The sequence below is a fragment of the Sturnira hondurensis genome, unplaced genomic scaffold, assembly GCF_014824575.4.
Source record: "Sturnira hondurensis isolate 20B ecotype Veracruz unplaced genomic scaffold, ASM1482457v3 Scaffold0015596, whole genome shotgun sequence".
In the NCBI taxonomy this organism is placed as follows: Eukaryota; Metazoa; Chordata; class Mammalia; order Chiroptera; family Phyllostomidae; genus Sturnira; species Sturnira hondurensis.
In genome coordinates, this window is record NW_028088227.1 from 12538845 (window position 1) to 12610933 (window position 72089).

The 72089-nt window shown below is 43.9% G+C and overlaps 1 protein-coding gene across 1 annotated transcript; it reads right to left on the reverse strand.

Annotated features, from left to right (window-relative positions):
* Positions 1–2231: 2231 nt before the first annotated feature.
* SLC22A16 (solute carrier family 22 member 16) lies at positions 2232–27261 on the reverse strand. The gene is given in 9 exon segments (XM_037065045.1): positions 2232–2394; positions 2396–2515; positions 10348–10447; positions 11431–11540; positions 13995–14122; positions 18177–18708; positions 21417–21534; positions 24677–25156; positions 27165–27261. Coding segments are annotated over 9 exon segments (1707 nt in total). The 5' UTR covers positions 27218–27261; the 3' UTR covers positions 2232–2328.
* Positions 27262–72089: the final 44828 nt, after the last annotated feature.

Consider the following 72089-nt stretch of genomic DNA (forward strand, 5'->3'; position numbering starts at 1 on the left):
CAACATCCGGATTATAGGGGTACCAGAAGGGGGAAAGAAACAGCCACGAGTGGAAAATGTATTTAAACAAATAATAAAGGAGAACTTCCCCAGTCTGGCAAAGGAAATAGACTTCCAGGAAGTCCAGGAAGCTCAGAGAGTCCCAAAGAAGTTGGACCCAAGAAGGAACACACCAAGGCACATAATTACATTAGCCAAGATGAAAATGAAGGAGAGAATCCTAGAAGCAGCAAGAGATCAGGAGACAGTCACCTACAAAGGAGTGCCCATCAGACCGTCAGTGGATTTCTCAAATGAGACCTTACAGGCAAGAAGGGGCTGGAAAGAAGTATTCCAAGTCATGAAATGCAAGGACCCACATCCAAGATTGCTCTATTCAGCAAAGCTTTCATTTAGAATGGAAGGGCAGATAAAGTGCTTCTCAGATAAGGTCAAGTTAATGGAGTTTATCATCACCAAGCCCTTATTATATAAAATGTTAAAGGGACTTATCTAAGAAAAAGAAGATAAAAAATATGAACAGTGATAGGACAGCAAACTCACAGTTATTAACAACCACATCTAAAACAAAAGCAAACTAAGCAGACAGCTAGATCAGGAGAGGAGCCACAGAAATGAAGATCACATGGAGGGTTAGCAACATGGGAGTGAGAGGAGGAGAAGGGGGGAGAAGGTACAGAGAATAAGTAGCATAGAGAGTGAGGAGAAAATAGACAGGGGAGGGCAAGAGTAGTGTGAGAAATGTAGAAGCTAAAGAACTTATGACACATGGACATGAATGAAAGGGGGGGAATGTGGGTGGGAAGGGGTGTGCAGGGTGGAGGGGAATGAAGGGTGGGAAATGGGACAACTGTAATGGCATAATCAATAAAATATATTATATAAAAAAAGAAAACCATAAACAAAACAAAAAGACAACCTCCTAAATAGGAGAAGATATTTGCCATGATACATCAGATACAGGGTTAATATCCAAAATTTATAAAAAATTCATACAACTTAACACCAAAAAACCACATACAATCCAATCACAAAATCGGCAGAGGACCTGAACAGACCCTTCTCCAAAGAGACATACAGGTGGTCAGCAGACATGGGAAATGATGCTCAACATCACTAATCATCAGAGAAATGCAAATTAAAACCACAATGATATATATTGACCATCATCAATAAATCAGCAAACAACAAGTGTTGGCGAAGAAAGGGGAACCATGTTACACTGTTGATGGGAATGCAAATCGGAGCAGCCACTGTGGAAAACAGTAGGGAGATTCCTCAAAAAATTAAAAACAGAACTAACTACCTTAAGACCTAGCAATTCCACTTCTGAGTACATATCCAAAGAAATCCAAAATACTAGTTTGAAAAGATCTATGCATCCCTATGTTCGTTGTAGCATTATTTACAAAGCCAAGATATGGAAGCAATCAAAGTGTCCATCAATAGACAATTGGATAAGATGATGTGGTATGTATGTACAATGGAATATTACTCACCTGTAAAAAGGAATAAAATCTTACCATTGGCAATAACATACATGTACCCAGAAGGTATTATGCTAAGTAAAATAAACAAGACAAAGACAAAAACTTCACTTACATGTGGAATTTAAGGAACAAAATAAATGGGCAAATAAAACAGGAACAGATTCATGGATACAGAAAATAAACTGAGGCCTGCCAGATGGGAAGGAGGTTGGGGAGCCGGATGAGAAAGGTGAAGGGATGGAGACGTACAAACGATGGTTGCAACACAGTCACAGGGATGTACAGTGCAGCGTAGGGAATGCAGTCAATACTATTGTAACAGTTGTATACGGTGTCAGGTGGGTATTAGAATAATCGGGAAATACTTCGTAAATCACACAAATGTCCAACCATTATGCTGTAACCTCACACTGGCATAGAATAACGCTAAATGTCAACTGCAATTAAAAAAGAACAACAAAACGCACTCTCACACACACCTTCTTCTTAGTCAACAGTCCCTGGGGACCAGGGGCCCGGGCACAGAGTGGCGTGGGTGTGTCCCCTCTGGTGGCGAGTGGGGAAGGCTGAGAAACAGTGACACAGAAGAACAAACGTGGAAAAACATTTCGTGGCAATAAAAAAGTAGTCTAAAAAATGAGCATTCTTGTCTCAGCTTTTATTTCTTTTACAAAACAACTTTTAAAACTTTCTTACAAAAAATTTTAAAAGACATATCAGTGACATGCAGGATTTGAGAATCATATTTCTCTAATACAAAGGCATTACAGTGGACAATATTTCAGGTGCCAGAGGGCACACGCAGCACAGTCATTCGCCAAGACCAGAGTCTCCTGAATTAATCTCTTCTGTTCTGTCCAGCACCAGTATTGTTGGTCGTGGGAAATAATTCACCCCAACTGCTGTTTCTTTTCGGCATACAGTGTCATAGCCTCCTCCCAAGTAGTTGCCAAAGGCTTCCGGAGGGTTTCTGGAAGTTTTAGGGTTAGGATTCCACTCACTAAGGTCAAAATCCCAACAAGCAACTGGAAGGAATTTTAAAAAAATAGTAAGTGATACATCAAGAAATAAATGTACTTTTTCAGAGAATGATAATTCTGAAGCTTTTTCAAAGGAAGTAGAATTCAATTTGAGACATGGACATTTTTATTCTGCAGTGAGACCTTCGGTTACTTAGGCTGGCCTGGGAGTTCTTTAACTCATGGTCTGCGCTTAATCTGGTCACTCAGTAATTCATTCATTAACTGTCATGGAGCATCTACTCAGTGAATCCCAGATACTGCCTGCATTATCACTCTTGCAGGCACTGTCCTAGGAGCTGCTACACAGAGAAGAAAAAAGCCCCGTCCCATTTTCCCAGACTGCATTGTCTTGTGGAGAAACCCAGCAACTGAGCCTGGTCGGTGACTGTCATAACCAACTGGGTCCCTACCCCAGTAACCAGTACGCATCGGCATTCAACAGACGGTGGGGAGTGACTGAATGCAGACATGCATGTACAAATGAATGTTTCAATGAACCAAAACCAACAGAACTGAAGGGGAAACAAAACAAGCGCAATGGAAACTAACTGCTGCTTTGGAGAGGGAGGTCCATCTGATTTCCTATTTACAAAGATCAATTATTTCTTTACTTCCCAAATTTTGACACATAAAAGGCAACCTTTTAGAATAGCACCAGGTGTTTGTCTTTAAAATGCAAATCACATTAAAAATTAAAGTGTACGTATCTGTTCTACGTTGATCATTAGGAAGATGTCGGGTGGATTTTAGAACTAAATCTTTATACAGTCTGTAAAAACGTGTTCCATCCTTACATAATTTAAATTCTTGTAGCAAAACAATACTGCCTGGGAAGAGCTCATAAACGTAACCTAAGGCATGGCTTTTCTGATAAATCGACACACTTGGGGGCTTTACAGCCTCTGAGAGTGAGCAGGACGAAACACACAGGCCACTCTGATTTGAAGGTACCTCAGCAACAGATGTGACCTGGGAGGTCAGCTCTTCAGTTTGTTTTGCAGAATGCTGACGATCTAACTCTTACAACTGCAGGGTGTGTAACAGACTCTCTGGTTCTTTCACACACAAGAGACACAGACACTGATGCACGAACCCCAAAGAGCCCTGTGTCAGGGTCTGAAACCACTGAACAAGTCTAAACAAAAAACGAAATCAAATGGAAAATCCAAGACAGAACTGGATTGTTTTTTTTAGCTTGGCAGTAACAACAATAGGCAATAAACAAATCCACAGCCCTCCACTCTCCCCTCTCACTCTAGGCAGGAGGCGTGGTCTCTGGCAGCCCTGGCCAGCTCCTTCCACCCCACAAACACCCCAACAACATCCCCTCCCCCCTTCCCTCCTTCCTACCCCCCCACCACAGGGGCCTTCCATCCTCTCCAGACCCCACTGCCTCCCCTCCCCTCCCCCTCCCTCCCCCTCCCCACTCGTCTTCCCCTTCCCATTCCCCCTTCTCCTCCTCTTTCCCCATCCCCTCCCCCCTTAGGTTTTCCTCCATCAGCACCCCTCCCTCTCACACACACATATTGTTTACCCTTTTCTTGACACTGGCTTGTAAAAATAAAAGTTCTCAAGTTTCTTATAATCTCCAAGCCCACTCTGCCCAGGAACTCACTACCTGTGTAGCCTTGAGTAAGTTACTTTCCTGCTCTTCAATGTCCTTATCTGTACAATGTAAATAATAATAGTACCCATCCCAGAAAACTGTTGAAAGGATTAAACACCTATAAGGCACGTAAAACTAACTGCACCTGGCCCATAGTAACTGGTCAATAGATGTGACCTTTTGAAAGAACCAAAAGAGGCCCTCTGCCTGGCTCCCCAGCCTCCCACCCATCTCCTCCCCACCACTGCTTCCTCTCTCAGCCCTCCTCCCGCTCCACCCTCCCAGCCTGGCCCACGCCCCCACCCTCGGAGCTCCTCTTCCCAGGCCCCTGGGATGTGTTCCTGTACTGTTCTTTCTTAGCCACTGTCCTCTCCTGCCTTCCTCCCTCCTCCCCTCCTCTGGGGTACTCACCGCCCTGGCTGCTGTGCCTCAGTCTCTGACCTGGACTCTTCCTCCATCACACCTTAACCACTCCAGGGCTCTGCTCTTCAGTCTCCCTCACTCCTCCCTCACCTTTCTATGAGCTGACCCCCAAACCTGCACTCCAGTGGGGGCTATCCCCTGCCCTGCAGGCACCTCAAATGCCTCACATACGGTCCTTCCCCACCTCAGCCCAGTCCCTGCTCCGAAGCTCCCTCCAACCCCCGGAACTGCTCTTACACCCCTCCGGTTCCCCCTCCACCACACCCAACAGGTCATCGGGTCCTACGGCTGCAGCTTTTCCACCCTATCCTCTCAAACCCACCTTTGGTCTAAATGTTCTTCCTTTCTGACCTCCTCTGAGACCCCTGCCTGTCTCTCTAGACTTACATACAGTACCTTCCACAACCCACCCTGGGTGTGAGCAATAATACTTGCACCCAGATCCAGACTGCCCAGGTCCCTTTTCCCTCTAAGCCTTTGCCTTTCTGGTCCCTCTGTCTAGAATCCCCTTTTTCTACTAGGCTGATTCTTACTGCCTCCTCCAGGAAGCCTCCCCTCTAGCCCTAGCCTGGAGCCAGCATTTTCCCACTCCAGCCTTCATTTCTGGGGCTTGTGACAGTTGGCTCTCCTGCCTTCCCACCAGACTCTGGGGACACAGGCTGTTCCTCTCATGTCTGCTCCTTAACATCTAACAGAGAGGTTAGTTCAAAATCAACACTCACTAAACATTTGCCAAATGCGTGGATGACTCAAAAAATGGTATGAATCTGATGTCCACTTTTCTTTAGATTACTAGCAAATAATGGTTGATAATAAAAGCATCGGAACAAGTGACTTACATGTGCTCCCTTTCGAAAGGGAAAATGGAGATGTATCTGCTAGATCAGCATTTCCATTCCTCAAAATACAAGCGCTGGCTCCCAGGCAGCGTGACCCATAAATAAGCTTAATGAGAAACTGAATAATCTATTTTTTCACTCATTAAAAAACAAGCAACATCTGTTGTCTCCAAAGGAAGCACATTTACAGAGTATTTCCCCAAACATACACAAGGCCCTGCTGACAGAGGTTGTCTAGGGAAAGGGGGACAGGGTGGTCAGGGTCAGGGTCAGGGTCAGGGTCAGGGTGGAGAGGAGATTATTTCTTTGGGATCCCTTTTGTACTGTTTATTGGTTTAGCAGGGTAAAAGGCGTGGTGTTTGGGGTTCAATCCAACACTGTACCTTAAAAGTGAGGGACCTTTGGCTGACAATGACTTTCTGGACATCAGTCTCCCCATCTATAAAATGGGGACAGCAACAAGCAGTGTCTGCAGTCTGTGAAAACTAAGTTTTGTAAAGGACTTAAGGAACATGTCACATACCAAGCACCATTTAAGTACCTGTTACATAAAATTAAAAATCCATTTTAACTAGTCCTTAATTGACCCTTCCAGAAGTCCTTTAAAAAAATCTTTATTTGGTTTTAGTAAATTTATAGCACTTTGCTTTGATAGATTTAACTATCTTCTGTGTGCTTCAGCTTATTGTTTTTTAAAAAAAACCTCTCCCATTTTTTATATTTGATTTACTTAATGAGGAATGTCAAGGGCTTGCACAAAGGAGGTGCTCCTGGAAAAGTCGATGCCCTGAAACGGCCCTCTCTGTCCAGGTCGGACACTGGTGACTGATCTGGACGCCCCAAAACCCCTCTCCGTGCAGATTGGACAGCCCAAGTCACTTCTCCACCACAGAGTCAGCCCATCACAGAGGCCGGCACTCCCACGCCTGGCCGAGCAAGCGTGGCTGCGTGCCCAATCCACCTGTGACTAGGCGGTAGCGCGGGAGGGAGACGTGTGGGCCACGCCAGTGATTCCCAAAGATGAACACCCACCGAAGTGTGCAAGGTGCCTCTAGGCTGGATCACACATATCACTTGTGAGATACTGTTGATGTGTTTTAGCAAAACACATAACTAGTATAAACACCCATTACTTCACTGTTATTATTTTAAAAGCAAGTCTATTCAAATAGTAAGTAAATTAAAACATGGGTGGCACACGGGTGAGGAAATGCTTTGCTGGACCCGGTGGTGGGGATACAAAAGGTCTCATCCTGAAAGAGCTCAACAGTTTAACCTGGGGGCGGGGGGGCACAAAGACACATGTGCGAATAGTAAAGCCCGCCTGTGACGAGGCAGTGAAAGGGACATACAGGAAATGTCACACAGACACGGGAGAGAGATAGCATTGAGATCTGGGTGGCCTTCCTGGAGAGGTGGGGTTTTCTCTGCATCCTCAAAGACACCTGGGGGCCGCCTCCTCCAAACTTCCTACACTGCTTGGCTCCCCAGCAGTCATCCACAGAGGCAGTGTGGGAGGGTGAGCTGGGAAACATGCTCTCGGACAGTCTCATCCAGAAGTTTCTGGCAAGGCAGCCACTCTCCAGGAAGCCTGGGAGGACCCTGTGAGAGGGACTGTGTCGTGTCAACGGCCATGGGCCTCATGGAAGTGCTAACTTGTCTTTTGGTGGCCCTTCTAGGCTCTGTCCCAGATGGACTTCACACTTCTGAGATTTATGAGTCCTAACAGTTCTTGCATTTACCTCTTAAGAAGGGAAAAAAGAGTCGATGGCTGTCTATCTATACATGCATCATAAAATATGATTTAAGTATTAAAAGGGCATTCAACAAATGCAGTTTGAGAAATAATCATGAAGCGAGCACATTGCACTTTGGATCACCCACAACAAAACCACTCCTGCATCCCAGAAGCCTCTGCCTCCCTCCTCCACGGGGGTTCCACTCCAGTCACTTAGCCTTGTCTGTTTTCCTGCTTTTGACATCACCGACATCACTTTCACGGCAACCACATGTCCCTGCAAAACTGTTCCCATTGAAAGAAAGGAAGGAAAGGAAGGAAGGAAGGAAAGGAAGGAAGGAAGGAAGGAAGGAAGGAAGGAAGGAAGGAAGGAAGGAAAGTTTATTTAGCAAGACGGGAGAGAAGCCCTGTACAGAAGAGATGTTTAGGAGGAGAGTAGGTGGGGGGAGTGTGGGGGGAGAGGGAGGGGGGTGAGGAACCAAAACAGACTAGGTTACATGGGCCAGGATTTCCATCTGGAAAGGACTTGAACCAGGCAGAGTTTGGATTTTATTCGGAAGGTAAGGGGGCAATTGGAACAGAGCTGTGGTTGAGCCAACTATTCTGGGGTGGAGGCTGGATTACTGGGAGAAGACTTGGGAGGTGGAAGCTGATGCGGAACTGAATCAGAAGCAGCCAACTGGGCTGGTTTTGAGGGAGAAGATCACGATTTACTGTGGTGGATTGGGAAGGGAAGGGATGAAAACCAGGGCAGATGAGGAGCTGAGGAGCTGAGGCTCAAGTGCTGTGCTGGAGGCCACTGGCTCCTAATCCAAAGTGGAGGCGGGAGGAGGAAATTTAAGTCACCAACCACTTCAGCATGGGAAACAGGGAATTTGTTGTAAGACATTCAGGGAGAATAATCCATGAACCTGGTGGAAACATGGGATCGTAGATGACAAATCAGAATTTAGGAGAAGCTACCCACCCAGAGATTGGGAAAGACTGCTGGGGGCAGTGGGGGGGCAGTGCTCTTACTTAAGGGCAATCAGAAAAAGACCGAGGAGTACTGAAAGAGGCCAAGAAGGAACAACCTAGAGGAAGCTAGAGCATAGTTCAAGTTCGAGAGGCACCTTGGGAGAGGAGGGGGCCAGCAGACCCAGGGCTCTCTTCTAAGGCACTGTGACACCTTGGGCCACCCCTGACCCAACACCCTTGTCCCTTCCAATCCCTGTGTAAGAGGGTGCAGCCAGGGGGCCCCAAAAGAAGGGTTTGTAATGGGGTCCAGAACTCAGGGTATCCAGGAAATATTAAAAATATGGGATATCCTCACCCCTACGTGTCTGAACTGGGGATGGGACACATGGAGCAGGGCCATTGAGTTGTTTTGCATAGCAACAGCTTTGCAGATAACATCTAGAATGGTCATTTAACATATCTATATCCTTTAACTGGTTTCATAGATATGTTAAATAGCTATGGCCAGACTTTGGGCCAGGGAGAAGGGAGTGACTTCCACACAGGATGTAATTGGGAGGCAACTTCCCCTGCTTACAGAGCTTGTGTGAGCTTGGAGATGACTGGCTCCACGCCACTGGGCCACGCCTGCCCAGACTCACTATGGGAGCCCAGAAAAGCTGGAAAATACAGGAGTGCTGGCAGGTGTAGCTGATTGTGGGAGGAGTTGGAAATGGGGCTGCAGAGGAAGATTAGCGCTGGGATTTAAACCCAAGGGCGGCATCCTTGACAAGAATGACCACGTGGCTTTGGCAGGGGAAAATCACTCAGCTTTGGGTCTCCCTTTGCCACAGAGCTTAGGAAGTTAGAAAGCAAGATGTAGCAATGATGCAGAGCTCTCTCTTAGCAGTTCGCAAGAATGCAGGAGAGACGCCGCAGGAAGGAAAGGGGTGAAAGGGCTCTGGCTGCTGGGCCATGAGAAGGTGCCATGTGGTTTTGGTTTAAGAACTGAAGATCCCAGTGACACAGCTGATGGTGCTGGGAACTGAGGGAGGCCTGCTAGCTGAGCACAGATTACTGGGAAGGACCAGGGCCTAGCTGAGCCACAGACATCTATTTCTCCTCCTGAGATATAATACCCCTGACTGGGCAAAAGGGGGAAGGAATGACTGTGGTGTGTTTGTGCATGTTTTAAGGGACTTTGGGATTTTAATGAAGACATTAAGTCATTGCTCTTAAGTCTACATAACTTGAATAAATCATTCCTTTCCTTTTCACCAATCTCTAACATGAAGAGCTATAATTCTCTGGTGATGGGCAAAGTGAACCTAGTACAGGAGGACCCCAGGAGAAGGGAGGGTCCATTTGGCAACACTGTGGGACCCTCTTCCATGGTGACCAATCAGGGAAAATCACAGGAGACCACGTGTGCAGCAGCTTTAAAGTAATACCACCAGGTACACATGCGCAGTAAAAGCCCACCAAAACTATCCAGGAAGGATCCGCCCTCTAAGAACAGAGTCCCTCTAGTCTGTGAGGTCCATCTCTGCTTGGAGTTGGCCTGCTCCCATGTTCTCTGCTATAAACTCTGGTTCAGTTCTTTGTCCTGGTCACCAAGAACCTGGTTACCTGTGCCCACCTGTGACACCTACTCCACCCATTCCTCAACTCCCCCATCTTCCTCCTGACCAGGGGGTCTGAGGAAACCAAGAACAGTGCTCCCCCGGATTTCCCAACCTCTCATCACCCACTCGAGGAAATCTACAAACACAACATAACTGCATTCACTCTTCATGTAAAAAGCTCACACCACCAACAGCCAGGAGGAAAATGTTTTTATATCTGAAAGCCACAGATTCCTCCAGGGAACAGGCAGCCTCCAGAATTCCCCCTGACCAGGAGGCACGCGGTGGGAAAGCAGGGGCCAGGGGCCGGAGGCAGCGGCAGCCCGGGTGCCCGGATGGGGGACCACAGGCTGGGCTGGGCAGGCAACACAGGCAGAGGCACTGAGAGACCAGGGCTCTCCCTCTCCTCTCCACGACATGGGCGAGGAGAGGCCCTTCTGCAGATGGTGCTGTAGTGTTCAGCTCATCAGTGGATGGAAGGCAATTGGCCAACAAGAAAACAGCGGTTACCACCCTACTTACTGCTTGGTGAGCTGTCCATAAGGTTTCTACAGACCCCTATCATTGAATGATAAATTAGCCTCCCATAAATAAAAAATACAGAAGGCAATTAGCTGGTCTGCCTTTCTTCTGCTCTCTCAGTAAAGGTCTACAAGCTGATTAAACACCTGAGGCATGAAGGTCCAAATGCCGGAGAGGTAAAGGGAGAACGGAGCCATGATGCTTCCTGCACGGGACACCATGCTGCCACTTCCCAAGGCCTGCGTCCTGAAAACAAGAGGGCGATTAGCACAGGTGGCGGCAGGAGTAGAAGACGCGTGGAGCACAGATGACACAGTGAGGGACTGACTTCCGGGACCCTGGTCTGCCCTCCAGCAGAGAACAAATAAGAAAACTTAAGCTTGGCTTAATATACTTGGAAATGATCCTACTTTAATTTTTCAAGTATCACTTGTGATTTAGATCCACATTCTCCAAAACAGTGGCATATACAAGCATGCGGACAATTCAGGACATAAAAGGGTAAACCGTTCTTCACGTGGTACGCAGATGGGGCCCTCGTGTATATTCAGTCTATTATTGAGGATAACATCAATCTTCTAGAACAGAAATTTGTTTGGAATAGGGAACAGGAGTTTGAGAAAACAAGAGATTTATATCTATGGAACATTTTATTTTTTAAAGATCAAGCAATATCTCAGTGTGCTTTTTGCTAAAAGCTATTTAAAGAAACCTTATAACATGTCTAGCAGGAAGAAAACAATGTGCTTTTAATGAATAGATATATTTTCTTAAGCCAAGGAGAGATACTCCAGGAGAAACCAAACCTACCAAACACCTTGATCTTGGACTTCCAGCCTCCAGAAATGTGAGAAAACATATTTCCCACCTTTGAGTCTTCCAGCTTTGGTGGTTTGTTACATTAGCCCTAACAAACTCATACAACACCAGAACATCAAGAGACACATCTCAGAAAATTAGACTGAGCCATATGGAGAGTCAGTGTAAGTCAATTAGATTCAAGATTTAAAATGGTTTTAGGATAACTGAGTGTTATTTCTTTACTATCCTTGCCAATGAGGTACAGACAAAGCCTCAGATTCAGAATCAGCATCTTGTAACTTCCTCCTAGCTCAGAGATCCAGTAGCATCTGTGAAAATAAAGCACTTATACCCAAAGGCCAAACATAACAAAATAATATGTAAGCGAAATATAATAGGAAAACAACAGAAAAATAAGTTACTCTTACCTTATCATGGTTGGATACAGCTCTGCTGTATAAAGGTAAATGAGGCCAAACACCGATCCTATAGCAAATTTTCCAACCATAGAGGTCAACATAGTCCAATGATAATAACTCTGAAATAAACATATTAGCAAAATATACCATCATAAGTGATATTGTAAAGAAAATACAAAATCTTTAAAATAATTTTAAGACTTTATTTATTTGTAGAGAGGGGAAAGGAGGGAAACATCACTGTGTGCTTGCCTCTCACGTGTTCCCTACTGGGGACCTGGCCCCCAAACCAGACATGTGCCCAGACTGCGAATCGAACCAGTGACCCTTTCGTTTGCAGGCCTGTGCTCAATCCACTGAGCCGCACCAGCCAGAGCTAAAATTATTCATTAAAACTTTCTAGTCCTCTAGTATTTTCAAGAACAATGAAGAGTTTTATTTTTGTTTGAATTTATTTTGTAAACTCTACTCATGGTCCGCAAAAGCTTTTCAATTTACAGGAAAGTTTTTACTGTGCCTGCCCCCAGCCTTGGAGATTTCAAATTACCAAACAAGAAAAAAAATATCTCTTGGGGGGACTGCTTTGGAACGAGAGGCATCCAAACATGCCGGTTCCACAATGGCACTGAGCCAGCAGAATAAATCCAAGAGCCATAAAAACAAAATTGCAGCCTTTGCAGCAGTAATCCCATGGCTTATAAATTATCTCCAGAAAATAATTTACACGTGCTAACTATTAGTACAGACTCTCCACGCCCCCTGCCTTTAGCTGATGTATTCCTCAACAGCAAACCACTCAGTGGGTGCCTCCTACGAACTCTCCGCTTTCCCTAGGGCGGCTCACTTCCAGCAGCGGCCCACAAAGTCCTCCCGTGCTCCATCTCTTCTCGTGCCCCTTAGCTGCCAGCTGCACGCTGAAACCCAGGCAACCCTGGAGTTCACGTACTGAGGATGGCAGCACCTCTGTCAACCCGAGTCCCTGAGTAACTCCGGGGAGCAAACACCCTCCCCTCACCACTCCCACTGGTATCAACCACGCACACACACATCAGGCTTTCTGTGAGCTAGAAATAAACACCTACTATGTGAGGTCACTGAGATTTGGGGATGCCTCTAGTAAAGCAGCCAGTGTCACCCTGTCACCTTAACTATTACTATAGACACTACTGACTGAATCAATTAACATGACTTTAAAAAATGTGTATTAGCACTACCATTTGAAGAGAAATTTTAGTAGAGGGGAGAAATTTGTGGTCAGGGGCTGGTGCTCTACTGGAAATGCCCATCAGCCACTTTCCCATTTCCGCTGTGGCTTGACCACTGTGGGTCCTGAAGGGTATGGGGTTCCCCTAAATCTTCACCAACTCAGAGGCACCTGCCATCAACTCAGTTACTATCACTGCAAACTACTTAAAAATACAGACAAAAACAGACGGAGCTCCCTCAAACTGGCAAAGACCTCATTGTAAGCAATTTTATTGCATCCGTATCAGCTGTATATCAAACACCTGGAAATTTCAGTTACATAAAACACCTGATCCATCAACCCTGATAATTAAGTGGGGTATCGCTCTAAAAAGAAACCACTGGTCAGCTTAAATTCAATGTCAAACAATACACAAAACTTAAAACACCTTGTGCTGCCTGTTAAGATACTATCGCTGGAGAAAATTACATACAGTATTTTAAAATATTGTTACAGTGACAATATTTTTCAAATAGAGAATGATAATACAGGTTCTGAAAACATTTTGCAGGGGGGAGCGGGGCCCTTCTGGGTGCAAGAGGTGTTCTAGGGGATGAGGCTTGCCAAAATAAGGGACCGGGAAAGTCCTTTCAGTGATTTAAGGCAGTGCTTCTCACCAAGAAACCACGTTTTTAAAAGCAGGTGCCTCGGGGAGAATAGTGGCGATTGGCAACTACTAATCTAGCACAATAGAAAAGAAGACTAAAGTAGAAACGATCCTGAATATAGGACGTTATATCCCTCGGATGTCTCCACGGCTCCCTCTGTCTTTCAGGTTTCTGATCAAACGGCACCTTCTCTGAGAGGCACATCACCCTTGATGGCCCTGGATGAAATAAAAGAGCACACAGGTGTGCCCCTGGCAGTACACAGTCATTCTCCATTCCTCGTCCTGCTTTTTCTTTGTTATACTGCAGAAACTTGGTTCACGGCATGTCTTCAGCAGCTAGAACAACACCTGGCACAGGATAAATGCTGGATAGATCTTTTTTGAGTTAATAAATGTCTGAGGTGGTAATCGCTGGGAGGCAATTACTCTCCTCAGTCAGCATTACTGTGCTTAACACCGCTGACCATCTCTGGGAAGTGGGGTAAGGGTGTTTTAAAAATATATTCCTTGTTTCCTTAAATGGTCAACAATGAGCATGTTCTACTATATAACAGAGACAGAATGGGTTTTACAAAGAAAAAATATTGTTAAATATTATATATGCACTCTGCCCATAAATCTAAATTGATCTTCATATTTACTGTAACAAGCTAAAAATTCTCCCCAACCGTCACACTATAATGAACCATCCCCTAAATAAAACACGAAAGAACTCACCCTGGGGATTAGTATGATCACGCCACAGGAAACTGCGCAGCAGAGGAGGGAGAAGGTCAGAATGGTTCTTCTGCCCAGGGTGTCCATCCCCAAGCACACGAACGTGTAGGCGGGGATTTCCACGGCACCTGTGATGGAGCGAAGGGCCCTCTGTAAACCACAGTGTCCAGGCGTGGGAGGGGACCCCGCCTCGTAGCCCATTCCCCACAAGGAATGATCAGCAGTATCTCTGCTTCCAGGGGCCTCTCAGAACTATCAACTGCTCCAGAGGCAACGGCCCCAGCACTTTTAAACTCCTGGGACAGTGTTTCCCGTGAAATGCACTAACGCTAACCTACGCCCAGCACTGACCACCTGTCCTAGAAATCTCAGCCCCTACTGAGCTGTAAGTTCCCCAGGACAGAGCAGGCTGCCTGGAGGACAGGCCTGCTAAATGAATAAATAAGTATCATTAATGGACAATATTGATAACTTCTGATCTTTTTCTGTTTATTTCTTTTAATGCTGATGATTGCATGCATACTTTAAAATTTAAATTATAGCTTATTGTTTATGTTATTACAGTTGTCCCAGTTTTTCTTTTTATGCTTGACAGAACTAGGGAGAAATTTTTGTAGCAGCAACTTCAAACTTAGAAACTAAAGTAGAAAATCCAGTGTCAGTTAAGTTCATAAAATAACGATAACTGCTTGATGAATTTTAAATCTAAAAGTTAACATTTTTAATCAAATATGAATTTAATCTAATAGGAATATGAACAGGGACTTTGTTTTGGACTTCTCTTTACTCGCCCACAATAAAAATTAAAGAGTTGAAGCCATAAATGACATAAAAGTCTTTCCCTTGAAGATCCAAAGCTTGACTCTTAGTGCCAGAACAAAAAAAGCTTTATCATCCATCAGCCAGAACCACACAGGAGGCAAGCACGAACTCTCAAGCAAAACTGAGTTGACCCAGCAAAACTGAGTGGACCCAGCAATCTCCGCTGGGGAAGGAGCCAGTCCAGACCTCTTAGTTCAAAGCTCTCTTTCCTCCCTCTGCAGCTTGTCTCATCTCAGGGCACTACCCGCCCCTGCCCTCAGGAGCCGTTTGCACTGGTGCATTCGTCTGCAGCAGCTGCCAAGCACCTGGGGAGGCGGGTCTGCGTCTAACTGTCTCCCAAGGTTCTGGAACACATCACAATGGGTGGGTACATGTTCTCTATGTGAACATTCTTAGTAGTACATCTGAAATTAAATTCAGTTGAAGCTGCTCGGAAAAGAAAAACGGCTCAGACTGAAAAAAAACGATGATGATAACAACAACAACATTCTGAGCCTTATTTGAGAGACAGTCTCTCGGTCTCTCATTAATGTGACTAATAAACAGCTTCGGAGGCAACACCTCCCTTTCACAGACACTGCTGTCGGGTTCACGTTTCAGGTCAGAACAGCAGGTACATCTGCTTCTCTATTCTTGGGTTTGTTTGTTTTTTAAGAGTTCATCAAGCACTTTTCAAGACCAAGTAAGACAGTGGGCTTCAAAAGAGCCTCACGGGAGCCCTGGCTGGGTGGCTCATTTGGTTGGACCATTGTCCCACACACCAAAAGGTCCCAGGTTGGATTCCCAGTCAGGGCACATACCCAGCTTACAATCCCTGGTCAGGGAGCATATGACCTATGAGAAGGCAAGCAATCAATGTTTCTCTCTCACAATGGTATTTCTCTCTTTCAAAATTAATAAACACATCCTCAGATAAGGATAAAAAAAGAAGATCCTCATGGAAGTAAGCCTGGATTATCATGCCCCCTTAACAACTAAGAGTAAATGATTTAAACCAAACCAGCAAGTAACAAACAGCTCAGGGATGGGAAGTGAGGTCTTGGTGAGCCAAAGCCCCGGTACCCGCAGCCTTGCCCCCCCACCCCTCCCCTCCATGGCCTCCCTCTATGTGGGATGCAGAACTTTCCCCTGCATAGGACCGTGTACAAAGCCACCAGACAGTGTCCTAGAGTCTAGCAAAGCTGGACAGCAACTGTGAAACAGCTGAAGCGACAGTGAGAGCAGATTACACTGGTTTTCCTTGAGTTGTTGCCTCAGGATGCTGACACAACATCTGATTTTTGGCTTCACTACATATGGGATAGAAATGGGCCAAGCACTGAGGCCCAGCCCTTCTGGGATCGGGCAATGGGCCATTACTTTCTCCACTTTACAATTTATAATCTCTCTAATCATTTGGACCCCATTCCACTCCTAACTGCATGTGACCCTAAAGGTTATTTATCACCTGCAAATGGTGCAAAACCAGAGCTGAAGTGCCCGCCAGCCCCAAACCATCTCAGGAGATGAAAACTGGTTAAAAAATTTCACAGCATGGAAATAAGTACTTGCCAGCAAGAGGACTACCGGAAAGGGTAAGGACATGAAAAATCGAAGAAAGTAGAGGATATAAAACCCTGTAGATTGGTCCTGGAAACCTTTTTATAGTTACAAGATTGCCCAGTTCCTTGAATAATTATATCTCCATCAAAATTAAGAAACCACTGACTGAGTGCCACTCATTCATGTGAACTTACAACAAATGTTCACGGAACAGAGATGCTAATGTTGTGAAACCGGGAAAATGACCATTGGTTCTTGAGCAACTTCTAATACTTTTGATGGTGTTGGAAGTTGCAATTCACATTGCAGTGAATTCGTACAAGAAGATACTGACATTATTTCACATATGCTTTTTCTCTGTTTTGCAAAAAACGTATCAAAGAGACTCGCTGTAGCATCGCACTCTACTTCCCATTCACGACAGTACAGCAGATAAAAGTCAAATGTAGTCTCACCAGCTCCATGGATTACATTATTCAGAGGTCATTTGTGGTTGAAAATAATAGTGCTCCTTGGGAAAAGATAATTTTGGAGAAACGATTCAAAATTGTTCTCTTATATTTTGGTTATGTAAATATTTCAAAATAACGTGTCACAAACTTTGAAAAAAAAACCATATCACACAGATCTAAAACTGCAGCTTTCCTCAGCCTCCTCAGACCTGCCCTGCCCCCACCTCAGCCTCCTACCGTTTGCTGCTCTGTTCTCGGAATGTGGCCTCATTTCTCAAACTGACATATCAAATGTGGATGACAGCAAGAGAAACTTGCTGGTTTGCACAAAAAGAGAGTAAATGTGGGGTTTTTTTTCCTTAAAATGACTTTTTTCACAAGTCCTAACAAAAATAGATGTGTTATCAGAGCACTTTAATAAGGGGATGATTTCTATGTAAAAAATTTTAAAGCAAGATTTTCTGAGAATGATATCAAACACGGGCAGCCAACATGGAGATGACCAGGAGTTAGATGGACAAACACTGATAGAGCTGTACTATTTCTCTCACGTTTGCAGTGAATTTGGTGTGCCCTAGGAGGTATGTCTCAAGCCATCACTGCAATATCTGAAGCCAATTTTAACCCGCTACTAAAATGGAGGAACCTCAGCAAAATTAAGTCTCATGCATTTAGATTATTTTACAAACAAACTTTTTAAAGAAAGGACATTTAAAGAAAGCAAGAGATCAGAAGATCTCCAAGGCATATTATACTCTAAAAGGAAAACAAGGAACAGAGAGCAATATGGAATGAATAACTTCCCTTATGTCAAAATATGGAAAGTTTATGTACACAAACATAAGAAAACACATGGTGAGCTGAAAGGGCACGAAGTCGAATGTTACAGCAGTCACCATGAAGAAGCGTTCTGAGATGGGATGGGCTTCAAGGAAGGAAACGAGCAAGGAGAAGAGGCAGAAAAGAAAGAGAGGGCTAAATTCTTCGGACTATTTGCATTTTTAAAAAAAGAAAATAAGTATATACATGTGTTACAGTATAATAACACTACAAGAGATCATAAACATGACGTTGACAATATTGTTCCTGGTAAGAAAAAAAGGCACTAAAAACACAGCAGAAATTTCATTTCATTGTTACACTTAAATATAATTTATGCCCTGGCTGGTGTAGCTCAGTGGATTGAGCGCGGGCCTGCGATTCCCAGTCAGGGCACATGCCTGGGTTGCAGGCCAGTCCCAGCAGGGGACACACAAGAGGCAAACATACATTGATATTTCTCTCTCTCTCTCCTTCCCTTCCCCTGTAAAGTTAAATAAATAAAATATTATATATATATATATATATATATAATTTAACTACTTACCCATGAGAAAGAGGTTTAAATATTCATTGCCTCCTAAATTAATAGAATTCAGGGAGAAGGAATAGAATCCCAAACACCCCACGAACCAAATCAGCCAGACGATAAGTGTCCTTGTTCCAATATTCCAGTCATAAAACAGATCTGAGAAGCTGTACCCCTGAACTTCAGGAGGCTTATTGCCAACAGGACCATAGACATCCAGTGATAAAAGTTCTGACAGCTTATAGGTGCTTGCCCTATTGCACTTGGCCATCATATCCACTGTTGCTTGTGCCTCTTCGTGTTTTCCCTCGGAAAGAAGCCAAAAAGGTGTCTCTGGGAGCATCCAAAAGCAGAAGAGAAAGGGGATCGTGACTGAGGAGAGGATTAGCTGGTAGAGCCACCAGGTCCTGACGAAGTAGCCCGTCACAGCCACCACCATCGTTCCCAATGCAAAAAAGGAATGCACTTGCATGGACGCCCACGTCCGAGCCTTCCTGCCCACAAACTCGGTCACGTAGACAAACACCACCACGAGATAGCCACTTGAAACCTGAAAAACAAAAGGGGGTGGTTCGGATTTAGGATCACATTTGTAATGACTGAGGGGTCTGAGCTCTCTGCAAATGACACATATGCAAGAAAGAAAATGACAAACAAATCGTTTTTTGGACCCATATCACATTTGTAAAAGGGCATTTAGTCCAATCCATCCTTTGACTTTAAATGGGTCCTTTCATCTTCCTCGACCTTTCCCACCCCCAACAGCAAAACTTGAGAGGTTATGTATGAATAAATGTCAAACACTACCTTTCGTTTCATGTAAATGTTCCTTTATACTGCGAACGTATTTCTCAGTTCCTTGTACATGTACATATCAATTTATCCCTGTGCAGGAAGTCCTTATTATTAAATCCTAAATTTTAAACAGGGACAAAACATTGTGGTAACCAGTAGGAAGAAAAAAGATTCGACTAAACCTTTACTTTGACAGGCAACAAAGAGAAAACAGACACATTGGACTTCATGAAAGTTTAAAACTTCCGTGCATCAGGTGACACGATCACCAGAGTGAAAGGCAACCTACGGAATGAGGTATCAGCAAACCACACATCTGATAAGAGAAAGTTATCTAGGGTATATAGGAAACTTCTAAAACTCAATAAACAGTTAAACAATTCAATTCAAAAATGAACAAGCCAAGAACTTGGATTCCTCAAAGAAAGTACACGAGTGGCCAACAAGCACATGAAAAGATACTCAACATCACTAATCATTAGGAAGATACAAATCAAAATCACAATATATCCTCTTATAACCATTAAGATGGTTACATCAAAAGAGCAGAAAATAGTAAGGGTTGACAAGGAGGTGGAGAAATTGGAAGCCTTATGCACCGTTGGTGGGAATGTAAAATGGTACATCCACTAAGAAAAATGGTATGAGACTTCCTCAAAAAATTAAGCATAGAATTACCATAAGATCCAGCAATGCCACTTTGGGTATATACCTAAAAGAATTCAAAGCAAAGTCTCAAAGAAATACCCGTACATCCATGTACATGACAGCCTAATTCACAGGAGCTAAAATGTGGAAACAACCCAAGCATTCATAGACAGATGAATGAATAAGCCTAATGTGGTGTATATGTATATATATATATATATATATATATATATACACACACACACACATACATACACACATACAACGGAATATTATTCAGCCTTGAAAGGGAAGGAGGAAGAATATTTTGACACATACTACAACACGAATAAACTTTGAGGACATTATGCCACATGAAGTAAGCCAATCACAAAAAGACAGATACTGTGTGACTGCATTTATATGAGGACCCAGCATAGTCATATTCACAGAGAAAGTAGAATGGTGGTGGCTGGACGGAGGAGAGAGAATGGGGAGCCATTCAGTGGGTACAGAGTTTCAGTTTTGCATGATGGAAAGTGTTCTGGAGATGCATGGTGGTGACGGTTGTGCAGCCGTGTGAACGTACCTGACATCACTGACCTGCACGCTTAAAAAGTTAAGGTGCTAAATTTTATGTTGCGTGTCTCTTACCACAATAAAAAAAATGGAGAAAAAATTATTTTGAAAATAGGCCTATCTTTAACAAAATTTAGATTACAACAGCAATATTGTGATCATTCTTGGAATAAAAAAGAATAAATAAAATGACAGATTTTGGGGGGATGAAAGGATTAAAATTTTTACTGCAAAATTATTTCACATTTGACTTTTATAAGACAAATCATAAAATTAACTTTTGCAAAATTATTCTACAGCACCACCAATTTCCCAAAATGCCTCTCTTTATCCTTTAATATTTGAATTATACTCTTTTGAAACTTCTTGTGGATATCAATGTCTGGGCCCTTGGATCATCCATCCCGGTGAGAGGGACACCTGCCCTTCTCTGAGCTCAGCAAGATTACGAGCTCTTCCCACAGGTAAAAACTTTACTCCATTATCCTCGGCCAGTGACCTTCCCACAGAAGCACTGCTGCTGCTGTTTGGTAATTTGGAACCTGTCTGAAAGCCTCACCAAGTGTGGCAACGTCCTCACTCGCTGCTTTACTTTCAGTGACGGTCCCCATCCCACAGAGTGCCTACCCCTTGCTGGGTGCTGCACCGCAGATGTTTACTGGAATCTCACTGAATCCTGATAACAGCCCTGTGAAGCAGGGTCTATTTTCTACAGCTTACAGTTTAGAAACTAAAACTCAAAGAGGACAACCTGTTTTCCTGTGATCACACAGCTAAGAAGCTAATATATGACAGAGCTGTATTTAAACTCATGCTGTTTCTACCAGAATGCACTGTTCTTTAGAACAGAAAGGTCTGATGCCTTCCTGTTTGCATTCTGACTGCACAAACACAAATGACTTCCTTAACAATATACCTTAACCATCTGTTCGGCTCATAAATGCAGGGCCTGACAAGATGAATATAATTAATCGCTCAGAAATAAAATAATACCTTAGTAATTGTGGAATGTAGCTCATGTGCCAGGCACTGAGTCGAACAAAAAGTTTCAGCCCAGTAAGCAGCAACTTTTCATTTTAATGAGTTACATTCTAAACAGAGTGCATTAATATTCCACAGAAAAACTTCTGCCAGGGAGAGAACAAAGGTTAATCCTCGATCTCTTGCCCTAGATTCTAAATAAGCACATCTAAGAGAATTAAGGTTTAACGTGAAGACACTGTAGCAGAATTAATGAGGTTAAAAAACACAACTCACAATAGCAAGAAGAAAGCGTGCAAGCATGAAGCTGTAATAATCCACCATGAACGCCGTCGCTACGCCAAACACACACATGCCGATGCTCGTGGTCCACAAGACCACTCGTCTTCCCACCCTGGAAAAGAAGCAGCAACAGCGGAGGAGGCAAAGTACAGTTGTAACAGTTTGAACATCAACCCGGATCCATGAACAATGAGTGCTGAATACCAATATTTTTAATAGCTTATATATTTGATTGCTGTTATTTGTTCATTTTGAGCAGAACGTGAGTAAACACCAGGTTTCTTCCAGAAGCCAGTCTTTCCCAGGAGAGGAGAGGCCTCTGCCCAAGCTGCTGATACGCATACATGACCACTCTGGGTGCTCCCTAGAAGATCTCTAATTGGGGGTTTCGGGGAAGAGGAGGGAGGATTTATCCCTCCCAGGGCTTCCATTCTGATCTGCTGGATCATCCTCCCTGCAGGGCTGGCTCTGCCCACCAAAGGTGCCCCAGCTCTTGCTGAGCCCCACCCCCAAAGACAGAGGTCTTGTTACATTCTGCTCATAGAATAAGGTGTTTACTTGCCCTATATTTTTATAATTTGGATGGGTATTTCTTTGCCTAAGAAGCAAATAAAAAACAAATTATATTCCTGATAGACTTTCTAAAACTGAAATAGAATTCACATGCCATAAAGATCAATTTTTGAAAGGATACAATTCGGCGGCTTTTAAGTGTATTCCCAGAGTTGTGCCATATTTATCACTATCTAACCCCAAAAGGAGCTGCACCCAGGAACCGTCGCTCCTCACTCTCTGCTCCCTCCAGTCTGTTCCCTCCAGTCCTTGGCAACCACCCATCCATCTATTTTCTGTCTCTGTAGAGTGGCCTATTCTAGACATTTTATATCAACGCAGTCACACAATCTATGACCTTTTGTATCTGGGGAGAGAAATATCAATGTATGGTTGCCTCTCGTGGGTCCCCTGCTGGGAACTGGCCTGCAATGTGCCCTGACTGGGAATCAAACTGCAGTTGTTTGGGTCGCAGGCCTGCACTCAATCCACTGAGCTACACCAGCCAGGACGGTACTTCAGTCTTTTTTATGACTGACATTTCCACGGTATGGCTACACCCCATTTTGTTTATCTGTTCAGGTGGACATTTGTACTACTTCAGTTTTTAATGATTATGATCAACGCTGCCATGACTATCCCTGAACAAGATTCTGGAGGAATTTACGTTTTCATTCCCTTGGGTATACGCTGAGGAGTGAAGTCGCTGGGTCACCTAAGTTTTAACTTTCTGAGGAACTGCTGAGCTGTTTTCCCAAGTGGCTGCCCCAAGTTTCCAATCCCACCAGCAACGTATGAGCATGTCAATCTCTCCACGTGCTCCACCACTCTCGTTACTGCCTGTCTTTCTGATTACTGCCATCCTAGTGAGTGTGCAGGGCTACCTCATTGTGGTTTTGATGTACATTTCCCTAATGATTAATGAGGTTAAGCATTTTTATATGTGCTTATTAGACATCTGTGTGTATTCTTTAGAGAATATCTGCCCAAATCCTGTGCCCTTTTTAAATTGGATTTTTTTATTGTTGGGTTGTAAGAGCTATTTATATATTCTGGATACTAGACCCTTATTAAGACATACAACTTGCATATATTTTCTCCCCCTGTGCTCTCTCTGACAGAGAGTTTTAAGGCAGAAGAATACAGTCCGGAGATTCCAGCCAACAGGTTTGCCTGGTACGGCAGAAGATGTGGGAGCAACGGGGAAGGGCCATCTGCACACACTTGGTCCTCTCTGCTCCCACACAACACTAGGCTAGATTGTTGGCCCCTACGCATTAATACACCCAGATCTCATTTGCACGTTGAATGCCATCTTTTAAATTTTTTATTTACTGATTTGAGAGAGGGGAAGGCAAAGAGGAACGTCAGTTCATTGCTCCACCTGTCCATGCGTCCACTGGCTGATTCCTGCACGTGCCCTGACTGGGCAGCAAACCCACAACCCTGGTGTGTTGGGATGACGCTCCAACCAACCGAGCTACCCCACTAGGGGTGGGTCTTTTTGTAGATACTTGTTATTAGCAAAGACATTCTTCTATTCTTAGTTTTTGTCATGAATGGATTTTAAAATTTATTAAATGCTTTTCTTGTGTTTACTGAGTTGGTGATAAGAATTTTGGTCTCTAATATGTTAATGTGGTCCTTTCCACCATTAGCTTGTAATGTTAAACATGTTCCACATCTTATTCCCCTGTCTTCCTTAATTCTAATCTCATATATTGTCCAGGTCTTTATCTGTCTGAGTTTTATTATTGATACTTTTTTCTGAACTATCATCCATTTTACTAATTCTTTCCTTAGCTGTGTATAAAAGGTTGTTTAAAGTACCCAGGAAGTGTGTTGATCACTTTTTTAAAATTTTCCAGATGTTCTAATTATTCTTCAATTTTATGTCATTTTAAAATACAACTTCCAGACATTTATCAATGTTTTGAGACTTGTCTTTCACTTCTTCGAGAAGAGCAAACATAGTTATTTTATTATCTATACCTGATAATTCCTGTATTTGAAATCTTTGTGCAGAACCAAGCTACATCTCTTAACAACAGAGATCTATTTAACAAAAAAGAATATTCAAAATAACAATTAGTATCTGTTGAATGGTTGCTATATCCAAAGTATTTTTTCTGTATTAATTTCACAATAACTCTTTGAGGCAAGTGCTATGATTTTCATCTCCAGCTCACAAACAAGATTCTTCCGAAACGCAGGTCAGGCAATTTGCCCTGGGGGCCATAGCTAATAAGTAGAACCAGGATTTGAACACAGGCAGACTGTCTTCAGAATGCATTCTCTTCCCAATATGTTATTTTTTTTTTAAAGATTTTATTTATTTATTTATCTTTAGAGGGGAAGGAGAGAGGGAGAGAAACATCAATGTATGGTTGCCTTTTGTGCGTCCCCTGCTGGGAGTTGGCCTGCAGGGAACTGGACTACAACCCAGGCATGTGCCCTGACTGGGAATCGAACCGCGATCCTCTGGTTCGCAGGCCCGCGCTCAATCCACTGAGCTACACCAGCCAGGGCCCCCAATATGTTATTTTGTGAATGTTATTTAACAGATCGGCAAAGAGGCAGGTATGTAGATTGGAAGCATGAAAACAACTGAAATTGTTAACATATTTCCCTGACCCCTAAGAAAACCAGACAGGAAAATAAACCCTACCCCAGTGCAACAATGCTAAATATTTCATTTTTACCTGTCAGAAAGGTAGCCAAAAATCAGCGCTCCCAGCAGGACTCCGAACATAAATGTGGGCTGGATCAGCCTTGCAAACCATTCTCGGTTACAGACCAGATCCCACTGAGTCACCACGGTGCTGTCCCATTTGCTGGTGTCGTACATGTAGCCATCCAAACAAGGAAAGCTACTTTTAATGCCATTGTATTTATAGTTCAAATGTGACACGTTCTCCCACCGGAACCTGTGACAACTCTTGAGCTCCCAGACCTCACCGTCCTCTTGCAGCACCACAACGTGATATTCCTCCTTTGAGGTGAACAGGCTCCAGACGTCCTCCAGCCTCCAAATGGAGGTGTTTTGGAAAAGGACCTGACTCACTTTGCCTGGGGGCCTGCAGGTGTGCTTGGGGAGCACTGTCATAAACACAGAAGCCAAGTAGTGGATACCACAAGAGATGTTCTGGAAGGCACATGTGAAATAGATAAATATCTGGTACCTGAAAAGAGAAGAAAAGCAGGTTATTATATCTGGCCTATGGACTAAAAAAAGAACATAAGCAAATATGAACGGTCTCTGTCAGGTTTAGCCTAATATATGTACAGATAAACACAGAGATAACCTCGTAGGGTTACTGGGAGGATGAAATGAGAAGCTACATGTGGAGGACTTATAATAAGCATTTGTAGTTCTGTTATCACCTCCATTATACAGATGAGGAAGCGGGAAATAAAATGCTCAGTACCATATAGTTTAAACTTGGTGGAGCCAGGATTGGAACTGAGACATCCAACCCCAGAGCTGAACTCTGACCCTTCTGCTTCCAGAAGGATGAAATGAGATAATAACTAAAGGGCCTGGCTGAGTACCAGGGTGGGTACCTAACTGTGTTCAGGAGAGCATCAGGGTTGAGAGTGTGAGCTGTGGAGACCAATGGACATCCGGCGACACCCACTTCTACTCTGTTGCTACCAGATCTGTGATTCAGGCAGATATCTTGTATGCACAATGAGAGTGATGCTACCAATCCCATAGGACTGTAGTGACCATTAAAGAAGCCCGGATGTGCTGATGACAGAGCTAGACACAGTCCAACAGTGCAGGTGTTAGGAGGAAGTAGGGGGACAGCTGGGACCTCCTGCCTCTCCTCACTGGCTGGGTAACTTCCTTTTTGTGGACACTGGGAATCACAACAAAAAGCAGTGCAACTTTCCTTGAAGAACCTTGAAGAACAGCACCATATCATTTCTTCACTACAAACTTGGGAACAGAAGGTAAGGCAGATAGTGTGATTCCCATTTTGTGGATCAGAAACTGAGCCACAATATTCCCAGAATCGCGTTAGAGATAGTGGCTGGCCAGGATGCAGACCCGGCTCCAACTCCGATCAGTGTACTGTCTGGCCCCTCACCCAGCTTCCTCTCCTCCCGAAGCATTCGGGGTCAGATAGACGAGTTTCTCCATAAATGAATGAATGACTGAAAGAATGACTGAATACATTTAAACATTTTTTATTAATTTAACAAATGAAAAGAGGCTGCCGAGTGTAAAAAGGTTAAACCTAGGTCCCACCAGGTGAGAGCTGTGGGTGGGTCTGTGGCCCTACCAGCCGCCTTTGCAAGATCACGATGGACATCAGATGAAGCACTGTGTGTCACTAACTACCTGGCACAGAGTACCTGACACATACTAGGTTCCTATAAACAGCAACAAATTCTGCCTAACGGTTGTTCCTAAGGGGCAATGCCTGCTCAGGAACTAAGAGAAACCCAGGGCGCGGCGGGGCGGAGTAGCATCCGCGTCGGGAAGTAGAAGAGGACACTGTTCGGTAGGGGTTAGAGAACCGGGCGCGCAGGGCCAGGCACTCCTCCATCTGTGCGGTCGGGCCTCTCCGGCCCGCGGAGCGGCGGGACTGCGGNGAAGCACTGTGTGTCACTAACTACCTGGCACAGAGTACCTGACACATACTAGGTTCCTATAAACAGCAACAAATTCTGCCTAACGGTTGTTCCTAAGGGGCAATGCCTGCTCAGGAACTAAGAGAAACCCAGGGCGCGGCGGGGCGGAGTAGCATCCGCATCGGGAAGTAGAAGAGGACACTGTTCGGTAGGGGTTAGAGAACCGGGCGCGCAGGGCCAGGCACTCCTCCATCTGTGCGGTCGGGCCTCTCCGGCCGGCGGAGCGGCGGGACTGCGGCTTCCGTGGCGCGCGCGCTGGTCCCGCCTGCCCCGCAGCAGGTGAGCCCGGAGAGCCCGCAGCCAAGTGCACCCCCATAGCCCCTCTCCTCGCTGTGGGGGGGTCCTGCCTCCAGGTTCCGGGAGTCTGGACCGGCAGTCTGAACCGGAGTCTCCCGACTTCTCTGAGACACGTGGGGTGAAAGATGCTTTCAGATTGCGAGTGCAGCGCGAGAACCTCGCTGCAACGGAAAGAAACGGCCCCGCCGACGCCCACGCGTCTGCCACCGCCCTGGGCCATCCTCCCTCCTCCCTCCTGCCCCATCTCCCTACCTGCCGAAGTGCCCCACGCGGTCAAAAATCATCTCCAAGTGGCCGGACTCCATGGTGCCGCCGTGCACTGCGCTCTGAAGCCAGACACGGCGATCTTACCCAGTGCTGGGGGCTTCGGGGAGGCCCGCCCCGCCCAGTGCGCCAGGCTCCGCAGCAGCCGCCCCCATCCAGCGGTCCCCAACCCCCCGACCCCCTGCCCGAGCCGGCCGCCGCGCTCCGGGGCCGCCCCTGCCTTCTGCGTCCCGGAGTGTCCAAGTGCTCAGCAGCGCGGGGCCAGGCCCTGCTCCTCGGCTACTCAATCCCTCTGTCTCTGTCCAACCCTTGCCCGGCAGCCTGGGCATCTCCCCAGCACCAGGGCCTCTTCTCCAGCGCGCTGTGGTCCCGGAGCCCACCTTCAATCCTTAACACTCACCGCATCCGCGTGGTTGCCCGAGGCAAGAATGCAGAGAGGCGCGGATTCTGTCTGGGGTCCACAAGAACCTAGCATCTTCAGAATGGCTCGCCTTATAACCGTGACTTTCAAACTTCCGTAGTCTAGTTTACTGCAGTGCTTGGTTTTGTGTGTACATTTCTGGACCCCTACTCTGGATCACGAGTGTCTCTTTCTCAGAGAGGTCCAATAGTTTGCCCGCCAAGACAGAGCATAAAGAATGGATTCTGATCACTCTGCCAGGGCGGGATCTTGCAGGGCTGTATCAGAGATTTTAAGTTAACCAAAGAGCAACAGAAACTCGCTGGGTGGAGACTATTACACTCAATAGTGAAAATAAAAGTGTAATAGATTAAGATTTGAAAAAGAGAGGAAAGCCCATTTCTTGAAGTACTTCCCTCACCTACTTCTCACAGAAACATTTTCTTTTGAAATGCAGACACTCCTGGACTGATTAAACAATAATTAAGACACAATTTGGAGTGAATTTTTTAAGTGGGAAATACAAGTGGTAAGGAGAGAAGGAAGGAGTAGTTTTCCAAAGGCTGGCCATAAAAGGAAAGGTGGGGACCACAGGGACCAGTCAAGACCCAGTGTTGCTTCAAGACACCAAAAGGAGAGTTAACTGGAAAAGATGAGGGAAAAAGATTTCCTTCCTTCTAATTACCCCAGATAGAAATGCCACAACGTAGATAACAAAAACCAATTCCTTGAAAGACACAGACTTTGAACACCCCCTAAAGAAAGACTAGATAACCAGAATAATTCTATATCTATTAAAGAAACTGAAAGTGTAGGTGAAAACCTTCCCACAAAGAAAACCCCAGGCCCAAACATTTAAGGAAGAAATAATACTGATTCTGCACAACTTCAGACAATTGAATAGGGAATATCTCCCAGCTCATTTCATGGCCCAGCATCACACTGACACCGAGACCAGGCAAAGACATAAGAAAACTACAGATCAATATGCCACTTAAACATAGATGCAAGCGTTCTTAAAATTTTAGCAAACTGAAGACATCTTTATATACAAAGACAATGCATCGTGGGCCCGGCAGGTTTATCTCAAGGAAGCAAAAGTGGTTTAACACCTGAAGAGCAATCAGTATGCTTTATCCGACGACTGGACACCATGTGATCATCTCAATAGATGCAGAAAAAGCATTTGACAAAACCCAACATTCTTTCATAATAAGAACACTCAACAAACTGGGAATAGAGGTGCTACCATCTGTTTCTGCCCACAGAACACTTCTGACACCAAATACGTGGGGTCTGGTCTCAGACCAACAGGCAGTTCTCCTCCAGCTCTCCGAACACCAGCTGGATGACCTACAACACATTTCGACTCTGACACTGACTGCCTGGAGTTAGCACCAAACTCCACAAGCAAAGGGCGCAGTCCCATACTCTGTCCCCTCCTTCAGATGCCAACCACAGGTCCCAGGCCTCCTGCACTTCTGATCAACTGACTAAAAAATCAGGGGTTCCCACAACCCCCTCCTCAGGATTTTGTTAAAACAGCTCCCAGAGAATTGAGAAAAACACTTTATTTACATTTATGGTTTATTGTAACGGGCATCATAAAGGATGCAGATGAAGAGGCACAGAAGACAAGGTGTGGGGGAAGGGGACGTGGACCCTCCATGCTCTCTCAGGCTCTCTGCCTTCCCAGCTCAGTGGCGTATTCGAGGGGCTCTCCCAACCCCACCGTTTAAGGGTTTTATGAGGGTTTCATTACATAGACATGATTGATTACATTGTTGGTCATTAACAGTTAACTCGATCTTCAGCCCCTTCCTCTCCCCACAGGTTAGGGAGTGAGGCTGAAAGGAGCAACCCTCTAACCATGCCTTGGTCTTCCTCAAAACCAGCCCCCATTCTGCAGCTACCTAGGGACCCCCAACAACCAGTTATTGCGTTAACATGCCAAAAAGACAGTCTGGAGATTAGAAGGATTTTACAAGCTCTTGTGTCAGGAACCTGGGACTAGGACAGAACACGATTTAAATAAAAAGATTCTTCCATTGCCTCAGTTACACAGGAAATTAAAAGAGTTTTAAGAGCTCTGTGACAGGAACTAGGAACAAAGACCCAAATATATATTTCTTATTATATCATAGGAGGGAATTTCCTCAGTGGGTTAAAGACAGCAACAACAAACCCTTAGCTCCCAGTGTGCTTAGTGGTGAAAGACTGAACGCTTTCTCCCTGAGGTCAGGAATAAAACAAGGATGTCTGCTCTCACGGAGACTATTCTGTTGTGTGCAGGGGTACTAATTGGGGCATTAGGCAAGGAAAAAGGAAAAAAGGCCCATATGGGAAAGGAAGAAGTAAAAATGTGTTTTTTCACAGGTGGGATCATTTAGGTGGAAAATCTGGTGAAGTGTCCAAATAAAAACCATTAGAATAAGTCACTTTAGCAAAGTTGCATGATACTGAATTGATATACAACAACCAATTGTACTTCTATATATGAACAATGAACAACTGGAAATTAAAAATTTTTAAGCATCATTTTTAATAGCACTAAAAATGTAAATGCTTAGGGATAAATCTAACAAAAAGATGTTCAAGACACTAAAAATTAGTTATGTGCATACATTCTAGAACTTGCTTTTGCCTCTGAATATTTGTTTGTGAAATCTCTCTCTATTGATACCTATAGTTCTAGTTGATTTTTTGTTCATTGTCACATAATGTTCCAATGTACCACAATTTACTTCATCTTTTTCTAAATGATGGACATGTTTATTGCATTCAGATTTTTACTACAGCATTACTGCTGTAAATGGTCTCTATGCACATATATTGGAGTTTTTCTAAAGTTTATACCTAGAAATGGAGTGCTCTGTTGTAGAGTATGCCCATCAACTTTATTAAATGTCAAATTGCTCCCCAAAGTAGTTATACCAATTTAACTTCCACGCAGGAAGATATAAAAGTTCTACCCTCACTTTCCCCCACACTTCCGCCAATCCTTGCTTCATGAGACTCTTAAACATTTAGCCAGCTTCATAGACGTGAAATGGTATTACATTGGATTTTCACCTACATGTCCCTAATTACTACTGAAGTTGTAGGTCTTTTCATATAGTTGTTGATCATTTGGATTTCCTCTTCTAATAACTAGCTATTCATATTTTTATACTGAAAATATAATATTGTTTTATATTGTTAGGTACTTTTTATTGATTTGTAATTTTTTTGCATATTCCAGATACCTATCCTTTGTCAGTTGTTATGAGTAATTGTGTTCTCAGTCTCTTTATGCTATTTTTTGATGATCAGAAGTGCTATACTTTTATTTTAATGAAGTCAAACTTATAAATACTTTCTTTTATAGTTTTTGATTCTGTGTCTTGTTTTTAACATTCTGTTTTATTACCATGAGATCACAAAATTATTATATTTTCTTCTTTGGTTTTAAATTCACTGGAACAAATTGGTTTGAGGTAAAGATCAATTTTGTTGTTTTCCATTCAGATAAAAAATTGTCCCGGCACCACTCATTTGTTAAATACTCCATCCTTTTCTCAGCATTGCCACCTCTATCATCTATAGTTTCTGTTCATGTGTCAGTTCATTCTGGGCTCTCTAAAGCTATTCCATTAATTTGTTTTTCCCTGTGCCCATGTGTCTTTATTTTTATATTTTCATATAAATTTTTCCACTTAACCTTTTATTACTCCTAGTCCAAAACAGCACTTATAAAAGTCACCATGATCTTAATTTTGCCTAATTCAATGCAATTTTCAATTCTTATTTTTAATCAATCTCCACTGTTAAAGAATAAGTGTTTTAAAAGGTAAAATCAGCCCTGGCTGGTGTAGCTCAGTGGATTGAGCTCAGCCCTGTGGAGCAAAGGGTCGCCGGTTCAATTCCCAGTCAGGGAACATGCCTGGGTTGCAGGCCAGGTCCCCAGTAGGGGGCTCATGAGAGGCAACTACACATTGATGTTTCTCCCCCACTCTTTCTCCTTCCCTTCCCCTCTCTCTAAAGCTAAATAAATAAAATATTTTTTTAAAAAAGTAAAATCATGGCTTGCATCCAAATATAAAATGAACACATCAATGATTTTATTTTATTCATTAATTAACGGGGGAACTAGTAAGATGTTACAATCAGTTCAAAGAATTCATTGAAGCCCACATATAAAAGTAACAAGAACTACAAGAATGAATTTACAAGCAAACACATACCTGGTCTACCCACAGGGCAACTGCATTTCACCAATTCAACCAATGCAACTAGTTGCAATCCACGAGACGAACTTTATTTTTATGGACAATAATTATTTGCATTATTATCAGTTTTCTACGACTTACAAATGTAAGTGGTAGCTTAGGGACAATAAAAGAGGAAAATAACCCCCCAAATTATGTTAAACAGACATTCTGATTTCCCTGGGAAGTGCATGTGTCAGTCTTTCACAGTGTTTACTGGCACCATAACATCGGTTTGCCCTCCTTGAAACACCCTTCTTGGCTTCTCTGCCACCACTTTCTTGATTTTTTTTCTTACCTTACTGTTTGCTATATCCCAGTCTCTTAGATCCTCCTCCCCTTCCTGTTTTCTCTAAATGTCGGAGTGTCCCAGGGCTCTGAGCTCTTTTCTTTTTTTACAGTCTCCCTTCATGGTGTAATGGAGTCCAAGAGTTGGCCGACTACGACCCAGGGGCCAAATCTGGCCTGTCACCTGCTTTTGCAGTTAAAGTTTTATTGGAACACCGTCATACTTACTCATTTAATATTGTCTACAGTAGTCGTTTTTATAGACTGTATAGCCCACAGAATCTCACATACCAACTATCTGCCCCTCACAGGAAAAAGTTTGTCAACTCATGGTTTACTGCTATGGTTTTCAAAACATGCTGTTGCCCCACTGTATCCATGGGGAATATGTTCCATGTGGCTGCCTAGAACTGCTGACAGCAGCAAACCCCATGCAGACCGTGTTTTTTCCTGTACATATGTGTCTATGATAAAGTTTAATTTCTAAATTAGGCACAATAAGAGATGAACAACAACAACTATTAATAAAATAAAACAATCATAACAACATAATGTAATAAAAGTTATGTGAACAGCTTTGGAGCTATTATTAAGAAGAAGAGGGGGTTTACTTGGACACAAGTAGTGCAGTATTGCAACAGGCAGTCGAATAGCCCAGAAGGTTATTAAGAGGCTAATGGGTAGACTGCACAAGCAGCGTGGATGCACTGGGCAGAGGATGATCGATGGCCCCATGGGATGGCATGAGATTTCATCATGCTACTAAGAACTGTGGGTGACTTAAAATGTATGAGTTGTTTATTTCTAGAGTTTTCCATTCAATATTTTTGGACCATAGTTGACCACAGGAAACTGAAACCTGGAAAACAAAACTACAGATAAGAGGAGGTGACTGTACATTAATGACTGCTGAACTTGTGTACATGTTCGAGCCAACCTCGCCCCAGCACTCCAGATGTGTTAATACCGCTGCCTTCTCCATGCCCCCAGCACCTGTCTAAAAGCCACGTCAGAAACATGGCCCCCTTCAATCCTGCTCCTTTCCAGCACTTCCCATCTTGGTGCATGGCACCACTTTTACCCGGCTGCTTAGACTAAACTTTTGGTGTCTTCTACTCTAATTTTGTTCTCCCACTCCACATCCTTTTCCATTAGAAGATTTTGGTTGCTCTGTTTTTATAATACACCCCAATTCGGAACACTTCTCTCCACCCCCAGTGCTAAACATTTTGTCCAAACCATCCTCTCTTGCCTGGACTACGCAACATCCTCCTAACTGGTCCCTCTGCTTCCTTCCTTGCCCCACACAGCAGGTAAGTGTTCCTTCAAAATATAATTCAGGTCAAGTCGCTCCCTTCCTCAGCAGCTTCCTATCCTCTTAGATTAAAATTCTAAGTCCTTACATGGTCCAGGCTACTTCACTGACTCATCTACCTGTTTTTTCAACCACTATTCCATTCCAGCCACACTGACCTCCTTGCTCTCCTTTTTTTAAAGGTTTTATTTATTTATTTTTAGAGAGGGGGAAAGGGTGGGGGAAGAGAGGGAGAGAAATGCTGGATAAAAAAAACTGTGGTGCATTTACACAGTGGAATACTATGAAGCAGAAAGAAAGAAGGAACTCCTACCCTTCACAACAACATGGATGGATCTGGAGAGCATTATGCTGAGTGAAATAAGCCAGTGAAAGACAAATACCATATGATCTCACCTATAAGTGGAACCTAATCAACAAAACAAACAAGCAAGCAAAATACAACCAGAAACATTGAAATAAAGAACAAATTGACAATAACCAGAGGGGTAATGGGGAAAATTAGGGGAAGGTCCATCAAGGAACACATACAAAGGACACAGGGACAAATCCAAAGGAGGTAGGTTTGAGGGTGCAAGGTATAGATAGGTAGGGTGGGGAAGGATGTGGTGGGGTGAAAATGGAGACAACTGTACTTGAACAACAATAAAACCCCCAACAATGTGAGAGAGAAAGAGAAACACTGATCAGTTGCCTCACATATGCACCCCAACCATGACCGAGCCCACAACCCAGGCATGTGCCCTGACTGGAAACCAAACCAGTGACCCTCCACTTCCCGGCTGGAGGCCCAGCCAATGGAGCCACACTGGTCAGGGCTCCTTGTTCATCTTCTAACATAGCAAACATACCCATGTCCCCACACTTTACAAGTGTCATTTGCTCTACCTGAAACTTCTTTCTTTCTTCCACTTTGACTTTCTATTTATTTTTTGACTTAATATGTCTTCCCCAATATTGCATGTCAATTATACTTTAACTTAAAAAAAGACTATATCCCCCCATATAAAAGAGCCACAGAAATAAAACAAATAAATCACCCCACCCCCTAGTCTGGAACTTCTGTAACTTTTATTTTCCTGCTTCATTGAGATACAACTGACACACAATTTCATGTAAGTTTAAGGTATACAATGTGATGGTTTGATATATGTATTATTGCAAAATCATTGCCACAATAAGTTTAGTGCTTAGAGAGGTGGGGGCAAAGGTAAGAGAGACCTTGAAGCCTGGTTCCAAGCAGGTCTTTTCATGGAGGGCTTGACTGGGGTTGGAAAGGGGTCCCAATGGAAGTGCAGGATTGGAGAACACAGAAAGGTAAGGATTTTGAGGCAAGGACTCCAAGAGTCCTGGGGAGTAAACATGCTTTCTAATGAAAAGTTGAAGAGTTGGACGTTCATTTAGATGCATTTGAGAAGTTCTTTAAATGAACAATAAGGTATTTGCAACCTTCCTTTTCCTTGACACTAGTCTCCTGGATTAGCAAAAGGATGTCAATGAGTCCAGTCAATCACGTGAAGGTAGATGGTTTCGGTTCTCATCACCTGTCCACAGTGAGCTCTGGACCCTTCTTCCCAACTCTCTGCTGGACAATTTCATCTGGTCATGCCTCGTATTACCAGAGTAACCCCTTAAAATCCTCATGTAAATACACCATGCTGTCAGAGAAATCATTCCATGGCTCCCGGACTGTCAGAATTAAGTCCACAAAAAGCACGGTGTTCTGAAGTTAGGTTCAAATGACTGGAGCGAAAATTCAATGACTTCAAGCCTTTAGTCCTCCCCCCCCCCACCACAGCCTTCCTAAGAAATGCCTACAAGTTATTGTGCCATAGCCTCATAGCCTCCAAAGACACCCATCTGGCCTGGTGTTCAAGTCAAAGTCCTTAGAACTCAAAGGAATGAGCAATTGCTTCTGAGTGGGGTAACCTGGAAGGCTTCCAGAAGAATTTGACTTCTGACCCAAGATTTGAAGGTTAAGTGAATATTACCAGGCAGAAGTGGAATAGGGAGTGTGTTCAGGTGGGAAAACGGCCTGAGTGAATATCTAGAAGTGGGAAAATCCAGGGCCTGTGTGAGGTCAAGGTGTAGAGCGAACAGCGGCTGGGATGAGAGCAGGCGTGTGTTGTGCTCAGCCCCGTGAATCTTGCGCATGTTTTCCTGAAAGGCCTGGGCATGCGCCGTGAAGAGGCCACGCTCTTCGATTGGACCGACTGCCTGGTTGTAAATTCTATCCCCGCCACTCAAACACTGAGGGACCTCGGGTGCATCACACTGCTCTGGTGTCACTTCCCATCAAAATGGTTGAAAGTAACAGTCCAACCTCACAGGGCCATGGTGAGAAATGAGCTAAGCCATGTAAAGTGCTCTGGTCACCAGTTCATCTGCAAATAACAGCAAACCTACAACAAACTAAGTAAGAATGGGAATTTTTTGGCTCATATGAGAGAAGCCCACAGGTAGAGCCATCTGCCTGCGTGGTGGGATCCAGAGGGACAATGTCATCAGCTTCCCTTTCTCTCTTCTCTTCCCTGCCCTGCTCGGCTTCTTCATGTAGACTTCGATCCTAGGAGAGAAAAACCCACTCTCCCACACCTACAAGACAAATTTCAGAAAGCTGGAGGATGCAGGGTGGGAGAGAATAAAAAAGGTTCCGATTGGCCCACCCCTGGCCAAGGGTGGTGAATACTGTGATTGGCTGCCTTGCTGTCACATGTTCAGCTCTCATCAAGGACTACCCAATGGGACCTCAGACGCTAGGAGACACACACCTTTCCTGGAAAGAAATTCCAGATCGACAAATAACATTCAGAAGCTTCTAACAGCATGCCTAGTTCGTGGTAAGTGCTTAATAGAAGCTAATGCTGTGAAGATAGGCCAAGAAGGGTAATTAAGGGCCACAGTGCTTGGAGCCTTGAATTCTAAGCTAAGACTATTGGGGCTTTTGTTAATGGACAGTGAGGTGCCCCTGAAGGCTTGGTCCAATATGGCAAATAAAGTGTGTTTTAGGAAGATTGGTCTGATAATGGGGGTTCGACAGCAGGTGGAGGAGGAGGAGGAAGGTGGTGGTAGAGAGGTAAGCTGGGAGGCTGGTGTGTCTGGAGGCCTTTGTTCAGGTTCCAGGTTAAAGAGATGAGAAAAGAAGCAGAATGAAAGGGATTCCCACACAAAAGTCAGAGAACAAAGAATAGCAGGCAACCGGCTGCCTGGGGAGGGCTCAACCGTGAGGACCCCTGAGGCTGCAATCCTGGATGACTGAGAGGGTGGTGGCTTGGCCTCTGGCTTCTTTCTTTCCTCCTTTTTTTCATCTTCCCCCTCCCTCCCCACTCTCTTTGGGGAAAGAAGCAGATTTCTCTCATCCCAGACAGCACAGTCTTTCTCTGGGGCATCTCCTTTGCACACCCATCCAGGACTCAACTGGGGGCTCAGCTTTAAAAGGTTCAGCTTTGTTCATGAACAAATGCAGCATGTCAAGATTCTAGTGAATGAAATGTTTTCCCTCTTAGCATAAAAGAAAATCAAACAGGGGATGTGCGGAGTGTACAAAAGATGTGGAAAAACTGCTGTAGGTCTCTTTAAGAGCGTGGAAGGAATGGGAGTGTCAGCTAGGAGCCGAGAGTGTTACACAGATGTGTAAGCAGCCTGCCCGTGCCCCAGGGCATCCTCACCCACAGCAACAGCTTGGCCAGGCAGGAGCCATGATTGGTTTCTTTTGTCAAGCACTGATGAAAATTCGCCTTACTTTTCACCTCTTGACTTAGGTGTGTGTTACTGAGTCTCGTGAAAACTTCAGGAGGGATTCCAGTCCCCTGCTCCGCAGTATGGAATGTAAAACTAAGTCTAAAACACCTAAAGAAGTTATGGCATGGCCTGTTACTTATCTGCCACTTTCCATTTAACCCCTTGAATAAAAACCACACAGCGGGTGGGAACAGTCTGGTGCAGACCTGAAAAAGCCAGTGACCAATGATGTTATCCAAAAGGTGTTGCAAGATCCCTCTGGCCAGAGTGTCTGCTAGTCTGCAACAGGCCGCCACCGTAGCACTGTAAGTATCCTGCTTTTAGGGTGACGTCTTTTCGCTTCAGAGCGCTGGCTTCCCTTTCATTATAGCCACTTGCCCTTCCTAGTTCGACATCACTGTGAAGCTTGCCCTGATCTCTGCCTTTAGCTCTCTGCCTTCTTGCCTCCATCTCTCTCTCTCCAGCAGCTGACCACACAGCTCTCTAAGTACTCATCTTCTCAATGGCTGCACCCCCAAGAGGGCAGGAGCAGCATCTTTTCAATATTGCGTCCCAGTGCATACAATAGATACTCAATAGATGAAGGAATGAGTACAATGTAGTAGGAAGGTCACTGAACTTGGAGCTAAATCATCATGCTAAGCAGGCTCCTTGGCCTGTAATCTTGGGCAAAAACTTAACTCTTTCGAGCATCAGTTTCCTTATCTAAGAGAAACAATGCCCCCTGCCCCTCCCACTCATCTCAGGTTTCCTATGTGAACTAAGGTGTTTGAAAAACCTTTCAGGCAGAGCAAACCCTGAAAGAAGGAAATCTGGAGACATACTGGTCCAGCCCACTCACTTTACAGATGATGAAACTGAACCTCAGGCATTTCTTTTTTATCAAAATTTATCATCCATAGCCCCAGCTAGCTCTTGGAATCTGACCTGGCAATAGGAATCTAATAAATTTATTTTTTTCAGGAGTTAATAATGGTTGCTAAGAGTGTAGGAGTACCTCTCCTAGGTGTTTTTTCATTTCATGTAAGAGATACACAATAATAGGGTTTCTTCCAGGTCTCCAAGAAGACGAGGAGAGAGGTATTTTGGAGGGACACTTTCCAAGTCTTTCCCAATTTGCATGATATAAATGGTTGTGTCTCTAGATACTATGTTTTGCATTGACTGATGGAGAAAATCTGTGTTAATGTTGACCTCCCCTAAGTGCCCCAAAGTCTAGAAGATGCACCTTTTTAAAATATGGAAACTAGGATGCTCAGCCCCCCTGAAGTCACAAAAGCAGTTAACATTTCAAACAGGTGAAAAAGTTATCAACACATTGGAAAGAATTCTTTGAATAGAAGTGAGGGAATCGGAGGTCTACCCTAATGAGTCATGTGCACTTGGATACTTCAGGCTTTCTGAGCTTTCCCCTTTCTCCAATACATTAACACTTTTTAGTGTGTATGTGTGTACACATCAAAATTCAAAAGGTGCTGTGGTATTATAGGAAAACATATTTTGGGTCTTTGTGTCCCCCTTCTACCCCCTTCCATTATGTCAGAGTTATGCCACGAGGCGACTTTGAGGGCCTATGGATAGCATCATGACGGAGGCTGGCCTCCAGAAAGACCAGGCCTTGACCAGAAGGTTGGAACTTTCAGCCCACCACCCCACCAACCTCTAGGAAAGGAAGAGGGGCTGGAGACTGAATTCAGTCGCCAGTGGCCAAGGGTGTGATCAATCATTGGCCTATGCAATGACACCTCCATAAGAATCCCTAAGCAGGGTTTGGAGAGCATGCAAGTTGGTGAACACATCCACGTGCCAGGAGGGGGCGGTGCAGCCCAACTCCACAAGCAAAGAGGCTCCTAGGAGCCCTTGGGACCTTTCGGCCACTTCACCTGGCTGTTTATTGGCATCTTTTATGTTACCCTGGTAAATGTAAGTAAAGTGTTTTCCTGAGTTCTGTGAGCCATTTTTGCAAATTATCAAACCTGAGGAGGAGGTCACAGGAAGGTTCAGTTTGGTTGTTCAGAAGCCCAGACGGCCCAGGACTGGTGACCTTGTGGGACTGAGCATCAGATCCTCATTGTGGGATCTGATGCTAGCAACCAAGAGGGTGTTGGACGTGCAGTTGTTGTTGGAGAACAGAAACTACAGATGTATAGAGAGTAGACAGTGAAAAATCACCTTTACAGTCCTGCCTCACTCCTGTCCCCCCTGCCCCACCCCCCCGCCCTGGTCCTGGAGGCAAACACTGTTATCAATTACCTGGTGCTATGGACTGAAGTGTGTCCCCACTCAACATTCCTGTGTTGAGGCCCAAACGCTCGTCATGATAGCATCGAGAAACAGAGCCCCTGGGAGGTAACTAGGGGTCATGAGAGTAGGGCCCTCACAATGGGATTAGTGCTGCAATGAGTAGACATCAGGGAGCTTGCTCTCTTTCCACCGGGTGACGACGCAGTGAGAAGCAGCCACCCACAAGCCAAAAAGAGAGCTGTCAGCAGGTGACATGTGTGCACCCTTGTCCTACCAGCCTCCAGAACTATGAAAAATAAGTATCTGTTACAAGCCACCCATCTGTGGTATTTTGCAGTGGCAGACCCAGATGACTAAGATACTTGGGTACATTTTCAGAAATACTTTATGCATAAATAAGCAAAAATCAAAAATCAATATATTGATAATAGCTGCCTCCCTTTTTTTCCCACAAATGGTTCAGCAACTTGCCATACTCTACCTTGGAGAACAGTCCGAGTCATTACATTGCTTTTTTTTGATAGCTGCATGATATTTTTCCATTGTGTGAGTATACTGTAGTTCATTTAACCAAATTTCTGTTGCTAAATATTTAAACTGCTTCCAGTATTTTTTTGTGAGTACATGGAATGCTACAAAGAATAACTTTGCACATAAGCTATTTGCACATGAGAACTGTTTATTGGCTAAATTCCTAGAAAAGAATTGCTGGGCGAATGCACACTCACATCTATAACCTGGATAAATCCTCCAGATTGCCCTTGGTGGTCACGGTGCCAGTTTGCACTCCACTGGGCATGTGCAACAGTGCTTGCTTGTCCTCACCTGCACCTACATGCTGTGGTAGCAGACTGCTGGGATTTGCCAGACTGACATGTAAAATGTGACTTTATAGGTTTTCTTTCTTTTTCTTTTTTTGCATTTCCTCATGATGTGTGAGGTTGAGTATTTTTCATATATTTAAGAGCCTTTGGTGTATTCTTTCCACAGTTTACCTCCTTTTTTGGTTGTTAGTATTTTCCTTATTGTTTTATAGTTGCTCTTCATCGTAACAAAAATAAATTCATTCTGTGTGGTAGGAAATGCAAACTTTCCCCCAGTTTGTTGTTTGAATTTTGACTTTCCTTATGGTGATTTTTGTCATACTGAACTTTATTTTTATATAGCTCGATTTAACAAAATTTTTTATGTCTTCTGGGTTTCATACATACTGAGAAATTCTTTTCCCACTCTAAGAGGAAAATATCTCCATTCTTTCTCATACTTCTCTTTACTTTTATATTTAAGTCTTAGACCCATCTGAAATTTACTTTGGTATAAAGTATGAAGTGTGGAACCAACGTAATTTATTTCCAGAGAGCCACCCAGTTTATCAAATGCCATTGGCTGAATAATTCATTTTTCCCTTCTTTGAAGTGCACCTTTATCATATGCCAAACAACAGTATTACATACTATGCCATATATAAGTTTTGGGTTTTTCTCAGAATTTTATACTCTGTTCCACTGAGCTGCCTATTATGTGCCAACACTGCACTAAGTGGCTATGACTTTAGGTTTTAATGTCTACATTGGCTCCCCCTCTTCTTTTCAATAATAATCCTCGCTCTTCATGCTCATATATATTTTTTATTTTTTAAAGATTTTATTTATTTATCCTTAGAGGGGAAGGGAAGGAGAGAAGGAGAGAAATATCAATGTATGGTTGCTTCTCATGAGTCCCCTGCTGGGAACTGACCTGCAACCCAGGCATGTGCCCTGACTGGGAATCGAACCTCGACCGTGTGGTTTGCAGGCCCGCGCTCAATCCACTGAGCTACACCAGCCAGGGCATATATTTTTTGTTGTAACTTGAGAGGCATCCTAATTGGTCTCAAAAAAATTCCTTACAGTATTTTTACTGAGATTTCATTAAAGTAAGGAAAATTTATGTGACTATGAATTTGAGTCTTCCCGTTCAAAAGCAGAACACACCTGTCTGTTTGTCCACCTGCCCTCCTGTGCTCCTCAACAGTTTAAGTTTTTCTTTCCATTTACTTGTTTGAACTGAAGCACAATTATAATATAACATGATATCAGTTGCAGGTGTACAGCATGGTTTGGTATTCGCATGTATTGTGGAATGATCACCACAAAGGTCTAGTGAACCTCTGTCACCTTAAGTAGTTACACATTTTTTTTTGTGAGGAGGCCATTTAAGATCACAGTGCCTCAGGACCTTTTTTCCACATCCTCTCCAGCAATTGTCACTGCTTGTCTTTTTGATGACAGGTGTGAGGTGGTGTCTCACTGTGGTTTTGATTTGCATTTCCCTGCTGATTAGTGATGTTAAGCACCTTTTCCTATAACTGTGAGCCTTAAGGTTTTTTAAATTATAACTTCCATATTTTTAAGTTTAATTTATTTACACCGTAAATAGGGTCTTTCACCACATCCTTTGATTATTGGTTTTATATTTAAAAGGCTGTTTATTTCTGTAAACTAATACCTATTTTACCAGACAATTACTTCCCATATTGTTAGATATCATTTTTGTGATGACTCTCTTAAACTTTTTTTTAAGATTTTATTTTTAGGGAGAGGGGAAAGGAGGGAGAAAAAGAGGGAGAGAAACACCAATGTATGGTTGCCTCTCTTGTGCCCCCTACTGGGGACCTGGCCTGCAACCCAGGCATGTGCCCTGACTGGGAATCAAACCAGCAACCCTTTGGTTTGCAGTCCACACTCAACCCACTGAGCCTCACCAGCCAGGCTCTCTTAAACTCTCTAAGTATGGCATTACTTCATATACAGATAGTGATTATATTACCTCTTCTGTTTTTCAGTATACTTCTAGTTTTTCTCTTTAATTGAATGATCTAGCCTGAAGAATAATGTTAGCTAATTATAGTGTTGCTAGACATACTTGCCTCATTTCTGATTTTAATGAAAATATACATCGTTTCTCCATTAAGCTCAGTGCTGACTTTTAGACTAAGATAGATTAAGTTATGTTGAAAAAGTATCCACCAATTTCCAACTTACTGCATATTTACCAAGAATGGATATTGAATGTTATCAAACGCCTTCTTACTACCTTTTAGAAACATAATATTAATCTTCTTCCATCACAGTAATAGATTTCTCAATATTGAATAGTCCCTGAATCTTTGAATGTCTAATTGTTAATGTTATTATTTTTTTAATGTGCTAATGAAGTCTGATTGCCAAAAAGTCTGTTAATTTTTTCTGTAAAACAAAAGACACATTTTTCATTTTCACCAATAACTTTGTTAATTTGGATATGTTCAGTACATGTCGGCTCTCCCGCATGGTATAACATTGATTGTTCTCAATGTCTTGATTTAATCGCTATCAACTTCTACTGGTCTACCTGACCATGGAGCATTGCCCAGCAAAAAATCTTCAACACAAAACTTCTCACACCACTTCTGACATGGTCGATCAGTCACAGCACCTTCTCCATACATTGCACAAATCTTTTTTTTTTTTTTTTTGCATTTCAGTTGCATTCTCACCTTTCTTGAAATAGTAAAGTATAATATGCCAAAAAGTTGCTTATTTCCTTCCATTTTCAATATTAAAAAGGCTACACAAAAATTTGCCAATTGTAATAAGTTTTTTTCAGTGCATGCTGATATGACAACTATCACAATACAATCTAATAAAACTGTTTCAAATGAAGTTTAAATACAACTAAGTGCCACCAGAGCCACTTTACAAAAAAAAACAAACCTTTTTAGCCAACACAGTGTTTATGTTGGATTGTTAGATCGTTACCCTAATGGTCATACTTTAGATTGTGCTACAGTTTTCTTGAGCAATAATTGTTGCATACTGTTACCAGTGTTATCTTGGCTTTATATGAAATAATTTGGATGCTTTATTTCTCTTTCTTTGCTCTAGAAGTTTAAGTAGCACTAGAGTCATCTGTGTCTTTCATAAAGTTCCTTTACTTTTTAAAAAATGATTCCTTGCCTTCCCACCTTTTTAATGTAATCAACCATCTACTTCTCAGCTGCCTTAGATAAAAATCTTATCATTTGTAAATCTGACAAGCATAGGATATTAAAATACCATTAAAATGAAGAAATGACCAGTATACAAATGTCTACGTGCAAAATTTCAATGTTGTATTATTTATTATAGAAGGAAAAAAAGAAGCAATTTAAAGGCTAAATTAGGGGGCTGGCAAAATTATGGTGTTTTCTATACAATAAGATGCTCTGCAGCTATTGAAAATAATGTTTTGGTGTGGGAGAGTAGGACTGTTATTTTTCAATATATTTTGAATTGTCTAGTTTTTAACATTAGGAACTTGTTACTTTTATAGTCAATACCACATAATTTACAACTAAAATGGTGGAGCATTTGTGTATTTATTAACATGCAAAGATGTTCGTGGGAGACGGTGATGCGTGTTTCAGAGCAATGTAGCCCGTTTTTCGAAGTGATTTTCCTGGGCTAATTGGATTCTGGGTATTATTTATCTTTTGCTTACATTTACTTTCCAGTTTTTCTAGGATGATTGCGAATTATTTAGATGGATGGGTAGATGAGCAGATAGATAAATAAATGGATAAAATGCAATATTTCGGGATTCAATAAAAGCCTTGATAGAATTAACTGGACAAAAGGTCAGCAATACTAGCTGGCTTCAAGCCACCCAAATAAGAAGTCTCCAGTACAAACCACTGGTGAAAAAAAAGAAAGCATTTTCTCTTCCCCTCCATCTTTCAGACCAAAGATTGGAAATCGAGAGGCCACTCTCTGGCTGGACTGTCTACTATGGCAGCTCTGAGTTTCCTGGCCTGGGAGGGAGGGGGGCGGGTATCTTGAAGGACAGATAGAGACCTCATCCTACATAATGGCCACAAATGCCCTTAAATGCCCTGCCTCCTTCAAGGGAAGGGTCAGCCAGATGGGTAAATGCTATATATCCATGGTTCTCTGAGTGGGTCCTGAAGTAGCAATGTCACCCGGAAACTTGAGGACAGTGCTGATTGCCAGGCCCCGCCCTAGAAGCTCTGGGAGTGGGACCCTGCAGTCTGTGTTTAATAAACCCCCAGACGATTCTGAGGCCTACCGACCATTTACATAAATATTCCCAGTCCACGACGATTGGCTGAGGTGGAGCAGTCTAACTGCCGAGGGGGAGGAAAAGTCTTCTCGCCTCTAAGAAATGATGGAAGACACTACTTATTCCCAGCAAATGTCCAGGAAAGATTAAAATCAGTGCATTCACAATAAGCTGAGGAAGATTTCTGAGTTTCGGGGGCCTCTTTCCAGTGTTACAACCTTTAACATTTGTCTGCAAATATCTACACGCTCTAGTATAGAACCTATAGAATACAATGTGTAGGATGTATGCACATCCTACAGTAGGATACTAGAATAGAGAGTGCTGCAGCTGCTTGCACCTTGGAGATCATTCTGGAACAACTCTCTGGCTTTTACAACTGAAGACACTGCTGAGAGGGGTGACTTGGCAAACAGCAAAGTACAAACAAAGTGGCTGCTGGTGTATTTGGATTTGTTCCCAATAGACCCCAAGAGGTCTCAAGCTAAGGTTACTTAAAAATGTACCAAACAGCCATGACTGGTGCGGCTCAGTTGGTTATGCATTGTCCATAAAACAAAAGGTTACTGGTTTAATTCCCAGTCAGGGCATGATCAATGCTTCTCTCCCTCTCTTTCTCTCTTCCTTTCCCCCTCTCTAAAACTTAAATAAAGAAAATATTTTTTAAAACGTACCATAAAAATAAATAAACAAACCAAAACGCCTCCTTAACTACCAGATGAAGGAGCTCTGGAGGAGGCAAAGACCCCACAGGAGGAGGACCTGGGCCTCCCCAGACCACAGGCCGCAGTGTCCAGATGCCCCGACCCACTCCATTCTCACACGCTTTCTCACCGAGAAGGAGTTGCATTCAACGACAAAACTCAAAATGAATCTCAAACCTTTCCTGGCAATGTCAAGGTTGCAGTCTACTTAAGTGTTTTCCTCCCAAGTAATTTCACCTCAGTTCTTTTCTAACATGCATTTTCTACATCAACCTTTAAAATAAACATGTGTTGTTCAAGAATGCTAGGAAACACTGGGTTACATTTGGTAATTCTTAAATTAATGACAATCATATATCCAGCCAGATCTTTTTGGTCAAATAGCAGGGAAATAGCCAGTAGATAATTATTTGAAATAAGTGGGCCAGTAGCCAAATCTTTCATCATCTTTTTCTTAATATACATGTTTTGCTCTTGTTGTAATGATATTTCTATATAGGGTCCTTTGAGGTTATGATTTAACTCCTCCATGGAACTTGGATCCCTCTATGAAACGTTTGTGTATGTCAAATAAAAAAAGAGTATAATCATTTTGGAATCACAGTTCTGGAAAGAAGCATTAGAAAATCAATGTTTTTACATACAAATTACTTTTCTGATCACTGGGGCTAAAACCAGAGAAGTTGAACACATAGCTCCCATGAAGCTTTAAATAGCTTCATTACCGATAAAACATTTATCAGACTCATCTAGGCAAAACTGAAAGCTAAAAATTTTCTAAATTTTTTAAAACCACCAAAATAGGTTTTAGTGGTTCTATCTTTTTTTTTTAGATAGAGGAGTAAGGAGGGAGAAAGAGATATCACTTCACCTTCATTTTCATAAAATATTTTCTTCTGGGAGCAACCTTCTCATCCTCTCTTCAACGGAAACAGATTCAGGTTTTGTGATACTCAAAGTTATACAGTTTATGCAGAAACCACTTTAGTGGATAAAAATTATGAATACAAAATTATTTAGAATAAGAAAAATCAAACAAAATGCATTTCATACTTCAAAAAGCTGACAAATACACAAAACTTCACAAAATCTCAAAAACTAACCTTATAGTTTTATTACCAAATGCTCTCATACTCTCTATAATCCTTTCTCCTTTGTGACATTGTTTGCTGAACGAAACCTTACCTGAAGCTAACTACATCTGTGCTTTTCTGTTACAAAGGCCAATATTTCTCTTTATTGCTTAAGGGACTTCAAATTACTTGCAACATAGAATACTAATTCATACAAAGATATATGAAAAGTCCATGATAGGCTTTAAGAATAGATGGGTCTCAGCTCATGAATAAAAGCACTTGAGAATTTATCCCAATTTGCAAAATGCAGAGTGACTCATGCAACCACACACCAATTCCCTCCAATAGCAGAAGCAACTTAAAAATCACTTAATTTTTCAAATTGTGTGATAAATGTAATTGAACCACACAAGGATATGTGAGAGAATAAAAACATTTGTAAGGTCAGTACAATAAAACAAAAGAATTATTACTGCCTTTACCAAGTATTTAGTAACTAGCCCCTCATGGAAAGTGGTTACATGGCTGCTTTGATGTAGTGACTTAGAACTGACCATTGCCTAATACTTCTTTTTTTCCTGTGGAATGAAGAAATAGCCAATTTGTGTAAAAATGAAAAGAAATAAGGTGGGGAAATAGTCAATTGACTAAAAACTGCATTTACCCAAAACCCTTTAAGGAAGGGCATTTGAAAGAAGCACACAGAAATCATAGCCTGCAACGAGCATTAAGCAGTGTAACTCTGAGATAGAAATGTGCCCCGGGAAAACGACCAGGGGTCTGGGGGAACCTGGCACAACTTTCTGCAGCGTGGGGAAACAAACGGTCGTTTTGAAAGTGGATGAGGTCAGCGTGGTTCTGTGTGGAATAACGAAAGAAAGGAGCCAGGACAATAATTGCACAATAAGATTGGAACAGAATCCTGCTGGGCTTCCTGATTTGATTACTGCCAGCTAAAGAGCAAAGAAGGCGAAGGACGAAGTTTCAGCATGTCTGTGACAATTGTGGCTTATTTAATGATGGTCTCCTTGGACTTACCTAGAACCATCAAAGCAGGATGATTTGAGAGGCTTCCAAAAACAGTGAATATTTGGGATGGATTTTTTCACAACAGACTGACAAAACAACTTCTCCAGTTACTACTCATAATGGAAAAATAGGTTCCGTGGCAGAATCATGGCCCCATGTGGCCAAGCCCTGGAGGGCACGCCATCTGGGATGCACGTCACATGTGAATTAAGGGATTTGGGGAAGACCATAAAGTCCGTGGTCTTTGGGTAGCAACTAACTCTGCATAACTTAGGTAAAAAGGAGGTTAAGCTTAAGGAAGAATTGTCTGTGGCTGTTCTGAGTTATAAAATTTATACCTCCCAACCCCCTGTAAATTCATTGATCAGTTCTCGCTATGCTCCTTCCCTTCACCTTCTCTCACCAGATACCCAAGAACCTCCCTCCCTCCCCAATTACTTCAATTACAAAATTGAGACTTACTCTCACAGAAAAGTATATCTCCGAAGGTCATATGAACCATGATGGACTTCATCCATCACCACACCTTGACCTCCTAGCTGGGTGCTGGCTCTCAGCCAGTGTTTGTTGTGTGAATGCAATGCCACAAAGGTAACTGAATCGCTCAGTAAAGCACCCCACACACCCACCGCTGGTCCTCCCTTGCTCAGCTGGCCTTAAACTTCTTTGGCTTTTTTGACACAGCCTAGCAGCCTGCCTTGCCAGGAAGCAGGATGGACTTTACTTGCCAGTTTGCTTATCTTTTACGGCACAACTTTGACCAGCTATCCTATATCCTGAGCAAAACTTCTCACTCACCCCTTGTATGACTGCCTTCAGCCAACCAGCCCTGCAGTCTCACCTGACTGTTACCTCTTGTTGCACTGAGAACAGAGTAGAGAAAAATTAGTAGAGAACTTTTGCACACTCCCAGCATCATGTCTAACCAGTCTCCTGCCTTTATGCCTACACACTCCGCCTTCCCACTGCTGTGAAGGAAAAACTCTGTCCTCCTAACTCAGGCCAGCCCTGCAACTTGTGTGCTGGGTCCCCATCCCCTCTGCCACCTCGAGAACATCAGTCATTCCTCCTCTCCCCTCCCACACCCACATTTTCCTCTCTCCTTGGCATCTCTCATCTGAATACAGGAATGTTGTGATACCTTGATCAGAGCATCCTCACTTGATTCTGCAGCCCTTCAAGTTACTATCTGCCGTGACCAGCTGAGTGGGGGTCCCTAGTGGGGGTGACAGGAGATTAAGAAAGACACAATACAGACAGTTGAAGGAAAAGTGAGGACCGGGGGGGGGGGGGCGGACATTATCCTCTATGAGGAGACAATGAGCCTTGAACATGGTCTCCGTGTCTATGTTATAGGAGTGGGTTAGATACAGCTCAAGGATGTTTTGCAAACTTAGGGAGATGCTGCAGGCACAGATTGTTCTGTTCTCAGGCTGTCTAACTGATACATATGTCCACTGCAAAAGTTACAGCATATTCATCGGAAGCTTGCGGCTACCTATTTCATTCTCAACCCTCCCTGCCGCCCCCCCACCCTGGGTTCTGGCTGCTGTCGCCGCAGGCTTGGATCCTCCTCGCAGCTGCAAGCAGTCAAGCGCAGTTTTACCTAGCACTCAGCCTCAGCTATGATGCCAGCCTTCACTGTCCCCCACAACTGCCCCCCTTTTTCCCGATTCCTTTTACAGCAAAACTCCTCAAAGGGTTATAATTTCAAGTCTCTGGCTCATCTCCCATTCTCTTTTGGGCCCACTGCAGTCAGGCTTTGGCCCTCATCAGCGGGCTTCACATTGTCAATTTCTGGTCACCAATATGCCATTTAACAGACTGGCAGCCAGGCCTCCACCTGCCCTGGTTTCCTCCTGCCTAGGTAACTATTCTTCTCAGTGTCCTTCACTGGATCTTTTTGCTTTTTCCAGTTTCTAAATTTGGAATGCTCTAAGAGTATATGGATCTCTTCTCTTTTATATGTATGTATATACACACATGTGCATGCTTTAAGATATATAGAATGTCTCCAGAAGGCTACACAAGAAACTTACAAATTGCTTTCTTTCAGGGAATAGAACATGGGGCTCAGATGAAGAAGGAGGCATTTTTTTTTTTTTTTACTTCACACTCCTGGGCGCTGCAGAATTTGTGTTGTGAGCACGCACATGCACGGAGACACACACATAAATATGTATATGTGTTTTCTCCTGGCACTTTATGGTAAGTTGGTGGGTTTGTGTCTTTGTATCATATATAGAACTTCATCTGGAGTTTTTGTTGGTGTAAAGAGTGAGGTAAGGATACATTCTTCCAAAGGACGGACAACGGTCCCAGCCCATGTATTTACTAGTCCATATTTTCTCCACTGACTCACATGACACTTTCATCACAACTACATTTCTCTTGCTACTATTTTGATTATTATCTTCATCAGCATTTCTCTTTTGGTTCTGAAAATATTTAACCACTAGAAGACGAATGTGTCCAGAGGGGCCAGCAGAACACGAAAGCCAGAGCAACCAGCACAAAGCTGCGGGATTGCCCCGCAGAACACAGGAGTGTGAGGAATGCAAACGTCAGCCTCACTCTTCCCGGTGGGTTCCCCTAACACATGCAAAGTTTGACACACGCGTGATGCCCTTATAACTGCAATACATGGACTTATACTGGGTGCCCGATGTGAACCATGAAAAGGCCACTCATCCTCCACAAACACCCCAAAAAGGGGTGGGGTCCAGGGCCTCGATAGGTAGCTTTCACCCAGCACTCTGATGTGCGGTGCAGTGGAAAGACTGGATTTGGTGTTTGGCTCCAGCCTCCCTGTAGCCATCTCACTAACTAGGTGATGACCTTGAACAAGGTCCCGTGGTTCACTGGAGAGTAGAAATTCTACTTGTCATTGTGAAGGTTCACCTAGGACCATTTATATAAACTGCCCGGCATAGTATCTTGGGCATAGTAGGTGGCCAAAAACTGTTCATTATACTTTTTATGGAGAAAGTCTAGATACTTGATTTTCAGTCTCTGGAACAATGAATTCTGTTCTTTAAAGCAGGGAGAGCAGTGGCCATCGAGGCATGGGGAGGGATCCACCGAATTCCCAGTATCTGCCTTACTTTTCTTTTCGCTCCAGGCCATGCTTGCCAAGTTTGCCCATGATGCTTGGTCATTATCATACAAGAACATATGCACATAAACAAAAGTTCAAGTACCATGAAAGGCTATTTAATAAAATAGGCCACTGGTGACCCCTCTTAGACTCACCGTGGGCGGCCGATGTTAAGTTTCTTCTGTTCCTTCCAGAAACTTCCTGTGTGCATGCACATAGTGTATCTTGCTCTTTACACAATGGCAGCAGCCCACCCCCACTCTTCTGCACTTTCCTCTTTTTTTAACTTTATACTGCATCAGCATTGAGTAATACAAAGATAGGTTATGTGGAAAGTCTTAGAAAAAATGAGAAGAAGTGGTAGCTCAAGGCCCATCAGCAAGTTTCTTAAACTCAAGTGAATTACAAGAATTACAAGTTCAAAACGTTTCCCTCAGATTTGTGCTACATGCTTGGAAGAAAAAAGAAAGACCCGAACCACAGTATATAATGTATATATACTGTATCAATTATGTATTACTTTGTTTTAATAAAAATGTGTCCCAAACTGTAAAAACATTTGAACACAATATTGGCCTTTTCCTGTAAAAAAAAGCACAGGAAGATCCTTCATTTCTTTTGTAGTCATATTATTAATCCTGAGAAACTGTGCCCACCACGCTTACTGCCCGCCTACATGTTTTCAGTCCAGCTCTGCAGACATACAACTGTGAATTTAACAAGCAGTCCCCTAGGTTTTATATAGTCGTTCTGTAGGACACCGTCTCAGAGCCAGCGTGGGGGAGGGCTCTGCAGCTCCTGTCTAAGCGCTGCTGCCCCGCACTCCGCAGCCAGCAGTGGGCTGAGTGCCCACGAGAGCTGATGTCAATGTCGAAAAGGCCTTGGAAATGTCCAGGTTTCACCAGCTTCTGAGCACTTCTCTTCTTCCCAGCAAAGTCTTGCTCTATTTCTCCTGCCTTTCCAAGTAGGAGAGTTCAATCTGTGATCTGTGATGCAATTGCACTGCAGAGGAACCATTTGTGTTCTCTCCGAAGAACCTGTAACTGGTAGCCAGAGGAGAATAGCAGCAATTATGGGGTAGAAAACCCTTGCGGACTCCCGCTTCTGCTAGTGTTGTAGACTTGGTCCTCCGGAAGACCCTCCCCCTTTAAAACGGGTCAATATACTATACGAAATTACTATGTGAAAAATTTCTACAATCTGAAAAGAAACCAGGGTATGAAATTATTTAGAATTAAAATTGGACATCCGGCAAAGATAAAGGTGTAGGTAGATATACTTTGCTTTCTTGCATAACCAGAGAAGGACACCTACCAATTTAAAAACCAAAACAACCAAAACTGCCAGAAAATCAAACTGTAGGGAAGTCCAACAACCAAGGAGTTAAAGAAAAAACATTCATCCAGACCAGTAGGAGGGCCAGGGACGGGCAGCTGGGGAGGAGAGGACATGGTCCACCGGGCCAGGCAAGGCGGCTGGTGGACCAGGCAGTCCCACATTTGTGTGCCGATAAGCCAGCAGGAAAACTGGGGAACAAGACAGATCACACAACCCAGGGTTCCAGTGAGGGGAAACGAAAGCCTCAAAACCTCTGACTGAAAACATCTGTAGGGTTGAGGCAGCAGTGGGAGAAACTCCCCGACGCACAGGAGAGTTCATTGGAGAGACCCACATAGTACTGCAGTGTACACAAGCCCATACCGGGGAATGAGCACCAGAAGGACGCATTTGCTTGTGGGTAGCAGAGGAAGTGACTGAAAATCAGCCAAGAGCCAAGCAAGTGGCATTGTTCCTTCTCTGACGCCTCCCCCACAGTCAGCATCACAATGCAGCAAGCAACATGGGTTGCTCTGCCCTGGCGGAATATACAAGGCTCTGCCCCTTACTATGTAACAGGCAGGCAGAGACAAAGAAATACGGCCCAAATGAAAGAACAGATCAAAACTCCAGAAAAAGAACTAAGCAACAAAAAGATAGTCAACCTATTAGGTGCAGAGTTCAAAATACTGGTAATCAGGATGCTCACAGAACTGGGTAAGTATGATTGCAAAATAGAGGAAAAAGTGAAGGCTATGCAAAGTGAAATAAAGAAAAATATACAGGGAAAGAGGGGACTCCTAGCCAAGATGGAGGCACAGGTAGACACACTGTGCCTCCTTGCACAACCAAAAGGACAACAACAATTTAAAAACAAAAAACAACCAGAACTGACAGAAAATCAAACTGTATGGAAGTCCGACAACCAAGGAGTTAAAGAAGAAACACCCAGCCTGGTAGGAGGAGCAGAAATGGGCAGCCAGGTAGAGAGGACTCATGGCAGGGCAGCAGCTGGCAGACTGGGCAGTCCCACATTCAAGTGCAGATAAACTGGGAAGAAGAACTGGGGAGTAAGACAGACCACACAACCCAGGGTTCCATCTCTGGGAAATAAAGCCTCAAAGCCTCTGACTGAAAACACCTGTGGGGGTTGAGGAGGCTGCAGGAGAAACTCCCAGCCTCACAGGAGAGTTGGTTGGAGAGACCCACAGGGTCCTAGAATGTACACAAACCCACCCACCTGGGGAATCAGCACCAGAAGGGCCCAATTTGATTGTGGGTAGCACGGGAAGTGACTGAAAACCAGCAGAGAGCAGAGCACTGTTCCCTCTCGGACCCCTCCCCCACATACAGCATCACGATGCAGCCACGTGGGTTGCCCCACCCTGGTGAACACCTAAGGCTCTGCCCCTTACTATGTACGTAACAGGTGCGCAGAAATAAAAGAAAATGGCCCAAATGAAAGAACAGTTCAAAGCTCCAGAAAAAATACAACTAAGCGACAAAGAGATAGCCAAACTTTTGGATACATGATTTAAAACACTGGTAATCAGGAAGCTCACAGAATTAGTTGAGTATGGTCACAAAATAGAGGAAAAAGTGAAAGCTATGAAAAGTGAAATAAGGGAAAATGTGCAGGGAACCAACAGTGATGGGAAGGAAACTGGGGCTCAAATCAATGGTATGGAGCAGAAGGAAGGAAGAAATATTCGACCAGAACAGAATGAAGAAATAAGAATTCAAAAAATGAGGAGAGGCTTAGGAACCTCCAGGACATCTTTAAACATCCCAACATCCGAATCATAGGGATGCCAGAAGCAGAAGAAGAGCAGGAAATTGAAAACTTATTTGAATAAATAATAAAGGAGAACTTCCCCAGTCTGGCAAAGGAAATAGACTTCTAGGAAGTCCAGGAAGCTCAGAGTCCAAAAGAAGATGGACCCAAGGAGGAACACACCAAAGCACATCATAATTAAATTACCCAAGATTAAAGATAAGGACAGAATCTTAAAAGGAGAAAAGGAGACAGTTACCTACAAAGAAGTTCCCATAAGACTGTCGTCTGATTTCTCAAAAGAAACCCTGCAGGCAAGAAAGGACTGGAAAGAAGTATTCCAAGTCATGAAAGGCAAGGACCTACATCCAAGATGACTCTCTCCAGCTAAGCTTTCATTTAGAATGGAAGGGCAGATAAAGTGCTTCCCAGATAAGGTCAAGTTAAAGGAGTTCATCATCACTAAGCCCTTATTACAGGAAATGTTAAAGGGACTTAGAAAAAGAAGGCAATCAAAGTTACGAACAGTAAAATGACAACAAACTCACAACTTTCAACAACTGAACCTTAAAAAAAAACCAACAAACTAAGCAAACAACTAGAATAGGAAGAGATTCACAGAAATGGAGATCACATGGAAGGTTATCAGTGGGGAGGGGTCAGGGAAGAACAGGGGATAAGAAGCATAAATGGTAAGTACAAAATAGACAGGGAGAAGTTAAGAATAGTATAGGAAATGTAGAAACCAAAGAACTTGGTCATACAAGTATGACCCATGGACATGAACTAAGGTGGGTGGGGAATGCTGGTGGGAGGGGAGGTGCAGGGTAGAGGGGAAAAAAGGGAAGAAAAAATGGGACAACTGTGATAGCATAATCAATAAAATATACTTAAAAATAATTTACATGTTTTAACTTTTCTAAATTTAACTATTTAAGAAAATGTGAAATTGGAAATTTCAAATGAGATGTTAAGATATGATAAGTTTTATCCACAAAGCAAGTTATGAGACAGACCAAGATGAAGATGCTCAACACAGGTGGCCAAGAACACAGCGCACACTGAAGACACCAAGCAGTTCAGTGACTTCCCTCCTGGAACCCCACCCTGGTGGGCGTGTGGGAGGAGCTGCTGCCGCCCTGTGAGGGGCAGTGGCACCCACCTTCTCATAAGTCTGGTAGAAGGAGCTTTTGGGAAATCTCTCAGAGAGCTCGACGTGCATCCCCTAAAATGTAAGACACGGGATGACAAGTGACTCAGGGCTGAGGAAGCTAAAGGCTGAGAGACTCTGAGGGCAGGACTTACAAATGGGATGACCAAAAATAACCACACATAAAAATTTCTAACTGGTCAGGCCATGGTGTGTGGCCATGTCCCAGGCCTGTAGCTTCTTTAGCAAAGGTCAGTCTTTAACTTAAGTGAGCCTTGTCCACTGTCCTTGGGTATCTAGAATAACATACCTTTGAAACGTCAGAATAACTTTCTTTGAACCCTTCACTGTTGCCTTGTTCTGTGCCTAGCATTTCCATGTGAAAGTTAATGATTAACTATCCTGTATCCATCAATGTAAAAGAAATATGTTTCTCCATTTTGCTTTTTATCGAATCCCAGAGATTTCCCTGCTTTGCTTTCTCCTACTGCCTTAATCCTCTACCAATGGATTTCACGTGACCCTCCTTACATCTCCTCCTTTCATTCTAATGTATAAAATAAGCTGCAAATCTGCCGTTCTCCAGAGCATTTCCTCGGCCCACGGAGGTCTTGTTTCCAGGCATGTCCTCAAATTTTTGGCTCAGATAAACTCCCATGAAGCTTTTCTGTATGCTGGACATTCTCTCGTCCACAGTCCTGAAACTTTAGTGGGTTTATTTATCAGTTCCGTATATAATATGTCATCTGCAGTTACCGACAGTTTTACTTCTTCCTTTCCAATATGAATGTCTTTCATTTCTTTTTCTTGCCTAATTGCCTGGCTAGGACTTCCAATCTATGTTGAATAACAGTGGCAAGAGTGGGCATCCTGGTCTTGTTCCTGATCTTAGAAGGAAAAGAAAAGCTTTCAGCTTTTCATCATTGAGCTTTTCCATGTACAGGATGTGGTAAAACTAGGCTTACAGTTGTGAGTGTGTAAAACAGAGTTTATCCTTGCGTTATTATTTATGAATTATGGTATTACTTTCCACACAAACAACTGGAAACCTGCTTTTGTCCCACCCTGTGCATTTTATTTCTGTATTTAGGACAAGTCCTGAAGGGTATCTTGTATGTTACATGTCCCAGGGTGCCCAGCTGCAGCATCTCATGTGAATTAAGTATTTAAGCCTGGAACAGCGTTAAGTGCACAGGCTGACAGAATCGGGGGAAGATTAATTCAAATCCCAGCTCTGCCATTCACTAGTTGGGGGCATTCAAACAGATCCTTAATATCTCCAAACCTCGGTTTCCCTCTAGTTTTGAGCTAAAATGAAATAATATGCATACAATGGCTGACGTAATAGCAATTACTGTTATTGACAGGTGGGGATAACTATAAAATGTTAAAAATGAGTAAATTTTAACATTCAACAGAAAATTAAAATACTGGCCTTCTGTGATGGTTATTTCTTTGCATTTGGTAAAATACCAGGATTCTTTTCACAGCTGCTCGCCTCCGGTGAGGATGCCTTCCCCCCAGACATACCCGCTCTGAGGTTCTCCAACAAGAAGGCTTTTTGCCAAACACTTTCTGCAAACCACTTGTCCCGTGAACAAACTTTCCCAAAACAAATCTGATCAACTACTAATATAAAATACACCAAGGCCTCTTCTAAATTTTAATTGTAATATTTCTGCCACAAGAGGGCACCATGCAACTGTGCATAACTGCAAAACAAGTGAAAACTCTAAAAGTTACTATTACAGGACAAAATACATTGTACTCTGGTAACTGTTTTCATATGAGTATTGTTTTTATACCCTTGAGTTAATTGTATTCATTAAAGCAAGAATAAGTGACAGCAGAAAATTTCCACCATTTCCTTCTGGAAAAACCTTTCCTCTAGCTCTAATTGGTTAAGTACAAACTTAGCATCATTCTCCTCTGTTTAAAGTACTGTGATTCATCTCTTTTTCTGGGAGTCATTTCCTGTAGGGCCTTAAGAGGCCTTTTTGCTCCAAATTACTGTACTATCTTAGTTCTTATTATGTTTCCTGCAGGCCATCAAGTTCATGGGTTTTATTATAGCCTTGCAAATTAGTAGAAAAAATTTACTAGCCCATAAACATTTTATCAGCCTCATCTTGCTCCAGGGGCAGATTGGTAACAAAATAACTGAAAGCACAGTTCTGCATAACTTACTCAGCTATGAAACTAATGATTGTTATGCAACCATTAGTAAAAAGGATTCTAGCTTTTTATTTTCTCCTTGCAAAGAGTGCAAGTACGGTGCATGTGGGCATAAATGTAACCAAATAAACCCATTGCCCAACACCACGGGCAGTCTATGCCATGCACGGCAAAACCTACACATTCCCAGACATATTTCATTGACAAATGGAAATCACCTGTTGCATTCACCAACCGCGAGAACAAATGTCAGAGACTTTCAGGGTTCCAAAGATGTTACTTTATTGGCCAAGTTTAACCTGCGCAGGGGCGAACTCTCCAAAGTGTCCGGAGACTCGGTGCCTGCAAGGGCTGCAAATGAGAGTGGCGCCAAACGCTTACAGGCTTAGGGTTTTAAGGAGGCGCGCAAGCAAGCTGGATACAGAAGCAGATGTGGCAGTTAGCGGTTGGCTCAGGGGCACAATAGGGTTACTGATTATTGGTGAGTTAACTCATGCACTGGCTTGTGCTCCTTTACTTGATTGGTCAGTTGAGTTTGTGCACTGGCTCGTGCTCAGGGGTAAAATTTTTCCCCCTAGTGACTGTCTGGATGGCTATCTGCCTGACTGACCATTGCTCTGGCACGCCCTATTCCTTGGGTGTGTCCCAGAGCCTCTTTGCATTAGTTAGCAAAACAACTTTTACTTCCTTATAGCTACGCTCTGGCTAGTTCCCCTTTGCCCTCAACATCACCCTCCTTTGAAAAGTCCCACTGGCCCCTGCTCAAAAGAATAGTTGGCCACAAAGTGCCTGTTCCCTCCTCCTCCTCTTTGCCCCTCTGCCCCCCATACCCTGCCCCTAGACACACCCATAAAGAAAGTGGGTAGAACCGTGGAACACTATTTTACCAAGTTTCTGATCTCTGGGTTAGATGGGTGCTTCGACACTCAGGAAGCTGATGCCTATGTGGTGTGGTACAGTGGCCCATATTGCTGTCTACTTTCCCCCCTTTGCAAAGTTATGGGAGTTTCTTTGTGGTTGCCACACCCATTTCAACTTAGACTCCATGTCCCATGCTAGCCTTAACATGGGTAAGGGCAAATGCCCTTATCCCTATATTTGGGAATGCCTACCCCTTTGTACAAGAGAAGCTATGGTTCTATATTACTTTCCTTCACAGCAGTTGTGGCTCTGCCCACCACACTGGTCCACCACCTTGAATGGAGTGGTGAAGAACCATGCAGTTGTTAATTGTGGAGGCAGATGTACCACAAAAGGGAAGCAGCCCCTTGCAAGCAAGAGGGCAGGCAGGTAAGTCCTGAGCTGCCAAACAGAATGTGAGGATGCCAAAAATACGGACTTCAAGACAGATTTCAGAACGTTTTTCCCAGGGATGTAGTGAGACAGGTTACGAGATGCCCCATGGAAACGGAGTTGCACACAGTTTCTGTGCTGCAGGCCTTTTTGGAGCCTGTGATATATGGAAACTTGTATTTCCCAAGGGATATGCTGTTTCATCACAAAACCCGTTTTGAAATGATGTCCTGTAAGCCTAGTCTTTTCAATCACACACACGGGAACTGTTTTCCTAAGGATCTCATCTGGGCCGATTACTCTAAAAGAAAAAAAGTTATAATGTGTTGTTTCTCATTAAATAAGAGCAAAAATTGTTTGATCATCTCAAAAAAATTAAGATTGAAGCGTGCTGCTTGGGGGTTGTTAGAGGGGTGGAGGTGCCATCGCTACTGTAGATTCGCAAACACCTGGGGTCCCAGTGAGGGCACAGAGCCTGTCTCTCACCCAGGTGCCTCTGCATCTTCATGAGTCTGCGGTGCTTCTCGGAGGTCACTTTGCCTGAAGTCTGACCCGCAGTGGATGGGCAAGTAAGCGATGGGGCTCAGCTCACCGCCAGCATGACTTAGTGTGCTCTGTCCCAGGAATCCCAGGGACAAACAAAATCCCAGGAAAACCTAAAGTAACAGGTAACCTGGTGTTGTGACTGCTGCCTCATGTAATGAGAATTGCTGTGGTAATACATGAGATGAGGCGGCAAGAAAATATTTCAGCTGGATCCTCATGTGGGTTAGGGAGCGTTTTTCACTCACCAATAATTCCTGCGGGAGCCTTCCTGATCTGACTTTGCTCTACCCCACGAGGGTGATGATGAAAAACAGTATCCTAAGAGCATGTCTAAGAAAGTGAGGATTGGCAAGAATTATCTTCTGAATTCCAAATAGGGGAAACCAATCATCAATGTTCAGGGCTCAAGACAGATGACTGTAGCTTAAGTCCGTATCTATTCTGTTCAGGTGATCCACCCACACACCTACAGGCACTGTGCACCCAGGGAAACTTCCATCAGAGTGTGTTTAGAGTACCTGTGTCAAGTTGGCCAGAAGACGACCTGCTGAGTTCTGACCCGGCACCAGCTCAGCCATCTATTCTGGGAAACCAAAGTCTGACTTCCAGACAACAAAACAGAAACTGAAGAAAGAAATAAAGAAAGAAACCCTTAATCTTCTCCAGAAACCCAGGGAGAGAGAGGAGGTGCATACCAATATTTGAGGCCACACGGAGAGAGGACTTAAATGGCCCAAGAAAAAAAATGTGCCATTCTAAGCTGAGAAGAAAACAGCTATTGTCTTACACTTAAATAAGAAATACTGTGTAAACAGCTAACAGCTGTTTTTCAGCCTTTGCTTTTAAGAGCAAAAGCCAGTAAAAGAAAAGGCACACTCTTTCAAATGTGGTTTTTGTTCAGAGCCCAGATATTCTACAGCTAATTTCCAAACCAGAAGTTGGCTCTGTTTTGGATCATTTTGTTTTGAAGACTAGAGAAATACAGAGTTCAGGACAGCACCGCAGATGCAGGTGGACGCTGACCCAGGAGGACTTTGCTGCACGGAGGAGATAGCGTACACACGTTGGTGGGGGGCAGGGAATGGGGACAGAGTTTAGTGTTAAAAACAGAAGCCATTACTCTCAAAGCCCTCCTCAATGAGGGACTCTTGGAAGAAAACACAGGATCTTTGCACACAGAAGTAAGAAACAAGAGGCCCCTCTTTGAGCTACTGTTGCTTAGTTTCAGTGCCTGTAACTACAAAGTCATGAAAGAGGGTCAACAACCTGGTCATTCATTCATTGTCCACGTATCAAAGCCACCTGCTAAGACCATGACTCTAATGAGCACCCATCTGGTAAATAAGGAAATGACAGGGGACTTTCAAAGGGGTATTCTTATGAAAAATTACTAGCTACGTCTTATAATTATGAGCCAGAGGGATAAAATAACAGTAAGACAAGGTCTGTTTTATAAACAGAGACTCAAAGATAAGACCTTACTTATGCCCTCTTGGTGCCTCTGTTAATGCTGCTGACTCTGCCCAGAATACCAGCTTCTGTCTGTAAAGGAAATCTTATACTTTGGGTGTCAGCTCCTCATCCATTTGTAACCTTTATATATATATATATATATACACACACACACATACATATATATATATATTATGGTTTATAGAGGTCTTAAAGGTATATTCTCATGTAATCTTTATTACTGCCTGTCGCATACAGGTAGTATGACTCAAAGAGATGAAGTGATTTACCAAAGGTCATGGAGAGCAGGAACTTGAATACAATTTATCCTTAACTTAAAATTCCATTTTTTTCTATTGCTGCTTATATCTAATTAAAATTGCGAAAGTAAAATACTGTAATTCATTGAGTAAAAAATATGCCCCTGGCTCATGTGCCTCAGTGGATTGAGTGCCAGCCTGCTAACCAATGTGTCACTGGTTCAATTCCCAGTCAGGGCACATGCCTGTGTTGCAGGCCAGGTCCCCAGTAGGGGGATATGTGAGAGGCAACCACACATTGATGTTTCTCTCCCTCTCTTCTCCCTCCCTTCCCCTCTCTTTAAAAATAAGTAATTTTTTAAAAGTCACCTTTAAAAAATATGTGTGTGTGTGTGGCATATATGTACAGGGTCTGCCCAGAAAAAGTCTAGCCATTTTTAATAAAATGAGAACAGTTTGCATGGCACCAGTGTAACCTGGAAACCTAGGAGGGTGGACTGGAATGCACATGCATGAAAAATGACAACTTCACTGCACTAGTCTGTGGGGGCAGTGGACACCTTTGAGTGTACTGTGTGGCCATCACATTCAAAATGACTGAGCAAGTAGAGCAATAAGCTGCATCAAATTCTGCGTTAAGCTTTAACACTCCTCCACAGGAACTATTCAGATGATTCAGCAGGCTGCAGCTATGAACAATCGGTGATTGGCCGCATCATCACGACGACGTACCTGCTCATGCATCACATCTTGTGCAGAATTTTTTGGCAAAACATCAAATCACCCAGATGACTCAGCCCCCTGGAGCTCAGATTTGGCACCCTGTGACTTCTGGCTTTTTCCAAAACTAAAATCACCTTTAAAAGGGAAGAAATTTCAGACTATCAATGAAATTCATGAAATAAAACAATGGGGCAGCTGATAGTGACTAAGACAACTGTGTGAGGTCCCAAGGTGCCCATTGAAGGGGACTGAAGCCGCATTGTCCTATGTACAATGTTTCTGATATCTTCTTCAATAAATGTCTCTATTTTTCATATTACGTGGCTGGAAACCTGCTGGACAGAGCTTGTATGTATACTTAGAGAGACAAGAGAGCTTTGAAACTTTCTCTAGTTATTTGTCTTTATTTTATCTTAAAATTTCGAAGTTCAGGCTGTGTCTCCTGCATGTACCTATCTTGCTGCTGTGTCTGTGTGGCCATCCAGTCTCAGCATTATGGCAGAGCCGATCCCCCGAAGGCTCTCCTACCACATGTATTAGATCCTGAACACAATGTGGTTTTTAATGTGTTCTGCTGAGCTAGCAGATAAGATAGTAAAGGAACCCTCTAGAGTCCAAAGACATGAGCAGGATAAAACTGAACACTAAGTTCTGGACCCACTGCAAGGTGCAAAAGCCCGCTGCTTTAAACCCTGACTCTTGAAAAGGACTAAATCAACCCTTCAGATCCTGAAAGAAGCAAATAAAAACCTCTTCTGGAGTAAACAACCCCAGTTTAGGCCCTCAGGACTCTCACCCATGGAGCAAAATGAGTTCAGAATCAAAGATCACCACACAGCAGAAATACAGGCCACCGTATATCATAGAAAGCAGAAACAATACATTTATAGTGCCAGGTCTTCAGTATTGGAGTTAGCAAGTGCAAAATTTTAAATATTATAAATAAAATGATTTTTAAAATCTAAGATGGAATCATCAGTGTGTACAAATCACAATGAAATATAACCAGGCAGATTTGAAAGAGAGCCAAATAAAACATTAATAAATAAAATATATAATTGTTGAAAATAAGAATTTGATGGCTGAATTAAACAATAAACAAGGCACAGTTGAAAAGAGAATCACTTAACTAGTGTGTTCGAATTGATTACCCAGAATGCAGCACGGGGAAAGGCAGGAAGACAGAAAATGACAAAGAGGGGTTGAGACGTGGAGGACAGAATGAGGAGGTTTCATAGACTGACGGTAGGAGTCCCAGCAAAGACGAGAGGCAATAGGAGAAAAGGCAACGCAGCGAGAGAACGACCGAGAAAGTCCAGACCTGGTGTGCGATATGAATCCACAAACACAAGCAGATCGTACATACCTTGCAGGATAAATTTTTAAAAATCTACACCCAGGCTCATTGTAATTAAAGTGCAGCATGCTCAACTCAAAAAGAAGATCTTAAATACAACAGGCAAAAAAAAAGGCAGATCACTCACAAAGAACCGATTAGGTTGTCGTGAGACACCTTTATAGAGCAACTAGAAAACTGTAGAATATTATCTTCAAAGCGATAGGAAAGAGTAACTGAGAATGGCGTGTGCAGCAAAACTCCCACGAACACAACAAACAAGCAAGCAAAACAGAACCGGAGACACGGAAATAAGGAGCAAACTGACAGTGACCTGAGGGGAGGGGGGGAATGGGGGAAAGAAGGGGAAGGGTCAAGTCAAGGAACATGTATAACAGACCCATGGGCATGGACAACAGGGCGCGGATCGACTGTGGGAGCCAGGTGAGCGGGGCAGAGGAGAGCAAGGCGGGGGAATGGGACAACTGTCATTGAACAACAATAAAAAAAGAATGAGTGAGAAATAACGAATCTTCAAGTAAATATTATATATGAACAATATGAAGGGTGAGATGCTTAAGCTCCCTTCTGAATATCATACCAGGAACCCTCTTCTGGTGAAAAGAGAAGATTTAAGTATGAGGTTAACATCCACTTAGTTGAGTCGACAAAGGGGTTTTTTTTGTGTGTGTTCCCGACACTCTGGGAATTCAGAAAACAATTGAGTTATTGGTGGTTTAAAATGTCAGAGCGTAGTAATCACAATGTGCTTCCCACTCTCAATTACTTCAAGCACCGCTTGATTGGTGGCTATTCTTAAGCACTAAAATGTTTTCCTAGTGTACATTGTGCAGTTCCCACGTGCCCAGTATGACTAATGCATTACTCACAAGGTACAATGTGAGAGACTCAAGAAAAGACAGCTCGGTCTCTGCAATGACTTTCTTCCCAAGGCTTAGTTGCAACCAATTTGTGCCCCTGCCGCTGACGTTGGTTCTGTCCCTGGTGGGGCGGGGGTTGGGGGGGTGCTTCCTGAGTAGCACCCGCTGCTTCTTGAAGCTTTTATTTCAGCAAAAGCTCCATCTTTCATCTTGGGCAGACATTCCCCCTATGCTTCTTATCCCTTTTCCTATAACCTCTTCTCCACCTGCGGGGAAATGTGTGCGCCCACCTGGGAAGAGGAAGGAGAAAGGGAGAGAGAGGAAAAAGTGGGTGAGGCCGCTGCAACGGGAGCAGTGATATTTTAAGCTGTGCTTTTTGTGATATGGAAAGGCAGGACCCAACCCAGGGATCCATCAGTTAGGAACTAGCTAAGCAAATGTTAGCATATGAACAAAGTGGAATATTATATTGCCACAAATGATGATAAATGAAAGATTGTGTGGACAGAGGCTCCAGGAGGGTCATGAGATGACATTAAACTATTTCATGTCAAACTGATAAACATGGAGCAGAGACTCAGTTCTGCCTAAGGGTTACGACCAAGTAAGAATCCTGCAGATAGAGTTAAGAATTGAAGAGAGAATTCTCTAACTTAGTAAATTTATTATTTAAGTTTAGTACGTGCTAGTAAATTTATAGTGAAAGTGTTTTCATGTTTTTATGTTGTTTTTATTTCTCCCATGACTCTTGCATGTTTTTCATGGAAAGGAGACTGCATTTTTATTTTAAATGATAGATCAAAGAAAAAACATGCTGAATTAGTTAGAGTTTAAACAGCAAACAAATCACACAGTAATTTCTACTAGGAAAGTTAACTATAAAGAATTATTAACAGGGAGGGAATTGGAGCAACAAGAGATTGGCTACAAAGAGGTGAACAGAGCACTAAGGAAACCAGGAACAGCAGAGTGAGCAGCTATCCCTCCCGGATGAGCTAGAACAAAGCTGCCTCCTCCCAGGGCTGGGGTCTAGACCTCAGTGCAGAGGGCACGGCTGTGGCTCCCCGGAGTGTGGACGAGTTCACAGCGGGCCGCACTGGCGAGACCTTCCAGAAAGCTGCTCTCTGAGGTGCATCCACGGGGTGGGATACCTCAGCCCAGAATCCGCTGCAGACCTCCCCAGTGGCATCCCAGGGAAACCATTCCCAGGAAGGTACCGCATTTCTGGCACTCCACTGGGAAGCCTCCCCTGGGGTCTCAACAGAAGTCATTCACAAAGAGGTCCCCGGGGAAGCTGCCCCCCGGAAGGCTGCCCTGCTGCTGGCCACCCAGCACGGCAGAAACAGCTGTGCATGCTGCAAGAGCCTGACAAAGCAGGCCCACGGAGACTGGGAAGGGAAGCCCCCTCCTCCCCCAGCATCCCTCAGGATCCCTGCTGCCAAGGCTGAATGCCACACCAGCTGACAAAGGAGAGATGCTCATGGGTCCAGGTCCATTATCTCTGAGCAAGTAGTGAAGGGTGAGTTTGGAGCTGAGAGGCAACAAAATAATAGTTGTCACAGTCACTTAAGCTAATGGGTGGAGTTTGAGCTATCCACATGTTCATTCCAGGCTGGAGACCCCAGATTTTCCAATCGGAGAACCAAGCTCGTTCAGGAAGCTGGAGTGGCTGATCAGATAGCCAAGGCAGCTGGTTCTTAGCCTCTTTGGATGCCATGTCTTTTATGAAAGCTCACTGACTTTCCATAATAGTAATAATAATCACTTATTGTCTGCCCCAAGGCAGGCTAGATCGAATGGGTCTCCCCAGGCTTTAAAAGTAAATAAAACAATAAAACAAATACAAATGCCTCTTCCAGGTGTATTAAGGAAAATAATGAATTAAGAATACTGTAAATATATTTTGTAGCTAAATAAATGCCAATCATGGTTTTAAAGTTTCTGCAACATAACCTTTGATAATGTGGCAACCAATAACCTGGGCTCTGAGCCACTTATTACTTATATGACCTTGGGCAAATTATGTCACCCCTCTGTGCCTCAACTTCCCCATCTGTAAATTAGAGATAATGACAGTAGCTACTTCGGAGGACTGTTGGGAGTATTGAGTTGGTGTATGTAAAGCTCTTAGCTCAGAGTACATAATAAGCACTCTGTTAGGTATTGTTACGAATATCGAGAGCAGTGGCTCCCAAACCCATACGGGCTAGACCTCTCTCAGGATGCCTACAGTCTCTCCCCCACACCTTCCTCACAAGCACCACTCCCAAGGGGCACCTGGGCACAGTGCGCCACTGAGTCACGCTGGGTGGCCCATCAGGTCTGCTGGTCACGCAGGGCACCGGCTTGCTCTCCTATCAGGCACACTGGACAGAAAGGCCGAAAGCCAAAAACACATGAACTGGCCCCCGCGTGAGTGATCCAAACAGCTTGGGGCCTGGCAGTACCAGAGCAAGAGCCTGAAAAGAAAAACAACCCAAAACAACGCACAGGCTTGTCTTTGTCGTGGCTGACCCAGCTTGCAGCCCGGCACGGAAACAGAGCAGCTTTATGAGAAAATGCCTTTCTTTCCACGCAGTAATTGAATCCAGTTGTGGCTTGAGGTTGTACATTAGCAGGGTTTAAGAAAGGTTTGCCTCTTAGATACATCAACTCCAGCTGAACAACCTTTGATTCCTGCTAAATTCTCCTTAAGCCGGGTGCTAAAGCATCCGTAGACGACAGAATCTTTCGGAATCTGGCTCTCACGCTCATTCTAGAGATATGCTGGGAATTCTTTAGGCTTTTCAGAAACTAACCCTCTTGGGTGGAGTCCAAGACAGCCCCTCCCCAACCCGCCCCCGGGTGCTGAATTCTGCTCTGAGGCAGGCAGGGTTTAGGGCAGGCGGTGCGGGGCAGCCGAATGCTCAGAACACTTTGGGCTGACTGCAGCCGAATTCCTCCTCAGGGGGCTTTCCTGGCCCCACACTTTCTCCTGGAGAACCCCTGAAGGAGGGAGTTTTCCTGTGGCCAGGACAGGATGCTGCAGAGTCAGATTTGGCTGTGTCTTGTCCCATGGCTGCCCGCTGACAGCATGCTCTGCTCTGTTAGAGAAACGAAACAGTCCCTGTTCCAGCAACTGCCACCCACGCCAGGACAGCAGGACAGCAGGACGGCAAGCCTCACGGCGCCCAGCTGGAGCCTTGCCTTGGAGCCCTCAAGGGGCACGGATCCAACCATCTCAGCCAGAGGCTCTTTAGTAAAGTGTGCTTCTTAAAAATTTTAATTTCTTTGGTAGCTTTACAATGGTGTAATGCTCCACGTGGGAAGTAGAGTGAGGCAGGAGTTTAAAAGAGTCAAGTTTCTTTCTTAGATATAAAGGCAAAGAAGGTTATTGGGTGCCGTTACACCATGTGACACAGTCTGTCCTGTCCTCGGGTACTTTATGGGCTTCCATTGTCTTCCAGTTTCTTCCTGGGGAAGGCTTTTCCACTGGTATAGGTCAGCATGCTAGGCAGGGAATCCAAGGCCCACTCGAACACAGGGGAGAGTTGACTAAAGAGACCACCATCTCTCCCTGCTTGCTGAGCACCCACCGGTCGGAGTTCTGTCACTGGAATTCGGAAAGACTGAGATGGTCTAAACCAGTAACTAACATGCACTGAGGTGGAGACCTGCTTCCCCACCTCCCTGCCTCCCCGGAGGTCTCCCTTTGCCTCCTGCTGCCCAGCTCCGTCACAGCCCCCTGCCGCTTGGCCGGCCTATGTGGCTGAGCACCAGGTGTAAACTCCCAGGGGCATTTCTCCCTAGGAACCCCTGGGGACACCACGGGACTCTACTGTTGGTTTGTAAGCTGGAAGGTGAAAGAGAACATCAATACTGAAATCTTTGTTGATTTTCTACAAAGAAGTCAGAAAAAGGAAAAAAAAGTGAAGACAACAGGAAATTATTTCTGTGAATGAAATCCTGTTGTGTTTATTTGATCCCTGAGTCTCTAAACTAACAATTGAGCACTAGCTGTGCTGGCCCTGGGCTGGGCTGGGCTGGGCCAGCAGCACCGAGATGCCCAGATGCAGCCCCAGGTCTGTTCCCAGACCTCGAACACTAGCCAAGCACCCTGCCCCCGTCCTGGAGCCCCGACCCCCATGTTGTTTCCTAGGCTGCTGTAACAAATACACATAAACACGGTGCCTTAAAACAATAGAAATGCATGCTCTCATAATGCTGGGGGGCAGAGTCTGACCTCAGCGGGAGGGCAGGGCCACGCTCCCTCCCGGAGCTTGAGACAAGGCTCCTTCCTGACCCCTTCTGGCTTCTGAAGACATGAGGCATTGTGACTACATAACTCCTGCCTCTGCTTTTGTCTTCCTCACATGGCCTTTTGGTCTCTCCGTGTCTTCTCTTCTTCTTCTTTTTTTAAAGATTTTATTGATTTATTTTTAGAAAGAGGGGAAGGGGAGGAAAGGGGAGAGAGGGGGGGAGGAAACATTGATATATGAGAGAAACATCAATTGGTTGCTTCTCGCATGACCCCAACTGGGGACCCTGGCTGCAACCCTGGCCTGTGCCCTAACCGGGAATTGAACCAGTGACCTTTCAGTTCACAGACTGGCATTCAATCCACTGAGCCACACCAGCCAGGGCTCTTCTGTTTCTTATAAGGGTCTTTGTCTTTGGGTTTAGGACCCACCAGATAGTTCAGATGATGTCATCTCAAGATCCCTTAATTACTGGCACATCTGCAAACATCCTCTGTTCAGATGAGGTCACAGCCGCAGTTCCAGGGATTTGGATGTGGACATACCCTTTTGGGCACCACAGTTCAACCCACCGCACACCCCTCACCTTCACTCCCCCGCCCCGTGGAGCCTTACACTCCATCTAGAAACATATTCAAGCTGACTCATGAAAAGGAAAATAAGTTTGATCTGTCTTGTTATTCTTTCAAGCTACGCCATCTATTCCTCTGTTCCTTCACTCAGCTCTTCAATGTCTCCAAAGAGTAATCTGTATTTGCTACCTCCATTTCTGACTCACCGCTTAATTTTTTCTCCACTTACTTTTTATAGCACTTTATTATATATTTCAAGCATAGAGAAAAGTGCAGGGCAGCGATTTTCAACCTTTTTCATCTCATGGCACCCATGAACTAATTAGTAAAATTCTGTGGCCCACCAAAAAATGTTATATTTTTTGCCGATCTGATAAAAAATTAAATATAAAATAGATGTAACAGTTCATGTTGTGTTGGCTGCTGTCAGGTGTTTATTTGACCATCTAAGGGAGAAGAGGTCCATGTCCCTGACGAAAAAGTCAGGTATTATATGTGTTAAAAATTCTTGTAGCACAGGGGTTGAAAATAGCTGGTGTGTAGAATATGACCTTCTAAATGTTGACACTTTCTCTCACTTTTTGTGGTTCGACAGGACATAAAATTTGCCACTTCAGCCATTTTAAAATGTACGGTTCCGTGGCATTAACTGCACCCACTTGCTTTTCAATGCTTTACGATTTGGCTTCGCCCACCCCCCGACCCATCCTGCAGCGGTTCTCTCAGAGACCACCACCAGCTTCCATCCTTCATCTTCTCAGCCCCAAGTGGATACTGCCGACCACCGCTTCTTAACACTCTTCCCTCAGCTTCCCAGGCCCCTGTTCATTTCCAGTTAGACTATTTCTCGAACTCCTTCTCTCCCTGATCCCTAAGTCAGGATCCTTCAAGGACCTGCTCAGTTCCCCTTAGTTTTTATCGCTTCCTGGAAAACCTTCCTTGTTTTCATCTGATAGTATGGCTTCAGCAGACTCCTCCATGCAGGTAACTCATTTAATCTGAAGCCCAGCCTAACACCTCAGCTAATAGCATAAGCCTCTGAGTGCCCACCACACACTTCCAGCTGTCTTCTGTTCTCCGCCTGCGTGCCTCACTGACACCTCAAACCCAGTGTGTCTCTTCCTTTGAACTCATGTTTCCCTCATATCTCTACATGGCACCACCTCTTCCCACTCACCCCGTGGGGAAAGCCTGGCACCATTTTGCCTTCCATATCCATCCTGATCCTGTAACATTTGTCCCTACAGTTGCTTCCCCCCTTGCCCCAACTCCCCACCCACCGCCCATCCCTGTAACATCTCCCATTCTGACATTCACCTACCTACTTTCTTCAGCCTGGAAAACTAGAGTGGACCTCCCTCGGGTTTCCCTGTTCCCCCTTTCTCTAATCTCCATTCCACTTCACACATTGTTAACACATTATTCCCCTTAAAACACAGTTGCAATCCACTTTATTGAAAACCCTTCCTTTCTCCCACTCTTTCAGAGTCAGCCTAGGCCTGTGGGTCGCCCTTCCTGCATTGGAATGGACCCTTGCTGACGCCACACAGCCTTGGCTCCAGCCAGAGAGATGCGAACTGTGTCCTCTGGACACATCCCACGCTTCCTCCCTTACCTTTCCATGTTAAAATGACAGGTTTCTCGTTCTTAAAAGACCTCTTTTCTTTCGGTTAAAATATGAGTAACAAAATAAGAGATACTGACTGAAGAGCGGATTGCCAAATTCCACAAAGTGGCATCAGCCGCCTCTTATTTCCTGTACCAAACAGAGAACATGCTCCAGATCATTCTTATCGGACCGGCTGACAAACAGAGCTTTGTTTTCCCGTGGAACTCACCAGCTTGGAGTGGGACCAGCACCTTTTGAGAATCCAGACGTTTTGTTGGTGACTCATCTGCCCCCGGGAAGCATCCACTTTCCTGCTCTGAATTTCTGTAACAGAAAAGGGGCCCTGGGAGCAGATAAGATGGTAACAAAGACTCTCGCTTCAAACCTGAAATCTTGTGAGTGAGAGTTACGGGAAGTCAAACATTGCTAACGACATGATGTAAACATTGAAAGGAACCATCAGCCGGCAGAAATAATTGGGGGCACGGAGAGGATGGCATGTACTGTGCTCCACAGGATGCTTATTTCTTGTGTGTTTCAGTTCCAAGTCCTTGACCTTACCAGGAGATGGCATCAGTCTGCTTTTAAGAAGCCTACACACACCCCTCACCCACCCAGCCACGCCAGAAGCAGAGTTACTTTGTGAAACCTAGGTATGGCATCCTTTAATCCAGCGATTTTCACCTAGTGAGAGGCACACTGGTGTGCTGTTAGAATATTTAAAACTTGCCATACAGACTAGAAAAGAGTCACTGACCTCTTTTCCCTTAGATTGTAAAAAAAAAAAACAAAAAAAACCCCAAACCTACACAACAATCACTGTCAGGTGTGAATAAATCAAAATTATACCTATTTTTTGTCAGGTCAGCAAAAAATATAACATTTTTTGGTATGCCACAGAATTTTAGTAATTAGTTTATGTGTACCATGAGATGAAAAAGATGGAAAATCACCGCTTTAAATCACTTGAAAAGACTCATGTAGTATATCTTTCTGTCTATACAATATCCGAAATTGTAGTCTTTTTTTTTAACTGTTCTCCATTTAGTGCTATTTTCGTCCCAGTGGCCACTGAGATGTTCAAAAGCAGCCTGAAGCTGCAACATTGGAAGGTACAAAAGCACTTTGAGGAGTAAAATCCCTCCGAGATTCAACTGAACACCAGTTTACGAAATGCAGGGTTTCCTTAGCAGGGAACACATTTTGTGGAAGAGGAATCCAAGAGGCTGTGACTCTGAGGCCACCGCAGCCACGTGGTTAGCGCATGGCATGCGGTCAGGAGGGCAGCGCAAAGGCAGGCAGGCTGGGCAATGGAGAGAAATTTCGAAAGAGCATGGGATTTGAGCACAGGATGGAAAAGCACAGAGTTGAAATGGCAGGTGGGGCAAGAGATGAAGGAATTAAAGGGGAAATGAGGATTCAGAGAACGGGAGCCGGATGGGAAGGGGTGGGTTAGCAGGTCAGCAGGACTAGGGAAAGGGCAGGCGTAGCTGCTCCAGCCTCCTCTGAGGCCCAGCCCCTCTTGGTCCTCCACCTTCTTCCCAAGGCCCTTCTCTGCCTCGGAAATTCAGTCGCTAGTCATTAAAAACATACAGCCTCCCTGGGAGAGCTCACTTTTGAAATTTATTCAAGGAAATTATAAAGAATATACATGAAGATTTATATGCAACGGTGTTCAATGCACCTTTTTTAAGAGAATAGAAAACTGGAACCAGTATAAATACCCCACAATATCTGTACACAATATTAATTCATTTTGTGTTTGTGTGAATATGTGTGTACATATATGTAATGTGTGTATGTATATGTTATATACATATATATCAGACATTCACCAAATCTGAGATGAAAAATACAAAAATGTCATTAACAATGGCTGTTTTGTGGTGAGGTGTATATTTATTTATTTATTTATCCATTTGCTTACCTGTATTTTCCAATTTATTCTACTAAGAACATATAAAACCTGTGGGGTGAAAAGGAAATAATCACGTGTAGAGGCTTCAACCAGGAGGAGCCCAGCTGCAGATGGCTTGTCGCCCAGGGCTCTCCTCAGGAGAGCCAGGTCGGGCACCCACCCCACCCCGTCCTCAGGCAGACCAACGAGGCCTCTTATGGGACCACCTTGGACAGTGGCTTCCTAGGGCCGGCCCAAAGCTGAGCTCGGACCCAGGAACCACCCCTCTGCAGAAGAGAGGTGCACAGCACGGAAGGCCTTCACTCAGAGCTGGACCAGGCTCTCCTGTTTTCCTTCTAGGCAGACGGGCTGCGCCCCAGAGCGCAGCTGCAGAGAAAAGGTGCCGGCTCCGGACCAGCTGCGCTGGGGGCTCACCAGAGGTGTGTAGTGAGGGGACAGTGGCCTGCTAT